We start from the raw sequence: 70,093 nt of genomic DNA on the forward strand, positions 1-70,093 counted from the left end.
GAGACTCCGTCTCAAAAAAAAAAAAAAATAAACAAAATGAGGCAGGCATGGTGGTGGGCACCTGTAATCCCAGCAACTTGGGAGGCTGAGGCAGGAGAATCGCTTGAACGCAGGAGGCAGAGGTTGCAGTGAGCCGAGATCACCCCATTGCACTCCAGCTTGGGCAACAAGAAAGAATGATTTGTGTCCAAAAAAAAAACAAAAAAAATCACTCTGTAGCTGGGATGTTTCGGGTGGTTGGCCCCGGGTCTGGTCTGGACACCCTCTGCGTCCCCCAGGTCCAGCACGCCAGCAAGCAGATCGCCGCCGACAAGCAGTACAAGGGCATCGTGGACTGCATCGTCCGTATCCCCAAGGAGCAGGGCGTGCTGTCGTTCTGGAGAGGCAACCTGGCCAACGTCATCCGCTACTTCCCCACTCAAGCCCTCAACTTCGCCTTCAAGGATAAGTACAAGCAGATCTTCCTGGGGGGTGTGGACAAGCACACGCAGTTCTGGAGGTACTTTGCGGGCAACCTGGCCTCCGGCGGTGCGGCCGGCGCCACCTCCCTCTGCTTCGTGTACCCCCTGGATTTCGCCAGAACCCGGCTGGCCGCGGACGTGGGAAAGTCAGGCACAGAGCGCGAGTTCCGGGGCCTGGGAGACTGCCTGGTGAAGATCACCAAGTCTGACGGCATCCGGGGCCTGTACCAGGGCTTCAGCGTCTCCGTGCAGGGCATCATCATCTACCGGGCCGCCTACTTCGGCGTGTACGATACGGCCAAGGGTACGTGTGGCGGCCGTCGCAAAGTCCCAGAGACGGGATCGATGCGCAGACATTCCCTCGGGGTCCCTTGGGCTGAAGGTCTGAGATCCAGGTGTGGGCAGGGCTGGTCCCTCCTGAGGCCTCTCTCCTGGGCTTGGAGACGCCGTCTTCTCCCTGTGTCCTCACAGGGTCATCCCTTTGTGTGTATCTGTGTCCTCATCTCCTCCTCTTATGGGATGTCTTAGTCCATCTCAGGCTGCTATCACAGAATACCATAGACTGGGTGGCTTATGAACAACAAACATTGATTCTCCCACCGTCCTGGAGGCTGGACGTCTGAGATCCAGGTGTGGGCAGGGCTGGTTCCTCCTGAGGCCTCTCTCCTGGGCTTGGAGACGCCGTCTTCTCCCTGTGTCCTCACAGGCTCGTCCTTCTATGTGTGTCTGTGTCCTCATCCTCTCTTCTTATGAGGTGTCTTAGTCCATCTCAGGCTGCTATCACAGAATACCAGAGACTGGGTGGTTATAAACAACAGACATTGATTCTCCCACAGTCCTGGAAGATGGAGGTCTGAGATACAGGTGTGGGCTGGGCTGGTTCCTCCTGAGGCCTCTCTCCTGGGCTTGGAGACACCGTCTTCTCCCTGTGTCCTCACAGGCTCGTCCCTCTGTGTGTGTCTGTGTTCTCATCTCCTCCTCTTATAGGATGTCTTATTCCATCTCAGGCTGCTATCACAGAACACCATAGACTGGGCGGCTTATAAACAACAGACATTGATTCTCCCACAGTCCTGGAGGCTGGAAGTCTGAGATCCAGGTGTGGGCAGGGCTGGTTCCTCCTGAGGCCTCTCTCCTGGGCTTGGAGACGCCGTCTTCTCCCTGTGTCCTCACAGGGTCGTCCCTCTGTGTGTGTCTGTGTCCTCATCTCCTCCTCTTATAGGATGTCTTATTCCATCTCAGGCTGCTATCACAGAACACCATAGACTGGGCGGCTTATAAACAACAGACATTGATTCTCCCACAGTCCTGGAGGCCGGAGGTCTGAGATGCAGGTGTGGGCAGGGCTGGTTCCTCCTGAGGCCTCTCTCCTGGGCTTGGAGACGCCGTCTTCTCCCTGTGTCCTCACGGGGTCGTCCCTCTGTGTGTGTCTGTGTCCTCATATGCTCTTACAAGGACACTAGGCTCATAGGATGGGGCCCACCCTGCTGACCCCCTTTACTGTTACTCACCTCTTCAGAGACCTCACATGCAAGTACAGTTGTATTCTGAGGCCCTGGTGCCGGGGGTGGGACGTCAGCATGTGGATTTTGAGGACACAATGTAACTCCCGTCGTAACTGTGACCCTTTAGAAGGTCAGGGCCCTTGCTTTTCCCCCAACAGGCCTAACCCCGGCCTCTGGAACTGTCTTGCTGGGCTCCGGTAGGTGGCCGGCGGCCTCTTCCCCTCCTGGCCCTGCCCCGACCTTTGGTGTTGTAAACATCAGCTTGCACCGAGCAGCCACGTGGAGGGGGCACGGGTGGTCTTGGAAGAGCTCATCACCACCTCGGGTGGCCGTGAGCACACAGCGGAGGCTGAGCCTGGTCTCCGGTGGCCGTGCAGGCGCTGGAAGGTGACGTGCCGTTCCCCCGCAGGCATGCTCCCCGACCCCAAGAACACGCACATCGTGGTGAGCTGGATGATCGCGCAGACCGTGACGGCCGTGGCCGGCGTGGTCTCCTACCCCTTCGACACGGTCCGGCGGCGGATGATGATGCAGTCTGGGCGCAAAGGAGGTACCCGCGCGGGCTCGGGAGGCGGGAGACCCTTGCTAGTGGGAAGGGAAACCAGGAGCTCCTTGGCCTGGGCCGGTGGGAGGCCAGGAACCATCAGAGGAGGCACTGTCCCGGGCGTGGGAGGCAGCAGTGTGTCAGAAAGTAACCGGCTGTGCGGAACGATTTTCCTGAATGATGGGCTTCTGATCTTGGGGGTTTCATGGTCCAGGCAGCAATTGCTGCATCCCCACCTCCTAGAACCTCCGCCCACATCCACACCCTCGATCCTGCCCTCTCTGCGTGGACGCCAGGGGAGGAGATGGGGGACGCCCAGGGCAGGGCCTGAAGCCCTGTGTCCAGCCCTCCTCGAGACAGTGGCTTACGAGGACGGCTTGAGCTCAGGGCACGGGGTCACCAGAGCCTCGGGTTCCCTCCTATAATCAGAACTGTGGCTCAGGCGTCCGGGGTGTTACTTCTGTAAAACGTCTTCAGGGGTGCAGGTGGCGTCCGTGTCTCGAGGAGCTCGGCGGCGAGGCCCTCACTGTCTCACCGTCTCCCTGTCGTTGCAGCTGACATCATGTACACGGGCACCGTCGACTGCTGGAGGAAGATCTTCAGAGACGAGGGGGGCAAGGCCTTCTTCAAGGGTGCCTGGTCCAACGTCCTTCGGGGCATGGGGGGCGCCTTCGTGCTGGTCCTGTACGACGAGCTCAAGAAGGTGATCTAAGGGCCGCGGCCTCCTCCCCACACACACCAAGGGAACCAAGAGAACCACGTAGAATCCTCAACCGTGCGGACCATCAACCTTCGAGAAATTCCATTTGTCTTTTTCCCAGCCGGACCCTGCCCGTAGACGGCGGCCGGGGAAGGCTGTAGAGAAGGGGCGCGACGCGATCCAGTCGTCGGCCCCCGATTCCATGTCTTGATCACGGGGTGGGAGGGAACCATGGCGTCCCCGCGGGCCCATGGGCGAGGCACTCCAACACTGAGACCTAGAGTCCAGACGCTTGTAGGACCCGAGTCGTGTTTTAAGTATTTATTTAAAACAAAAGAATCATGTTTCCCATTTATACTTCAGCGCTAGCCCCTGTTTTTGCACGGCCGAGTACTAGCAAGTATGTTCTGTGTTGGGCATCCTGCTGCAAAACAATAAACCGAGGACACAGAGGGCCTCCTGCCTGACCGCACCTCTCCACGGGGCAGCCTGGGGTCTGCAGATGGGGGCTGGGCCCATGGGACGCAGGTGGGGCCACGCTCTGCCCCCGTGGCCGGCCCACGTTCCTGGCGTGCAGTGCCGCCGCCTCCCCAGCACCCCCAGGACACAGCAGACAAGGTCACAGCTGGGAAGAGGAGGGGGGTAGAAACCAAGGCTGGCGGAAGTGTAGCCGGGCTCCGTGGTGAATGCTGGAGGTCCCCAGGGCACCTGCACTTACTGTGCCTTCTCTGAGACCATTTGTGTGACCGTAACACCTTGGCTTGGTTGTAAATAAGACACGTGTCTCCTAGCTCTGAAGGCTGGAAGTCCCAGAAAACCAAGGCGTGGCCGGTTCGGTCCCTGGTGAGTACCCGGTTCCTGGCTTCCGGATGGCGCCTTCTCCCTGTGTGTCCTCACACGATGGAAGAGGCCAGGGAGCTCTCCGGAGTCCCTTTTACAAGGGTGGGGATCCCATCCAGGAGGCCTCACCACCTCATCACTCCCAGAGACCCCCACTTCCCACACCGTCACTTTGGAGGGGTATTTTCAGGCTGAATCTTGGGGAGACCCAAATGGGCATGAGGGCCTGCGTTCCTCTCCGCCTCCCACAGCTCCCGAGGGCCACGCCAGCCCCCATTCCAGCGTGAACAGTGGAGTCGGCTGGGGTCCCCAGAGTGGCCGCTGTGTGTCCGTGGGTTCGCCCGTGAGGATCCCACCACAGGGGGTGCCCACCGCCGGGCACGCCAGCTTCCTTCGAGCTCCCTGCGCACATTCATTGCGAGGCAAGAAACGCCGTGTTGACTGCCAGGCTGAACGTTGGGCCTTGGTGCCAGCACACGGCAGGGCCACAGGGACCGCAGCCCTGGGGATCCACAGCTGGCTCTCCTGGGCTCTCCACAAATCCCAGCCGTAGTAAAAAAAAAAAAAAAATCTGTTTTTTGAGTTGGAGTCTTGCTCTCGCCCAGGCTAGAGTGCGGTGGCGCCATCTTGGCTCACAGCAACCTCTGCCTCCTAGGTTCAAGCAATTCTGCCGCGGCTTCCCAAGTAGCTGGGATTATAAGCGTGCACCATCACACCCGCCTGCTTTTAGTATTTTTAGTGGAGATGGGGTTTCACCATGTTTGCCAGGCTGGTCTCAAGTTCCTGGCCTCAAATGATAGACCGCCCGCCTCGGCCTCCCAAAACGGTGGGATGACAGGTGTGAGCCACCGCGCCTGCCCCGAAAAGCAGACTCTACATCTCTGCACTTCGCCGGGTAGAAACCCTCATTTGTGTCCCGATGAGTCCCGTGTTTGTCACGTGTCTCGGCCCGGAGGCAAGTGGAGAAACAGGAGCTTCCGCCATCAACCCTGTGGGTCCTGCACACCCTACACAAAACAGCCACAACCCACAGGGACCCGTGGGTCCTGCACACCCTCCACAAAACAGCCACAACCCACAGGGACCCTTGGGTCCTGCACACCCTCCACAAAACAGCCACGACCCACGGGGACCCGTGGATCCTGCACACCCTCCAGAAACTAGCCACGGCCCATGGGGACCCGTGGGTCCTGCACACCCTCCACAAAACAGCCACAACCCACAGGGACCCGTGGGTCCTGCACACCCTCCACAAAACAGCCACGACCCACGCGGACTGGTGGGTCCTGCACACCCTCCAGAAACTAGCCATGGCCCACGGGGACTGGTGGGTCCTGCACACCCTCCACAAAACAGCCACGACCCACAGGGACCCGTGGGTCCTGCACACCCTCCACAAAACAGCCACGACCCACAGGGACCCGTGGGTCCTGCACACCCTCCACAAAACAGCCACGGCCCACGGGGACCTGTGGGTCCTGCACACCCTCCACAAAACAGCCACAACCCACGGGGACCCGTGGGTCCTGCACACCCTCCACAAAACAGTGACGACCCACGGGGACCCGTGGATCCTGCACACCCTCCAGAAACTAGCCACGGCCCATGGGGACCCGTGGGTCCTGCACACCCTCCAGAAACTAGCCATGGCCCACGGGGACTGGTGGGTCCTGCACACCCTCCACAAAACAGCCACGACCCACGGGGACCTGGGCTCCGAGTTCCTGCCTGGAGCCGTGGTAACTGCTTCATCCACTCTTGGACATGTTTTCACTCCTGTGACTTCATAGATTATAACACAGTAATCCGGGCATGGTTTCCTTAGCAGTTCCAGTGAAATCCTTCGTGTGGATTTGCAGTGGGGCGGTTTCGACTCATCCTGGGCTCCCTGGGAGGGTTCCGTGTTCTAGGTGGAAAAGCCGCGGACATCGGGACCGTCCCCAGGGGCTGCAGGTGGGCTGACAGGCTCCCTCCTTGCCAGCGTCACTGCTGCCTGGATTCCTTCTCCCTGCTTTCCTCCCCCGCCACACACAGGCAATGCTCCTTTCACCTCTTTTCCTGCAGCTCCAAGTACCCCCGTTTTCGGTTTGGCCCTCACACCCGGCAGAGGCCCGGTCGGGAAGACCCCAACGGGGAGACAGGGCCTGGGGAGGGGATCAGAAGTCGAGCCTGCATCCAACTCTGGGGAATGAGGGCAGGGACGCAGAGGTCAGGCCGGGGTGGGGACGAAAGGGCCCAGGCTGGCCTCAGGGTGTGAGCGCAACTGAACCTGCCAGGGCAGATCCCAGAGCCCTCGCCGGATGTGGGCAGCTCCTCAGGTCTGTGGGTAAAAAGGAGCGTGGACACGGCATGTTTACGGACATTAGAGTCTGCCTGGCTACACAAGCCCTGTACGGTGGCTTAGAGACGTGCAGCCAGGCCGGGCGCGGTGGCTCACGCCTGTCATCCCAGCACTTTGGGAGGCCGAGGCGGGCCGATCACGAGGTCGAGAGATCGAGGCCATCCTGGCCAACACGGTGAAACCCCGTCTCTACTAAAAATACAAAAACTAGCCGGGCGTGGTGGCAGGTGCCTGTAGTCCCAGTTACTCGGGAGGCTGAGGCAGGAGAATGGCGTGAACCCGGGAGGCGGAGCTTGCAGTGAGCCGAGATGGCTTCATTTCACTCCAGCCTGGGCCACAGAGCGAGACTCTGTCTCAAAAAAAGAGCTGTGCAGCCAGGGTCACGTGTACAACTGGGGGCCGGAGAGGACAGACAAGCCAGGCAGGACATCTGGCGCCCTCGGAAAGCAGCAAAGCTGTTGTTTCTCAGAAGTCCTAGAGGAGCCAGTTATAAGACGCTGGAGGCCGGGCGCGGTGGCTCACGTCTGTCATCCCAGCACTTTGAGAGGCCAAGGCAGGCGGATGAGGTCAGGAGTTCGAGACCAGCCTGGCCAACATGGTGAAACCCCATCTCTACTAAAAAATACAAACATTGGCCGGGTGTGGTGGCAGGTGCCTGTCATCCCAGCTACTCCGGAGGCTGAGGCAGGAGAGGTCTGAACCCCAGAGGCAGATGTTGTAGCGAGCCGAGATCACGTCACTGCACTCCAGCCTGGGCGGCAGACCGGGACTCTGTCTCAAAATAGAAAAAAGGCCAGGTGTGGTGTCTCACGCCTGTAATCCCGGCACTTTGGGAGGCCGAGGTGGGCGGATCACAAGGTCAAGAGTTCGAGACCAGCGTGGCCAAGAGACCAACCTGGTCACTATATGGTGAAGCCCCGTCTGTACTAAAAACAACAAAAATTAGCCGAGGTTGGTGGCAGGTGCCTGTCATCCCGGAAACTCGGGAGGCCGAGGCAGGGGAACTGCTTGAACCCGGGAGGCGGAGGTTGCTGTGAGCTGAGATTGCACCACTGCCCTCCAGCCTGGGCGACAGAGCGAGACTCCAAAAAAAAAAAAAACGTGGAGCCGGGCGCGGTGGCTCAAGCCTGTAATCCCAGCACTTTGGGAGGCCGAGACGGGCGGATCACGAGGTCGGGAGATCGAGACCATCCTGGCTAACACGGTGAAACCCCGTCTCTACTAAAAAAATACAAAAAACTAGCCGGGCGAGGCGGTGGGCGCCTGTAGTCCCAGCTACTAGGGAGGCTGAGGCAGGAGAATGGCGGGAACCTGGGAGGTGGAGCTTGCAGTGAGCTGAGATCCAGCCACTGCACTCCAGCCTGGGCGGCAGAGCGAGACTCCGTCTCCAAAAAAAAAAAAAAAAAAAAAAAAAAAAAAACGTGGAAACGTCTGTCTAGTAGTGTTGGAGGAATGGGGCTGAATCCAGAGACGGGGACCAGTGAGTGGGGCAAAAAAAAAAAAAAAAAAAAGGCACTTTTATCATGAAGTAAACACACAAAAGTTCTGTTCTTTCCTTTTCCTGGCAGCTTCCGACTACATTGCACAGGCGTCTCCCACGCCCACCCCCCGTTAGGAACGTCCATTCCTGCGCCGCGTCCAGCAGCCACAGGCTGTGCAGGTGCCTGGCCCGGCCAGGGAGATTGAGGCAGCCCCCGGCAGGCCCTGAACCCCGGTCTCAAGTTTTCTCCACCACCTGCACTTCAGACACCAGACACTCCTCCAGGCCGGCTTTGCCCGCCTCCCAGACCACCTGCGGAGACAAGAGGAGGCAGGGCGAGTCGGGCACCCCTAGATAACAGAGCCCAGGTCCTGATCCGCAGGGGCCTGTCCCATCTCAAATCGGCTCTGAGGGCCAGGTGTGGTGGCTCGCACCTGTAATTCCAGCACTTTGGGCCAGGCACTGTGGGTCACACCTGTAATCCCAGCACTTTGGGCCGGGCGCGGTGGGTCGCGCCTGTCATCCCAGCAGTTTGGGCCGGGCACGGTGGGTCACGCCTGTCATCCCAGCACTTTGGGCCGGGCGCGGTGGGTCGCGCCTGTCATCCCAGCACTTTGGGCCGGGCGCGGTGGGTCACGCCTGTCATCCCAGCACTTTGGGCCGGGCGCGGTGGGTCACGCCTGTCATCCCAGCACTTTGGGCCGGGCACGGTGGGTCACACCTGTCATCCCAGCACTTTGGGCCGGGCGCGCTGTCTCGCGCCTGTCATCCCAGCACTTTGGGCCGGGCGCGGTGGCTCGCGCCTGTGATCCCAGCACTTTGGGCCGGGCGCGGTGGGTCACGCCTATAATCCCAGCACTTTGGGCCGGGCGCGGTGGCTCACACCTGTAATCCCAGCACTTTGGGAGGCCGAGACGGACGGATCACGAGGTCAGGAGATCGAGACCATCCTGGCCAACACGGTGAAACCCCGTCTCTACTAAAAATACAAAAAAATCAGCTGGGTGTGTTGGTGCGCGCCTGTAGTCCCAGCTACTCGGGAGGCTGAGGCACGAGAATCGCTCGAACCCTGAACCGGGAAGGTGGAGGTTGTGGTGAGCTGAGATCGCACCACTGCCCTCCAGCCTGGGCAAGAAGAGCAAACCTCCGTCTCAAAAAAAAAAAAAAAGAAAAAAATCCGCTGTTCCCTGGTGTGTGGGGCGCCGAGACAGCCCGTGATCACGGTGGGCGGGGAGCCCGGTGTCCCCCCCACCCCCTTCATCCTGCAGATTTTGGCAGACGGTGTCCAGCCGCCTAGTCCAGGGCGTCTCACTCTGGTCGCCCAGGCTGGAGTGCGGTGGCTCGATCGTCGTTCACTGCAGCCTCCGCCTCCCGGGTTCAAGAGATCCTCCTCCCTCAGCCTCCCAAGTAGCTGGGATTACAGGTGCACACAGCACCACGCCCGGCTGATTTTGTATTTTTAGTAGGGACGGAGTTTCTGCATGTTGGCCAGGCTGGTCTCGAGTTCCTGGCCTCAAACTGTCCGCCCGCCTGGGCCTCCCAAACCGGCCACCACGCCCGCCCAGACCCCTCCCGCGGCGGAAGACGTAACATACCAGCTTGTCCTGTTGGAAGGTGTCACCGATGGGGTCTTTCATGTGTGGGATGCGGGGAAACAGCCTCTGCATCACCAGATACCTCGGAGGAAAGAGAAATGGTCCAGCTCTGAACCCAGCACCCACCAGCTCATCATCCGGGACACGGCGTGTCCAGGACAGGCAGGGCCAGGACGGAGCAAAAGACTCCAGTCATCTACTCCAGGGGTCTCCCTTTTCCCGGCCCCCGAGGCCCTGACACGCCCCCGACAATCATCGTAGGCAAGCACTGGTGTCTAAGAGGGAGCAGGGTGCCGGGACCGGAGCCACCCGGGGTGCAGCTGCCAACACAGCCTTGGTGCCTCAGGTCACGGAGTTTACGACTTGAGCCAGTAGCTTGCAGCTCCTCCTCCTCCCTGTCCCTCTCTACTCCTCCTCCTCCTTTTCCTCCTCTCCCCTTCCCTCCCTACTCCTCCTCCTCCCCCTCCCTCCCTACTCCTGTTCCTCTCACCTCCCTCCCTACTCGTCCTCCTCTCCCCTCCCTCCCTACTCCTCTTCCTCTCCCCTCCCTCCCTACTTCTCCCCCTCCCTCCCTACTCCTCCTCCTCCCTCCTCCCTCCCTACTCCTCCTCCTCCCTCCTCCCTCCCTACTCCTCTTCCTCCTCCTCCTCCCTCCCTACTCTCCTCTTCCTCTCCCCTCCCTCCCTACTCGTCCTCCTCTCCCCTCCCTCCCCCCTACTCCTCTTCCTCCCCCCTCCCTCCCTAATCCTCCTCCTCCCCCTCCCTCCCTACTCCTGTTCCTCTCCCCTCCCTCCCTACTCCTCTTCCTCTCCCCTCCCTCCCTACTTCTCCCCCTCCCTCCCTACTTCTCCCCCTCCCTCCCTACTCCCTCCTCCTCCTCCTCCTCCCTCCCTACTCCTCCTCCTCCTTTTCCTCTCCCTCCCCCTCCGTCTCCCCCTCCCCTTCCTCCTCCCCTTCCCCTCTGGGAGATAGAAGTTACCACTGCACCCATTTGACAGTTTGTGAAGCTCTGATGCCTGGCAAGGAGACTGGGTCTGGCCGGGCACAGTGGCTCACGCCTGTCACCCCAGCACTTTGCGAGGCCGAGGCGGACAGATCAACTGAGGTCAGGAGTTCGAGACCAGCCTGGTCCACCTGGCAAAACCCCATCGCTACTAAAACTGTAAAAATTAGCTGGGTGTGTTGCTGGGCGCCTGTAATCCCAGCTACTGGGGAGGCCGAGGCCGGAGGATCACTTGAACCCAGGAGACGGAGGCTGCACTGAGCCGAGATCGCGCCGTTGCACCCCAGCCTGGGCCACAAGAGCGAGACTCAGTCGCAAAAATGCTCCTAATGATGCTCAGGACGGTTCTGTGAATAACTTTCAGGGTCGCACTGGAAACAAGAGGGACCCCCACGGATGCCCTGGAGGGCTCACCTTCTGCAGATGAGGAACACACAGAGCAAGGCCAGCAGCGTCCCCAGCGCGATCAGCAGCGACGTCCGCCAGGCACGCGAGCTCGCGCCCTCCTCCTGGTCGCACTCTGGGGGAGAGGACGAGAGGGTCACGGACCGGGGCCTCGGTCAAGGGGGAGAGGGCCACGGACCGGGGCCTCAGTCTAGGGGGAGAGGGTCACGGACCGGGGCCTCGGTCTAGGGGGAGAGGGTCACGGACCGGGGCCTCGGTCTAGGGGGAGAGGACGAGAGGGTCACGGACCGGGGCCTCGGTCTAGGGGGAGAGGGTCACGGACCGGGGCCTCGGTCTGGAGGAAGGGGGAGAGGGCCACGGACCGGGGCCTCAGTCTAGGGGGAGAGGGTCACGGACCGGGGCCTCGGTCTAGGGGGAGAGGGTCACGGACCGGGGCCTCGGTCTAGGGGGAGAGGACGGAGGGTCACGGACCGGGGCCTCGGTCTAGGGGGAGAGGGGAGAGGGCGAGAGGTCACGGACCGGGGCCTCGGTCTAGGGGGAGAGGACGAGAGGGTCACGGACCGGGGCCTCGGTCTAGGGGGAGAGGGTCACGGACCGGGGCCTCGGTCTGGAGGAAGGGGGAGAGGGCCACGGGACCGGGGCCTCAGTCTAGGGGGAGAGGGTCACGGACCGGGGCCTCGGTCTAGGGGGAGAGGGTCACGGACCGGGGCCTCGGTCTAGGGGGAGAGGGACGAGAGGGTCACGGACCGGGGCCTCGGTCTAGGGGGAGAGGGCGAGAGGGTCACGGACCGGGGCCTCGGTCTAGGGGGAGAGGGAGAGGGTCACGGACCGGGGCCTCGGTCTAGGGGGAGAGGACGAGAGGGTCACGGACCGGGGCCTCGGTCTAGGGGGAGAGGACGAGAGGGTCACGGACCGGGGCCTCGGTCTAGGGGGAGAGGGTCACGGACCGGGGCCTCGGTCTAGGGGGAGAGGACGAGAGGGTCACGGACCGGGGCCTCGGTCTAGGGGGAGAGGGTCACGGACCGGGGCCTCGGTCTAGGGGGAGAGGGTCACGGACCGGGGCCTCGGTCTAGGGGGAGAGGGTCACGGACCGGGGCCTCGGTCTAGGGGGAAGGGGAGAGGGTCACGGACCGGGGCCTCGGTCTAGGGGGAGAGGGTCACGGACCGGGGCCTCAGTCTAGGGGGAGAGGGTCACGGACCGGGGCCTCGGTCTAGGGGGAGAGGGTCACGGACCGGGGCCTCGGTCTAGGGGGAGAGGACGAGAGGGTCACGGACCGGGGCCTCGGTCTAGGGGGAGAGGGTCACGGACCGGGGCCTCGGTCTAGGGGGAGAGGGTCACGGACCGGGGCCTCGGTCTAGGGGGATCAGGGACCATGGGCTCTCCCCACAGCCCTGGAAAGCAGACAGGTGGCTGCCACATGGGGAGGCGTCCAGGGGAACACCCCCGTCCTGCCACCCGCACAGGAACCGTGACCACCTGCGGGCCACCTATGTCCCCGGACAAGAAGGGACGTCCGGGCCTCCCAGCCCCAGCCCGGAACCCTCCGTCCCAGGACCCGGAGCGACATCCGGACCTCCCAGCCCGGAACCCTGCGTTCCCGGACAAGGAGGGACATCCGGGCCTCCCAGCCCCAGCCCGGAACCCTGTGTCCCAGGACCCGGAGCGACATCCGGACCTCACAGCCCGGACCCTGTGTCTCGGGACCTGGAGCGACGTCCGGACCTCCCAGCCTGGAACCCTGCGTCCTGGGACCCGGAGCGACGTCCGGACCTCCCAGCCTGGAACCCTGCCCGGGACCCGGAGCGACGTCCGGACCCCCAGCCTGGACCCGCGTCCTGGGACCCGGAGCGACATCCGGACCTCCAGCCTGGAACCCTGCGTCCTGGGACCCGGAGCGACGTCCGGACCTCCCAGCCTGGAACCCTGCGTCCTGGGACCCGGAGCGACGTCCGGGCCTCCCGTCCCCAGCCTGGAACCCGGAGCGACATCCGGACCTCCCAGCCTGGAACCCTGCAGTCCTGGGACCCGGAGCGACGTCGGGCCTCGTCCCCAGCCTGGACCCGGAGCGTACATCCGGGCCTCCCATCCCGGAACTCTGCGTCCCGGGACCCGGAACAACATCCGGACCTCCTAGCCCGGAACTCTGCGTCCCAGGACAAGGAAGTACATTCGGGCCTCCCAGCCCCAACCTGGAGCCCGGAGCGACATCCGGACCTCCCATCCCGGAACCCTGAGTCCCTGGACAAGGAGGGACATCCGGGCCTCCCAGCCCCAGCCCGGAGCCCTGCGTCCCGGGAGAAGGAGGGACATCCGGGCCTTCCATCCTCAGCCTGGAACCCTGAGTCCAGGGACCCGGAGTGACATCCGGGCCTCCCAGCCCCAGCCCGGAACCCTCCGTCCCAGGACCCGGAGCGACATCCGGACCTCCCAGCCCGGAACCCTGTGTCTCGGGACCCAGAGCGACATCCGGGCCTCCCAGCCTGGAACCCTGCGTCCCGGAACCCGGAGTGACGTCGGGGCCTCCCAGCTCCAGCCCGGAACCCTCCGTCTCGGGACCCAGAGCGACATCCGGGCCTCCCAGCCTCAGCCCGGAACCCTGCGTCCCAGAACCCGGAGCGACATCCGGACCTCCCAGCCTGGAACCCGGAGCGACATCCGGGCCTCCCAGCCCCAGCCCGGAACCCTGCGTCCCAGGACAAGGAGGTACATCCGGGCCTCCCAGCCCCAGCCCGGAACCCTGCGTCCCAGGACAAGGAGGTACATCCGGGCCTCCCAGCCCCAGCCCGGAGCTCTGCGTCCCGGGACCCGGTGCGACATCCGGGCCTCCCAGCCCCATCCCGGAAGCCTAAGGGAGTTGGAAGACACGTGGATCCCCGTCTGCCTGGTGCTGGGGACACGGGGAGCGCCGGGGCGTCCACTGTGCCCCGCAGCCTGGCAGGTGCTTTGGGTGCGGTCAGCCCGGGGTGGGGGAAGCTGAGGCACCACCGGCGTGCGTGCTTGGAACTCGATTTTCTGGGTGTCACGGAGTGTGTCTGTGTTGTGTATTTTGTATTAATTTTTTTTTTGAGGAGTCATGCTCTGTTGCGTGTGTGTGTGTTGTGTATTTTGTATTTTTTTTTTTGAGGAGTCATGCTCTGTTGCGTGTGTCTGTTGTGTATTTTGTATTAATTTTTTTTTTTTTTTTGAGGAGGGGTCATGCTCTGTTGCGTGTGTGTGTGTTGTGTATTTTGTGTGTGTTTTTTTTTTTGAGGAGTCATGCTCTGTTGCGTGTGTCTGTGTTGTGTATTTTGTGTGTATTTTTTTTTTTTTTGAGAAGGAGTCATGCTCTGTTGCGTGTGTGTGTGTGTTGTGTATTTTTTGTGTCTATTAATTTTTTTTTTTTGAGGAGTCATGCTCTGTTGCGTGTGTGTGTTGTGTATTTTGTGTGTATTAATTTTTTTTTTTTTTGAGGAGTCATGCTCTGTTGCGTGTGTCTGTGTTGTGTATTTTGTGTGTATTTTTTTTTTTGAGGAGTCATGCTCTGTTGCGTGTGTGTTTTGTATTTTTTTTTTTTTTTGAGAAGGAGTCATGCTCTGTTGCGTGTGTGTGTGTTGTGTATTTTGTGTGTATTTTTTTTTTGAGGAGTCATGCTCTGTTGCGTGTGTGTGTTGTGTATTTTGTGTGTATTAATTTTTTTTTGAGAAGGAGTCATGCTCTGTTGCGTGTGTGTTGTGTATTTTGTATTTTTTTTTTTTGAGAAGGAGTCATGCTCTGTTGCCTGTGTGTGTGTGTTTTTTTTGTGTGTATTTTTTTTTTTTTGAGGAGTCATGCTCTGTTGCGTGTGTGTGTGTTGTGTATTTTGTGTGTATTTTTTTTTTTTTGAGGAGGAGTCATGCTCTGTTGCGTGTGTGTGTTGTGTATTTTGTGTGTATTAATTTTTTTTTGAGGAGTCATGCTCTGTTGCGTGTGTCTGTGTTGTGTATTTTGTATTTTTTTTTTTTGAGAAGGAGTCATGCTCTGTTGCGTGTGTGTGTGTTGTGTATTTTGTGTGTATTAATTTTTTTTTTTTGAGAAGGAGTCATGCTCTGTTGCGTGTGTGTGTTGTGTATTTTGTGTGTATTAATTTTTTTTTTTTTTTGAGGAGTCATGCTCTGTTGCGTGTGTGTGTGTGTTATTTTGTGTGTATTAATTTTTTTTTTTTTGAGAAGGACTCATGCTCTGTTGCGTGTGTGTGTGTGTGTTGTGTATTTTGTGTGTATTAATTTTTTTTTTTTTTTTTGAGGAGTCTGGCTCTGTGGCCAGGCTGCAGTGCAGTGCTGCAATCTGATCTCAGCGCACTGCAACCTCCCTCTCCCGGGTTCAAGCGATTCTCCTCCTGCCTCAGCCTCCCCAATAGCTGGGACTACAGGCACCTGCCACCACGCCCAGCTAATTTTTCTTTTTTTTTTGGAGACGGAGTCTCGCTCTGTCGCCCAGGCTGGAGTGCAGTGGCCGGATCTCAGCTCACTGCAAGCTCCGCCTCCCGGGTCTACGCCATTCTCCTGCCTCAGCCTCCCGAGTAGCTGGGACTACAGGCGCCCACCACCTCACCCGGCTAGTTTTTTGTATTTTTTAGTAGAGACGGGGTTTCACCGTGTCAGCCAGGATGGTCTCAATCTCCTGACCTCGTGATCCCCCCGTCTCGGCCTCCCAAAGTGCTGGGATTACAGGCTTGAGCCACCGCGCCCGGCTAATTTTTCTATTTCTAATAGAGACGGGGTTTCATCACCTTGGCCAGGCTGGTTTCGAACTCCTGACCTCAGGTGATCCACCCGCCTCGGCCTCCCAAAGTGCTGGGATGACAGGCCTGAGCCATGGTGCCTGGCCAGAAGCTTTTACTCTCAAGCAATCCTTTTCTGAATCCGGCTGCAGAGTGCATAGGCACAGCCACTCTGGATGGGAGAGAGCAACCCCTGGCCTGCAGACGGTTGTCTTATTTGATTTTTTTGAGACGGAGTCACGCTCTGTGGCCCAGGCTGGAGTGCGGTGGCGCCATCTCGGCTCCCTGCAAGCTCCGCCTCCTGGGTTCACGCCATTCTCCTGCCTCAGCCTCCTGAGTAGCTAGAACTACAGGCGTTCTCCACCAGGCCTCCGCCCGGCTAATTTTTGTATTTTTAGTAGAGACAGGTTTTGCCCTGTTGGCCAGGCTGGTTTCAAACTCCTGACCTCAGGTGATCCGCCCGCCTCGGCCTCCCAAAGTGCTGGGATGACAGGCGTGAGCCACCGCGCCCGGCCAATTCCTGTTCTTTAATCCACACACATTTGTGGCCAGTCTGTCTCTCTCTCTGTCTCTCTCTCAGACAGAGTCTCCCTCTGTCAGCCTAGGCCGGAGGGCCACGGTGCAATCACAGCTCACTGCAGCCTCAACCTCCTGGACTCAAGCCATCCCTGTCGTCCCAGCTACTTGGGAGGTTGAGATGGAAGGATCCTCCTGAGCCCTGCAGGAGGTGAGCTGTGATTAGCTCCGGGACACACCTAAGCTAAAGCCTCTCGGGGGAGAGCTGGGGCCTGGGAGATTCGGCCTCCGGCTGTGCTGTTTCCAGAATGGTTCATTGTTTGAATCATAGGAGAGGAGACCTGCTTTTAGATCGGCTCAGGAAGCAACGGCAGTTTTTTGTTGTTGTTGTTGTTTTAGGCTGAGTGTCACTGTCACCCAGGCTGGAGGGCAGTGGCACGATCTGGGCTCACCGCAACCTCTGCCTCCCAGGTTCAAGCGATTCTCTGTAGTAGCTGTGGGATGACAGGCATAAGCCACAGCACCCAGCCTAATTTTTGTATTATTAGTAGAGACGGGGTTTCACCATGTTGGCCAGGCTGGTCTCGAACTCCTGACCTCAGGGGATCCACCCGCCTCGGCCTCCCAAAGTGCTGGGATGACAGGCCTGAGCCATGGTGCCTGGCCAGCAGCTTTTACTCTCAAGCAATCCTTTTCTGAATCCGGCTGCAGAGTCCATAGCCACTCTGGATGGAAGAGAGCAACACCTGGCCTGCAGACATTTTTTTTTTTTTTTTTTGAGTCTCGCTCTGTGGCCCAGGCTGGAGTGCAGTGGTGCCATCTCCGGTCACTGCAAGCTCCGCCTCCCGGGTTCACGCCATTCTCCTGCCTCAGCCTCCCGAGTAGCTGGGACTACAGGCACCCGACACCACGCCCGGCTAATTTTTTGCATTTTTAGTAGAGACTGGGTTTCACCGTGTTGGCCTGGATGGTCTCGATCTCCTGACCTCGTGATCCGCCCGCCTCGGTGTTATTCCAAGGCCTAGGGGGTGTCTGTCAGTGGGATGACCTTGTTTCCCCTCCAGGTCTCCTCTCGTGAATAAGATTAAGGTGTGAGGTCACCATCAGGTTCAGGCTCCTTTTGGAGGTCACAAACTGGGGGAGTGAATCTCCTCTCCTTTGCGGGCAGAACACCAAGAAACAATGAAGAACTGGTGACCCGTAGGCAGGCAGGCGGGGGGTGGCCTGTGTTTCCGTGACCCAGGATGGCACGCCTGGCTTCCACTCACCTGTGAGGGAGACAGGAGGGGCACGCCCCGCTCACCCCACTCACCGAAGCGCTGGGGGGTGCTCCAGGCACTCAAGAATTCATACACTGTTTCCCGGGCTCTTATTTGCACTGTGTACGTTCCAGGATTGGGTAGCTGGAAGGAGGTTGTGTCTCTGACCTGTGGTTTAAAAGAAAATAAAGAAGGAAAGAGGGGCCGGGTGTAGTGGCTCATGCCTCTCACCTCAGCACTTTGGGAGGCCGAGACAGGTGAATCACCTGAGGTCAGGAGTTCAAGACCAGCCTGGCCAACGTGGTGAAACCTTGTCTCTACTAAAAATACAAAAATTAGGGTGTGGTGGCAGGTGCCTGTAGGCCCAGCTACTCTGGAGGCTGAGGCAGGAGAATCACTTGAACCTGGGAGGTGGAGGTTCCAGTGAGGTGAGATCATGCCACTGCACTCCAGCCTGGGTAACAGAGACTGTGTATCAAAATAAGAAAAGAAAGAAAGAGAGAAAGGAGAGAAGAGAGAAAGAGAAAAGAAAGAGGAAGAAAGGAGGGAGGGAGGGAAGGAGAAAAAAGGAAAGGGAGGGAGACAGGGAAAGAGAAAAGAAAAAAAAAGGAAAAGAAAGAAGAAAAGAGGGGCTGGGCGCTATGGTTCATGCCTCTCACCACAGCACTTTTGGAGGCTGAGGTGGGAGAATTGTTTAAGCCCAGGAATTTGACACCAGCCTGGGCAACATAGCAAGACCCTATCTTTACTGAGAAAAAAAAAAATGTAAAAATTACCAGACATGGTGACACACGCCTTTGGTCCCAGCTACTGGGGAGGCTGAGGTGGGAGGATACTGTGAGCCTAGGAGTTTGAGACCAGCCTGGACAACAAAACCCATCTCTACAAAAAAATTTTTTTGTTTTGTTTTGAGACGGAGTTTCGCTTTTGTTGCCCAGGTTCAAGTGATTCTTCAGCCTCAACCTCCCGAGTAGCTGGAATCACAAGCGTGCACCACCACGACCGGCTAATTTTGTATTTTTAGTAGAGACGGTGTTTCTCCATGTTGATCAGGCTGGTCTGGAACTCCCGACCTCAGGTGATCCGCCCCCTGCCTCAGCCTCCCAAAGTGCTGGGATTACCGGCATGAACCACTACGCCCAGCCAAAAATATGCTATGCTATGCTATGCTATGCTATGCTATGCTATGCTATGCTATGCTATGCTATGCTATGCTATGCTGTTCTATGCTATGCTATTCTATGCTATTCTATTCTATTCTATGCTATTCTATGCTATGCTATTCTATTCTATGCTGTGCTATTCTATGTTATTCTATTCTATGCTGTTCTATGCTATGCTATTCTATGCTGTTCTATGCTATTCTATTCTATGCTATTTTATGCTATGCTATTCTAGTCTATGCTGTTCTATGCTATGCTATTCTATGCTATTCTATGCTATGCTATTCTATGCTATGCTATTCTAGTCTATGCTGTTCTATGCTATGCTATTCTAGTCTATGCTATTCTATGCTATGCTATGCTATTCTATGCTATTCTATTCTATTCTATTCTATGCTATGCTTTTCTATTCTATGCTATTCTATTCTATGCTATTCTATTCTATTCTATTCTATGCTATTCTATGCTATGCTATTCTATTCTATGCTATTCTATTCTATTCTATGCTATGCTATTCTATTCTATGCTATGCTATTCTATTCTATGCTATTCTATTCTGTGCTATTCTATGCTATTCTATGCTATGCTATTCTATGCTATTCTATTCTATTCTATGCTATTCTATTCTATACTGTGCTATGCTATGCTATGCTATGCTATGCTGTGCTATGCTATGCTAATGCTAATGCTAATGCTAATGCTAATGCTAATGCTATGACAGAGCCTTGCTCTGTCACCCAGGCTGGAGTGCAGTGGCGTGATCTCAGCTCACTGCAAGCTCTGCCTCCTGGGTTCACGCCATTCTCCTGCCTCAGTCTCCCAAGTACCTGGGACGACAGGCACCCGCCACCTCGCCCGGCTAGTTTTTTGTGTTTTTTAGTAGAGACAGGGTTTCACTGTATTAGCCAGGATGGTCTCGATCTGACCTCGTGATCCACCCGCCTTGGCCTCCCAAAGTGCTGGGATTACCGGCGTGTGCCACCGCGCCCAGCCCCAAAGTTTTTTTAAATGAACTGACATGGTGGCAAACACCTGTAATTTCAGGTACTCAGGAGGCTGAGGCAGGAGGACCCCTTGAGCTCAGGAGGCAGAGGTTGCAGTGAGCCGTGATTGTGCCACTGACCTCCAGCCTGGGTGACACAGTGAGAGCCTGTCTCAAATTAAAAACCAAAAAAAAAGAAAAAACCATTCATATTTACAGCCTCAGCCCCCAGCACCTTTCAGTGGGGCCTTATGATGAAATAGCTGTTCATGGCAGATGTCATGAAGATGCAAATTGAGATGATGTCATTTTGGATTAGGGTGGGCCCTAAATTCTATGACCGATGCCCTTATAAGAAGAGGAGACACGGCCAGGCGCAGTGGCTCACGCCCGTCATCCCAGCGCTTTAGGAGGCCGAGGTGGGCGGATCACTTCAGGTCAGGAGTTCGAGGTCAGCCTGAGCAACAAGGTGAAACCCTGTCTTTACTAAAAATACAAAAAATTAGCTGGGCGTGGTGGTGGGCACCTGTAGTTCCAGCTACTCGGGAGGCTGAGGCAGGAGAATGGCGGGAACCCGGGAGGCGGAGCTTGCAGTGAGCCGAGATCGCACCACCGCACTCCAGCCTGGGTGACAGAGCGAGACTCCGTCTCAAACAAAACAAAACAAAAAAGAGACAGATGCAGAGGAAAAGGCCATGTGGAGACGGAGGCAGAGAGTGGAGTGATGTGGCCACAAGCCCAGGGACCCCTGGAGTCCCCAGGAGCTGGGAGAGGCAGGAAGGATCCCCATTCGTCCGTTAAAATGGACTAATACAGGGGGACAGACAGAGACAGATAGAGAAACAGAGAGATGGAGGCAGAGAGAGGGAGAGAGAAAAACAGAGACAGAGAGAAGCGGAAACAGGGACAGAGACAGAGAGAGTGGGTGATGGAGTCTGGCTGTGTCCCCACCCAAATCTCATCTTAAATTCGAGCTCCCATAATTCTGACGTGTTGTGAGAGGGACTGGGTGGGAGATAATTGAATCATGGGGGCAGTCTCCCCCATACCGTTCTCAGGGTAGTGAATACGTCTCACGAGATCTGATGGTTTAATAAAAGAAACCCTTTCTCTTGCCTCTCTTTTTTTTTTTTTTTTTTTCTCCAGACATAGTTTTGCTGTCACCCAGGCTGGAGGGCAGTGGCGCGATCTCAGCTCACTGCAACCTCCGCCTCCCGGGGTTCATGCCCTTCTCCTGCCACAGCCTCCCGAGTAGCTGTGACTACAGGCGTGCGCCACCACGCCCGGCTAATTTTTTGTATTTTTCGTAGAGACGGGGTTTCACCATGTTGACCAGGCTGGTCTCGAACTCCTGACCTCGTGATCGGCCCACCTCGGCCTCCCAAGGTGCTGGGATGACAGGCGTGAGCCACCACGCTTGGCCCTGGAGGCCATTATTCTAAGTGAAGTAACTCAGGAATGGAAAACCAAATATCGTATGTTCTCATCTGTAAGTAGGAGCTAAGCTATGAGAATGCAAATGCACAAGAATATTATGGAACTTGGGGACTCGGGGGTGAGGATGGAAAGGAGGTGAAAATAAAAGACTACATATTCAGGCCAAGCATGGTGGCTCACGCCTGTTATCCCAGCATTTTGGGAGGCCAAGGCGGGTGGATCGCCTGAGGTCAGGAGTTCGAGACCAGCCTGGCCAACATAGTGAAACCATATCTGTATTAAAAATACAAAAAAAAAAAAAAACTGAGCTGGGCGTGGTGGCGAGTGCCTGTAATCCCAGCTACTTGGGACGCTGAGGGAGTAGATTTGCTTCAACCCGGGAGGCAGAGGTTGCAGCGAGCCGAGATCGTGCCACCGCACTCCAGCCGAGGCAACAAGAGCAAAACTCCGTTTCGAAAAGAAAGATGAAGAGAGGGAGGGAGAAAGGGAGAGAGATCCGGAGACACGGAGAGAGATACAGGGAAACAGATGGACAGAGAGAGAGGGACGTGACAATGCCGTGTCCGGCTGTTTGTTCCTCCGGATCCCAGCCAGGGGCTGGTGGAGGGTCCTCTGTGTGACGTGCTTGTCTGAGGCCTGGGCCACCTGTCTGTCAATGCTTGTCTCTGCTGGGTAGAGCTATGGTTTGGTAGCGCGTTCCTGCTGGACTGGGGCTGCCTGACCCGGGGTAAGGCATGTGGGGCAAATGGGGGGACCTCGTTTGGACGGCGCCTGGCCAGCCACAGCGTCTGGCTCTCACACCTCGGGAGGGGTCATCCCTGACTCTGCCCTTTCCCATCCCTCAATTTGGGGATGGGCTATATCCCAATTTTGCAAGATTGCAGTAAGGGTGACACCCAGAGCCTGTCAAATGAAAGCCACTGAACCGTGATTAATAATATTATAATAATATTATTATATAATTATATATTATTATATATTATACATTTACATATATACAATTTATATAGATGTATATTATAATTATGTATACTATATTAAACAATTATATATTGTAAAATATATTTATTATATATTATAAAAATATATAATATACAAATTATAAAATATATATAATTATAATGACATAATATATAACATTATATAATTGTATCTATAATTACATATAACATATAACTATATATAATATATAACATAAATATATAAAATATAAATTATATATAATATAAATATGTAATATATAAATGTTGTATATTATATACGGTGACAGCAAGACTGCATCTCAAAAATAAATATATGATATATAATATATAATTATATATAATATGTAATTACATACATATTATGATTATATGTCAATATATCATATATGTCACATTATATATAATATAAATAACATGATTATATATATCACATATATGACAATATGTATTACAACATATATATACAGCATATCACATATATATAACATATATGTAATATATAGCATATATTGTTATATATTATATGTTGTGTGTTATCTAATACATCATATGTAATATATAATTATATATTGTAATAAATGGTATATTATAATAAAAATATTAATACAATAATTAATAGTATTATTAATAATATTAATAATAAAACTCACCCTTTGCAATGTCAAGTACAGCGTCTGGGGCTAGGCAACACTCACCTGCTCTGTCCTTACAGGCTGCATTCTCTGCAAGACAAAAGCAAACAAACTTCTGAGTGTCTGGAGGCTTTTACCTGACAGCCTCCTCCTTCCAAACTCAAATTTCTTTCTCCAGGAAAACCAGCAAAACAGTGGGGGCTCTGGGAAGGCCTTGGGGCAGCAGTGGGGGCAAAAGCAGTAGGGGTACATAGCACCTGACCAAAAGGTTGGTTGGTTGATTTATTTATTTATGAGATGGAGTCTTGCTCTGTCACCCAGGCTGGAGTGCTGTGGCGTGATTTTGGCTCACTGCAAGCTCTGCCTCCCGGGTTCACGCCATTCTCTTGCCTCAGCCTCCCGAGTAGCTGGGACTACAGGCGCCCGCCACCACACCTGGCTAATTTTTTGTAGTTTTAGTGGAAAGTTGGCCAGGATGGTCTTGATCTCTTGACCTCATGATCTGCCTGCCTCGGCCTCCCAAAGTGCTGGGATTACAGGCGTGAGCCACCACGCCCGGCCCAAAAGGTTTCTTACGGTGTACAAGCCCTTGTGGCAAGACCCTGGTGGGAGGGGGCTTCGTGAGGCCTGTGGACAAACAAGACCCACTGTCCTCTCAGACTGCCTCCGGATGCACCCAGGGGTAGCCACAGACAGCCTATGCCAGGCCAACGAACTGGGGGGGGTGCAGCACCAGACTAGCTAGGACTCCGCCTCTGGTTGCAGCTACGCCTGCTCCCTCATCAGTGAAAGAAAGAAAGAAGTCTGTGCTGTATTTATTTTCTTAAAAAAAAAAAACATGGGCTCAAAACTACTTGGTAATATAAAAGAAATTCATAGACCTAATGTTTTTGAGCAGATATAGACTTACAGAAAAACTGCATATGAAATAATCAGTATTTGAGCATAAATAATAAATATATGGCCAGGCACGGTGCCTCGCACCTGTAATCCCAGGCCTTTGGGAGGCTGAGGCGGGTGGATCACGAGGTTAGGAGTTCGAGGCCAGCCGGGCCAAGATGGTGAAACCCCGTCTCTACTAAAAAATACAAAAAAAATTAGCCAGGGGCGGTGGCAGGCACCTGTAATCCCAGCTACTCAGGAGACTGAAGCCGAGAATCGCTTGAACCTGGGAGGCGGAGGTTACAGTGAGCTGAGATCGTGCCACTGCACCCCAGCCTGGGTGACAAGAGTAAGACTCTATCTCAAAAATAAATAAATAAATAAATAAAAATAAAAAACTAAATATAGTACATAGGCTGGGCCCGGAGACTCACACCTGTAATCCCAGCACTTTGGGCGACAGAGCGAGACTCTGGCAATGCAATGCAATGCACTACACTACACTACACTACGATACGACACAATACAATACAATACATTAAAAAAAATTTAAAAATTAAAAATTTTTTTTTTTTTTTTTTTTTTTTTTGAGATGGAGTCTGGCTCTGTCACCCAGACTGGAGTGCAGTGGCCCGATCTCAGCTCACTGCAAGCTCCACCTCCTGGGTTCAGGCCATTCTCCTGCCTCAGCCTCCCAAGTAGCTGGGACTACAGGCGCCCACCACCTCGCCCGGCTAATTTTTTGTATTTTTTAGTAGAGACGGGGTTTCACCATGTTAGCCAGGATGGTCTCGATCTCCAGACCTTGTGATCCACCCGTCTCGGCCTCCCAAAGTGCTGGGATTACAGGCTTGAGCCACCGCGCCTGGCCAAAAATTAAAAAACATAAAAAAAATAAATAAATGAAATGAAATAACAAAATAAAATAAAATACTAAATATAACACATAGGCTGGGCCCAGAGGCTCACACCTGTAATCCCAGCACTTTGTTGCGACAGAGCAAGACTCTGTCAATGGAATGGAATGGAATGGAGAATGGAATGGAATGGAGAACGGAATGGAATGGAGAATGGAATGGAAGGGAGAATGGAATGGAATGGAATGGAGAATGGAATGGAATGGAGAACGGAATGGAATGGAGAATGGAATGGAATGGAGAATGGAATAGAATGGAATGGAATGGAATGGAGAATGGAATGGAATGGAGAACGGAATGGAATGGAGAACGGAATGGGGAACGGAATGGAATGGAGAACGGAATGGAGAACAGAATGGAACGGAATGGAGAACGGAATGGAATGGAGAATGGAAGGGAATGGAATGGAGAACGGAATGGAATGGAGAATGGAATGGAATGGAGAACGGAACGGAATGGAGAATGGAATGGAATGGAGAATGGAATGGAATGGAGAATGGAATGGAATGGAGAATGGAATGGAGAACGGATAGAATGGAGAATGGAATGGAATGGAAGAATGCAATGGAGGATGGAAGAGAGAATGGAATGGAATGGAGAACGGAATGGAATGGAGAATGGAATGGAATGGACAATGGAATGGAGAACGGAATGGAATGGAGAACGGAATGGAATGGAGAATGGAATGGAATGGAGAACGGAATGGAATGGAATGGAGAACGGAATGGAATGGAGAATGGAATGGAATGGAATGGAATGGAGAACGGAATGGAATGGAATGGAGTGGAGAACGGAATGGAATGGAATGGAATGGAGTGGAGAATGGAATGGAGAACGAAATGGAATGGAGAACGGAATGGAATGGAACGGAGAATGGAATGGAGAACGGAATGGAATGGAGAACGGAATGGAATGGAGAATGGAATGGAGAACGGAATGGAGAATGGAATGGAATGGAGAATGGAATGGAATGGAGAACGGAATAGAATGGAGAACAGAATGGAGAATGGAATGGAATGGAAGAATGCAATGGAGAATGGAAGAGAGAATGGAATGGAATGGGGAATGGAATGGAGAATGGGGAACGGAATGGAAAATGGAATGGAATGGAGAACGGAATGGAATGGAGAATGGAATGCAGAACAGAATGGAATGGAGAATGGAATGGAGAACGGAATGGAATGGAAGAGAGAATGGAATGGAATGGAGAACGGAATGGAATGGGGAATGGAATGGAGAATGGAGAACGGATGGAGAATGCAATGGAATGGAGAACGGAACGGAATGGAATGGAGAATGGAATAGAGAACGGAATGGAGAATGGAATGGAGAATGGAATGGAGTGGAGAACGGAATGGAATGGAGAATGGAATAGAGAACGGAATGGAGAATGGAATGGAATGGAGAACGGAATGGAGAACGGAATGGAATGGAGAACGGAATGGAATGGAGAATGGAATAGAATGGAGAACGGAATGAAATGGAGAATGGAATGGAATGGAATGGAGAATGGAATGGAATGGAGAATGGAATGGAATGGAATGGAGAATGGAATGGAATGGAATGGAGAATGGAATGGAGAACGAAATGGAATGGAAAACGGAATGGAATGGAACGGAATGGAATGGAGAACGGAATGGAATGGAGAACGGAATGGAGAATGGAATGGAATGGAGAACGGAATAGAATGGAGAAGAATGGAATGGAATGGAAGAATGCAATGGAGAATGGAAGAGAGAATGGAATGGAATGGAGAACGGAATGGAATGGGGAATGGAATGGAGAATGGGGAACGGAATGGAATAGAGAACGGAATGGAAAATGGAATGGAATGGAGAACGGAATGGAATGGAGAATGGAATGGAATGGAATGGAATGGAATGGAATGGAGAACAGAATGGAATGGAATGGAGAATGGAATGGAGAACGGAATGGAATGGAAGAGAGAATGGAATGGAATGGAGAACGGAATGGAATGGGAAATGGAATGGAGAATGGAGAACGGATGGAGAATGCAATGGAATGGAGAACGGAATGGAATGGAACGGAATGGAATGGAGAATGGAATGGAATGGAGTGGAGAACGGAATGGAATGGAGAATGGAATAGAGAACGGAATGGAGAATGGAATGGAATGGAGAATGGAATGGAATGGAATGGAGAATGGAATGGAATGGAGAAGGGAATGGAATGGAGAACGGAATGGAATGGAGAATGGAATGGAGAACGGAATGGTGAATGGAATGAAATGGAGAATGGAATGGAATGGAGAACGGAATGGAGAATGGAATGGAGAACGGAATGGAATGCAGAACGGAATGGAATGGAGAACGGAATGGAATGGAGAAGGGAATGGAATGGAGAACAGAATGGAATGGAGAACGGAATGGAATGGAGAATGGAATGGAGAACGGAATGGAATGGAGAATGGAATGGAGAACGGAATGGAGAATGGAATGGAATGGAAAACGGAATGGAATGGAGAATGGAATGGAGAACGGAATGGAATGGAGAACCGAATGGAATGGAGAAGGGAATGGAATGGAGAATGGAATGGAATGGAATAGAGAATGGAATGGAATGGAGAACGGAATGGAATGGAATGGAATGGAGAATGGAATGGAATGGAGAACGGAATGGAATGGAGAACGGAATGGAATGGAGAACGGAATGGAATGGAATGGAATGGAGAATGGAATGGAATGGAAAATGGAATGGAATGGAGAACGGAATGGATTGCAATGGAGAACGGAATGGAATGGAGAATGGAATGGAATGGAATGGTGAACGGAATGGAATGGAACGGAGAATGGAATGGAACAGAATGGAATGGAGAACGGAATGGAATGGAGAACGGAATGGCGAACGGAATGAAATGGATAACGGAATGGAATGGAGAACGGAATGGAGAATGGAATGGAATGGAGAACGGAATGGTGAACGGAATGAAATGGAGAATGGAATGGAGAACGGAATGGAATGCAGAACGGAATGGAATGGAGAAAGGAATGGAATGGAGAAAGGAATGGAGAAGGGAATGGAATGGAGAATGGAATGGAGAACGGAATGGAATGGAGAACGGAATGGAATGGAGAATGGAATGGAGAACGGAATGGAATGGAGAATGGAATGGAGAACGGAATGGAATGGAGAACGGAATGAAATGGAGAAGGGAATGGAATGGAGAATGGAATGGAATGGAATGGAGAATGGAATAGAGAATGGAATGGAGAATGGAATGGAATGGAGAATGGAATGGAATGGAATGGAATGGAGAATGGAATGGAATGGAGAACGGAATGGAATGGAATGGAATGGAGAATGTAATGCAATGGAGAATGGAATGGAATGGAGAACGGAATGGAATGGAGAATGGAATGGAGAATGGAATGGAATGGAGAATGGAATGGAGAACGGAATGGAATGCAGTGGAGAATGGAATGAAATGGAGAACGGAATGGAATGGAGAACGGAATGGAATGGAGAATGGAATGGGGAACGGAATGGAATGGAGAATGGAATGGATAACGGAATGGAATGGAGAATGGAATGGAATGGAGAACGGAATGGAATGGAATGGAGAACGGAATGGAATGGAGAATGGAATGGAGAACGGAATGGAGAACGGAATGGAATGGAGAACGGAACGGAATGGAGAACTGAACGGAATGGAGAACGGAACGGAATGGAGAACGGAATGGAATGGAGAACGGAATGGAATGGAGAACGGAATGGAATGGAGAATGGAATGGAGAACGGAATGGAATGCAATGGAGAACGGAATGGAATGGAGAATGGAATGGAATGGAGAATGGAATGGAGTACGGAATGGAATTGAGAATGGAACGGAATGGAGAACGGAACGGAATGGAGAACGGAACGGAATGGAGAACGGAACGGAATGGAGAACGGAACGGAATGGAGAACGGAATGGAGAACGGAATGGAATGGATAACGGAATGGAATGGAGAATGGAATGGAATGGAGAACGGAATGGAATGGAGAATGGAATGGAATGGAGAACGGAATGGAATGGAGAACGGAATGGAATGGAGAACGGAATGGAATGGAGAATGGAATGGAGAACGGAATGGAGAACGGAACGGAATGGATAACGGAACGGAATGGAGAACTGAATGGAATGGAGAACGGAACGGAATGGAGAACGGAACGGAATGGAGAAGGAATGGAATGGAGAACGGAACGGAATGGAGAATGGAATGGAGAACGGAATGGAATGGGGAACGGAATGGAGAATGGAATGGAATGGAGAACGTAATGGAATGGGGAACGGAATGGAATGGAGAATGGAATGGAGAACGGAATGGAATGGAGAATGAAATGGAATGGAGAACGGAATGGAATGTCTCAGTAAATGAATAAATAAATAAATATTTATGTTCCACTGGGCCCCTGTATCCACAAGCGTTACACGTGCGATCCAACGACCCGTGGATCAAAAATATTTGAGTAACTTGCATTGAATCTGTAGATCACTAAAAAAGAAAACAGAAAGTTCAAGAAAAAAATAAAAATAACCACACAACAATAAAAATAATAGAAATAAAACACAAGAGACCACATAAGGTCTAAAATTTTTGTTCTTTTTTTTTTGAGACAGAGTCTCACACTGTCGCCCAGGCTGCAGTGCAGTGGCACGATCTCGGCTCACTGCAACCTCCGCCTCCCAGGTTTACACCATTCTCCTGCCTCAGCCTCCCGAGTAGCTGGGACTACAGGTGCCCGCCACCTCGCCTGGCTAGTTTTTGTATTTTTAGTAGAGACGGGGTTTCAGCATGTTGGTCAGGCTGGTCTCAAACTCCTGACCTTGTGATCCGCCCGCCTTGGCCTCCCAAAGTCCTGGGATGACAGGTGCGAGCCACCGCGCCCGGCCTTTTTTCTTTTTCTTTTTTTTAACGATCCCTGCGTTCTGTGGCGTTATCAGAGATTTTTTTGCCCGTCCCAAGGCCCCAGAGTGCAACTTCCCAAAAATCAGGGATGTCCAGGGCGGGGGTGGTGGGGGGAACGGGTGAACGGTTTACCTTTTGGATCCGAAGCTCATAGCGGAATTTGCGATTGAAATGACTTTTCATTTTCCAGTGCATGAAGGAATGTGTCTCATTACACTCTCCAGTCATGTTGGGTGGAGTTAATCTCTCTAACAATGAGAAAAGCACTTTTAGCAGTAAAAATCAATTCTTTTTTTTTTCTAGAGATACTTCACACAGGACTGAGCCGTGCTGGGGGCGCTGGGGGAAGTGACCCTCCTTAGGATTTGCATCCTGGGAACCCCACTGTCCTGGGAGCAGCCTTGAGCACCACCCTTTTGGTCACTTCAGTACCAGCTTTTCTGAGGATTGGCAGGTGCACATCTTTGTCCCTGCCCCCTCCATCTCTGGGCTCAGCCCCGCTGGGCAGCCTGGCCCACTCCCCACCCCTGCCCAGCGCCAACCCCCACTCCCCATGCCCCCTCTGCCCGCCTACAGCCCACTGCAGCCTTGAGGGCCCTCTCCGCAGCATTCAGGATGGGCCCTCCAGAGACTCCTGCACTTTTGACCTGTACATATCCTTCTGGAGCTGCCACTTCCCGGCTTCTCTCCTCCCGCCCATCCCCACCTCAGCCCCCTAAGGGGATATCCCACCACTCCCAGCGGCCCAGGGCATCCTCCACGTCCAGGGAACCCCAGGCACTTCCACATTCTCAGGCCAGCGCAGCCCTGTGTCTCCGGCTGTCTGTCTGGGTCTCCCCTGGGCCCCTGGAAGCAAGTCCAGCCCTGGCCCCCGCCTCCTTCTCCCCCTCCTCCTGCTCTCCTGTTCTTTCTCCCCTTCCCTACCCTCCTCCCCCTCCACTCCTCTTCCTCTCCCTCCTTTTTCTACCCCTTCTCTCTCTCCTCCCCATTCTCCTTGTCACCCTCCTCTTCCCCTCTCCTTTCTCCTCCTCCTCCCCTGCTCATTCTCCTCCTCCTTCTCCTCTTTTTCTTCCTCCTGTTCCTTCTTCCTTCTGCCTCTCCTCCTCCTTTTTCCTCCCCTTCCTCCATCCTCTCCCCTCCTTCTCCCTCCTCCTCTCTTCCCTTCTCCCCCTCCACCCTCCTCCCCCTCCTTTTCCTCCCTCTCCTCCTCCTCCCCTGCCCATTCTCCTCCTCCTTTTTCTTCCTCCTCTCTTCCTGCTCCTTCTTCCTTCTGCCCCTCCTCCTCCTTTTTCTTCCCCCTCCTGCTCCCCTTCCTCCATCCTCTCCCCTCCTTCTCCCTCCTCCTCTCTTCTCTTCTCCTCCCTCCACCCCCTCCTTTTTCTCCCTCTCCTCCTCCTCCCTTGCCCATTCTCCTCCTTCTCCTCCCACTCCTTCTGCCCCCCTCCTCGTCCCTCCCTCTCCTGCTCTCCTTCCTCCACCCTCTCCCCTCCTCCACCACCACCCTCCTCCCCCTCCTTTTCCTCCCTCTCTTCCTCCTGTCCTTTCTCCTCCTCCTCCCCCTCCTCAGCTCACTACCCTTATACCCCACCTTCTCTGTCTTCCCCTCCCTCCCCCTCCTACTCCTCTCCATTCTCCTTCCTCTCTTCTCCCTCCTCTTCCTCCTCCACCCTCTCCTCCTCCTCCTTCTTTCTGCCTCTTGTTCTTTCTTCTCCTCCTCCTCCTTCCCTCCCCATCTCCACCTCCTCCCCCTCCTTTCCCTCCGTCTTCTTCTCTTCCTCCTCCTCCTCCTTTTCCTGTTTCCTCTTTTCTTCCTTCTCCTCCTCCTCCCCCTGCTCATGTTCTTCCTCTCCTCCCTTCTCTTCTCCTTGTCCTTCTCCTCCTCTTCCTCATTTCTCCCTCCTCTTCCAAGGTATCCAAGCACCCTCCCCGTGGGGTCAGGGCACGTCCGCTCTGGGCATATTGACATTCTCACCACCTGGGAGGTTCCCCGGAGCTCGGATGTTGTGGACTGAAAGTGTGTGTCCTCCTGTCCCAAATTCCTGTGTTGAAGCCCTGACCCCTGGTTGGACGGTGTTAGAAGGTAGGGCCTTTGGGAGGTGACTGGGGTGGGCTGAAGTTATGAGGGTGGACCGCTATGATGGGGGGGTACCATGACCCGTGATGGAACCCATGATGAGGGATTCCATGACTCATGATGGAACCTATGATGGGGGCTCCCATGACCCATCATGGGGGCTCCCATGACCCACAATGGAGGCTCCCATGACCCATGGTTGCGGGGGATCCCATGACTCATGATAGGACCCATAAGGGATCCTATGACCCATGATGGAACCCATGATGAGGGATCCTGTGACCCATGATGGAACCCAAGATGAGGGATCCTGTGACCCATGATGGAACCCAAGATGAGGGATCCTATGACCCATGATGGAACCCATGATGAGGGATCCTATGACCCATGATGGAACCCATGATGAGGGATCCTATGATCCATGATGGGACCCATGATGAGGGATCCTGTGACCCATAATGAAACCCATAATGAGGGATCCTATGACCCAAGGTGGGACCCGTGACAGGGGATCCTATGACCTATGATGGGGGATTCTATGACTCATGATGGAACCCATGATGGGGGCTCTCATGACCCATGATGGGGGGGATCCCATGGCTCATGATAGGACCCATGATGGGGGATCCTATGACCCATGATGGGGGGGTCCCATGACCCATGATGGGACCATGATGAGGGATCCCATGACTCATGGTGGAACCCATGATGGGGGATCCAATGATGCATGATGGGACCTATGATTGGGGATCCTATGACCCATGATGGGGGTGTTGCATGACCCATGATGGGACCCATGATGGGGGATCCTATGACCTATGATGGGACTCATGACAGGGGATCCTATGACCCATGCTGGGAGGGGTCCTATGACCCATGATGGAACTCATGATGAGGGATCACATAACTCATGGAGGAACCCAAGATCAGGGGTCTCATAACTCATGGTAGGACCCATGACAGGGGATCCTATGACCCATGATGGGGGATCCTATGACCTGTGATGGGACCCATGATGGGGGATCCTATGACCTGTGATGGGACCCATGATGGGGGATCCTATGACCCCTGATGGAACCCATGACAGGGGATCCTATGACCAATGATGGAACCCATAATGAGGGGTTCTATGACCCATGCTGGGAGGGGTCCTATGACCCATGATGGAACCCATGATAAGGGATCACATAACTCAGGGTGGAACCCATGATCAGGGGTCCCCTAACTCTTGGTGGGACCCATGACGGGGGCTCCTATGACCCATGATGGGACCCACGATGGGGGCTCCTATGACTCATGATGGGACCCGTGACAGGGGATCCTATGACCCGTGACAGGACCCATGACGGTGTGAGTGCCCTTCTAACAAGAGACCCCAGAACTTCATCTCTCTCTCTCTACCATATGAGACATAGTGAGAAGATGACCCTCTCCAAGCCAGGAGGAGACCTCCCTAGGAGCCCAGTCGGCCAGCACCCTGACCTCCAACGTGCAGCCTCTGGAAATGCGAGAGGCCAGTGTCTATGTGTGGGCCCACCCGGTCCGTGGGATGTGGCCTGAGGCTAAAACCGTGGCCTCGCAGAGCTGAGGGTGGGAGGGAATGTCGTGGGCTACTCACCAATCTGTGAAAAGAAGACAAACTTATCTGTGCAGGGGATACTGACGGCTGCGCTCCTGCCCCTCACCAGGATGTGGGAACTTTGAGAACCGCGGGAGAGTCGAGCGATGTCATCGAACCGACACCCGATCTGTGTTCCCCGAGCATCCGTTTTGTAGTGAAGGCACCTGTACTGTTCGTGGCTGCTGTGGTAAGCGGTAAGGTTGCGGGACGACCGTGCCCCGAAGGCCTGCACCGGGGACAGCCCGACCTGCCCAAGGGCACACCTACTTGGGATTGTTCAAGTACAGGTCGTACTGGACGTCAGCGGGGGCCGCCGGGCCTACCACCCAGCTGCAGCTCAAGAAATCCACGTCATGAACCCAGCAGGTCAGATTCTCCGCGCCTGCCCGAGGCGTCCCACCTGGGTTCACAAACATAAAAGAAAACTCGAATCGGGACCAGGTGTGGGGGCTCACACCTGTCACCCCAGCACTTTGGGAGGCCCACGCGGGTGGATCACCTGAGGTCAGGAGTTCGAGACCAGCCTGGCCAATGTAGTGAAACCCCGTCTCTACTAAAAATACAAATATTAGCCGGGCGTGGTGGCTCACGCCTGTCATCCCAGCACTTTAGGAGGCCGAGGCGGTTGGATCACCTGAGGTCAGGAGTTCGAGACCGGCCTGGCCAACATAGAGAAACCCCATCTCTAATAAAAATATTAAAAAATTAGCCAGGTGTGATGTTGGGCCCCTGTCATCCCAGCTACTAGGGAGGCTGAGGCAGGAGAATTTCTTGCACCCGGGAGGCAGAGGTTGCAAGAAGCCGAGATCGCATCAGTGCACTCCAGCCTGGGCGACAGAGGGAGACTCTGTCTCAAAAAAATAAATAAATAAATGAAATTCTAATCGCTTTTTAGAGTGCCTTTCGTATTTTGAGACCATGGAGGATACACAAGCAATTGTAAAAAAATAGTAATAATACAGAGAGATCCTAGACATTCTTTTATTTATTCATTTTTATACAGAGTCTCGCTCTGTCGACCAGGCTGGAGTGCAATGGTGCGATCTCAGCTCACTGCAACCTCTGCCTCCCGGGTTCAAGCGATTCTCCTGCCTCAGCCTCCTGAGTAGCTGAGATTACAGGCATCTGCCACCACACCCGGCTAATTTTGTATATTTAGTAGAGACGGGGTTTCACCATGTTGGCCAGGCTGGTCTCGAACTCCCGACCTCAGGTGATCCACCTGCCTCGGCCTCCCAAAGTGCTGGAATGACAGGCGTGAGCCCCCACACCGAACCTCCCCAGGGAGCACTTTTACAGCCAAACCCACCTCTCTCCAGCTCTCGCTCCTGCTTATATCCCTGCAAACCAGGAGACTGTTTTCTATTTATAAAATGTTGCCATTTCAAGACAATTGTATAAATGAAATCACTCTGTGTGTTACACTCTGGCGTGCTCTTTTTTTCCAACTCAGCATAACTCCCTGGGAATCTATTAAACTTAAAAATAATTAACTCGAGGCCAGGCACAGTCGTTCACGCCTATAATCCCAGCACTTTGGGAGGCCGAGGCGGGCGGATCACCTGAGGTCGGAAGATTGAGACCAGCCTGGCCAACATGGTGAAACCCCGTCTCTACTAAAAATACAAAAATTAGCCAGGCGTGGTGGCAGGTGCCTGTCATCCCAGCTACTCGGGAGGCTGAGGTGGGAGGATCACTTGAGCCTAGGAGTTTGAGACCAGCTTAGGTAACATAGCAACACCCCATCTCTATTTAAGGCGGGGCGTGGTGGCTCACCCCTGTACTCGCAGCACTTTGGGAGGATGAGGCGGGCAGATCACGAGGTCAGGAGTTTGGATCAGCCTGACCAACATGGTGAAACCCCATCTCGACTGAAAATATAAAATTAGCCAGGTATAGTGGCGGGCGCCTATAATCCCAGCTACTCAGGAGGCTGAGGCAGGAGAATCGCTTGAACCCGGGACGCGGAGAAAGAGAAAGAGAAAGACAGAGGGGAAAGAGAAAGAGCAACAGAGAGAAGGAAGGAAGGGAGGGAGGGAGGGAAGGAAGGAAGGAGAGGAGAGGAGAGAAGGAAAGAAGGGAGTGAGGCAGGGAGGGAAAGAAAGAGAAGGAAGGAAGAAGGAAAGGAAGGAAGAAGGAAAAAAAGAAAGAAAAGAGAAAATAAAAGAAAGGAAGGAGAGAAGAAGAGAAGGAAAGAAGGGAGTAAGGCAGGGAGGGAAAGAAAGAGAAAGGGAAGGAAGAAGGAAAGGAAAGGAAGGAATGGAAGGAAGGAAAGAAAGAAAAGAAAAGAGAAAGGAAAGAGAAGAGGAGAAAGAAAGGAGTGAGGCAGGGAGGGAAATAAAGAGAAAGAGAAGGAAGGAAGAAGGAAAGGAAAGAAAGGAAGGGAAGGAAGAAGGAAGGAAAGAAAGAAAAGCAAAGAGAAAAAGGAAGGAAGGAGAGAAGAGAAGGAAAGAAGGGAGTGAGGCAGGGAGGGAAAGAAACGGAAGGAAGGAAGGAAGAAGGAAAGGAAAGAAAGGAAGGAACGGAAGGAAGAAGGAAGGAAGGAAAGAAAGAAAAAGGAAGGAGAGAAGAAGAGAAGGAAAGAAGGGAGTGAGGCAGGAAGGAAAGAGAGAGAAGGAAGGAAGGAAAGAAAGGAAGGAATGGAAGGAAGGAAAGAAAAGGAAAGGAAGGAAGGAAGGAGAGAAGAGAAGGAAAGAAGGGAGTGAGGCAGGGAGGGAAAGAAAGAAAGGGAAGGAAGAAGGAAAGGAAAGGAAGGAAAGAAAGAAAAGAAAAGAGAAAGGAAAGAGAAGAGAAAGAAAGGAGTGAGGCAGGGAGGGAAATAAAGAGAAAGAGAAGGAAGGAAGAAGGAAAAGAAAGGAAAGAAGGAAGGAAGGAAGAAGAAAAGAAAGAAAAGCAAAGAGAAAAAAGAGGAAGGAAGGAAGGAGAGAAGAGAAGGAAAGAAGGGAGTGAGGCAGGGAGGGAAAGAAACAGAGAAGGAAGGAAGAAGGAAAGGAAAGAAAGGAAGGAACGGAAGGAAGAAGGAAGGAAGGAAAGAAAGAAAAAGGAAGGAGAGAAGAAGAGAAGGAAAGAAGGGAGTGAGGCAGGAGGGAAAGAGAAGGAAGGAAGGAAAGAAGGAAAGGAAAGAGGAAGGAACGGAAGGAAGGAAAGAAAAGAAAAGAAAAGAAAGGAAGGAAGGAAGGAGAGAAGAGAAGGAAAGAAGGGAGTGAGGCAGGGAGGGAAAGAAAGAGAAAGAGAAGGAAGGAAGAAGGAAAGGAAAGGAAGGAACGGAAGGAAGAAGGAAGGAAAGAAAAAAGGAAGGAAGGAGAGAAGAAGAGAAGGAAAGAAGGGAGTGAGGCAGGGAGGGAAAGAAAGAGAAAAGGAAGGAAGAAGGAAAGGAAAGGAAGGAACGGAAGGAAGAAGGAAGGAAAGAAAAAAGGAAGGAAGGAAGGAGAGAAGAAGAGAAAGAAGGGAGTGAGGCAGGGAGGGAAAGAAAGAGAGGGAAGGAAGGAAGGAAGAAGCAAAGGAAAGGAAGGAAGAAGGAAGGAAGGAAAGAAAAAAGAAAGGAAGGAAGAAGAAGAGAAGGAAAGAAGGGAGTGAGGCAGGAGGGAAAGAAAGAGAAAGAGAAGGAAGGAAGGAAAGAAGGAAAGGAAAGAGGAAGGAACGGAAGGAAGGAAAGAAAAGAAAGGAAGGAAGGAAGGAGAGAAGAAGAGAAGGAAAGAAGGGAGTGAGGCAGGGAGGGAAAGAAAGAGGGAAGGAAGGAAGGAAGGAAAGAAAAGAAAAGGAAGGAAGGAGAGAAGAAGAGAAGGAAAGAAGGGAGTGAGGCAGGAGGGAAAGAAAGAGAAAGAGAAGGAAGGAAGAAGGAAAGGAACGGAAGGAAGAAGGAAAGAAAAAAGGAAGGAAGGAGAGAAGAAGAGAAGGAAAGAAGGGAGTGAGGCAGGAGGGAAAGAAAGAGAAGGAAGGAAGGAAGACAGATAAGGCAGACACAGGGAGGGAGAGAGGAGAGAGGGAGGGAACAGACGGAAAGAACAGACACACAATGAACATTTTTCTCACTGTTCTCAGGGAAGAGGATCCACGTGGAGAACGGGGGACTGGCCACTCGGACGGTGTAGTTGGTCACTTCACATAAGGAAATGGCTCCGAACTGGCAATAGCTGTCGTTCATTGCCTGAGAGAGACACGGGAATGTGAGGGCTGCGGGGAGACCATGCTGAATTTGATGCTAAGGACGTTCGGATGTTTCCTGAGGTCGAATTTCGCTCTTGTCGCCCAGGCTGGAGTGCAGTGGCGCGATCTCGGCCCACCGCAGCCTCTCCCTCCCGGGTCCAAGCCATTCTCCTGCTTCAACCTCCCAAGTACCTGGGATTACAGGTGCCCGCCACCACGCCCGGCTAATTTTTAAAGTATATGTTTGGGTAGACAACAGGGTTTCACCACGTTAGCCAGGCTGGTCTCGAACTTCTGACCTCAGGTGATCCGCCCGCCTCGGCCTCCCAAAGTGCTGGGATGACAGACGTGAGCCACTGCGCCCGGACAAAATTTCCTTAGGTTTTTTTTTTTCCCCCCAACATTTGTGGTTCTAGATAAACTTGAGAGTCAGTTGGCCACGGTATATGGTAAAATTGCCTTGGGGTTCTAAACTGTTTAATCTCTACTCTCCAAAATCACATATAGAAGCCCTAATGTTCAATTGTGACCGTATTTGGAGCTGGAGTCTTTAAAGAGGTGATTCGGGTAAAATGAGGTCATTAGGGTGGGCCCTGATCCAATAGGACTGGTGTCGTTATAAGAAGAGGAGATGAGGACACAGACACACACAGAGGGACGAGCCTGTGAGGACACAGGGAGAAGACGGCGTCTCCAAGCCCAGGAGAGAGGCCTCAGGAGGAACCAGCCCTGCCCAAACCTGGATCTCAGACCTCCAGCCTCCAGGACTGTGGGAGAATCAATGTCTGTTGTTTAGGCGTCCTGGGCTGTGGGACTTTGTAATGGTGGCCCGAGCAGACGCATAAAGGCCTGTGATTTGAATTGTATTGAACAGACATAGCACTTGGAGGGGACGAAATGGGTTCTCAAGGAAACGTGTTCCTTTACCACAAGACACTGACTTGGAAATCGCTCACATTCTCACCTGGGCCGCCCCGTGAGGTCTGGCCCTGTTCTCCAACCCTGAGAACGCAGGTGATGACAAGCTGGGGGATTTGGAAGGATTTCGGGATGAGAACCATGTTTCCTGAGCACACACTTTTGTTTTTTGTTTTGGTTTGTTTTGTTTGAGACGGATGTTTGCTCTTGTCGCCCAGGCTGGAGCACGGTGGCGCGATCTCAGCTCACTGCAACCTCCGCCTCCCAGGTTCAAGCGATTCTCCTGCCTCAGCCTCCTGAATAGCTGGGATGACAGGCATCTGCCACCACGTCTGGCTGATTTTTATTTTTATTTTTCAAGACAAAGTCTCGCTCTTGTCCTCCAGACTGGAGTGCAATGGCACAATCTCGGCTCACTGCAACCTCCGCCTCCCGGGTTCAAGCGATTCTCCTGCCTCAGCCTCCCGAGTAGCTGGGATGACAGGCACCCACCACCACGCCTGGCTAATTTTTATATTTTTAGTAGAGACGGGCTTTCGCCACATTGGCCAGGCTGGTCTCGAACTCCTGGCCTCAGGTGATCCATCCGCCTCAGCTTCCCAAAGTGCTGGGATGACAGGCGTGAGCCACCACGCCCAGTTAATTTTCGTATTTTAAGTGGAGACATGGTTTTGCCATGTTGGCCAGGCTGGTTTCGAACTCCTGACCTCAAATGATCCACCAGCCTTGGCCTCCCAAGGTGCTAGGATTATAGGCGCCCGCCACCACACCTAATTTTTTTTTGTATTTTTAGTAGAGACAGGGTTTCACTATGTTGGCCAGGCTGGTCTCGAACCCCTGACCTCAGGTGATCCGCCCGCCTCGACCTCCCAAAGTGCTGGGATTACAGGTGTGAACCACGGTGCCTGGTCCTCTCTCTCTCGCCCAGGCTGGAGTGCAGTGGCGCGATCTCGGCTCACTGCAACCTCCGCTTCCCAGATTCAAGCGATCCTCCCGCCTCAGGCTCCCGAGTAGCTGGGAATTACGGGCATGAGCCACCACGCCCAGCTAATTTTCCTATTTTTAGTAGAGACAGGGTTTCACTATGTTGGCCAGGCTGGTCTCGAACCCCTGACCTCAGGTGATCCGCCCGCCTCGACCTCCCAAAGTGCTGGGATGACGGGCGTGAGCCACCGCACCCAGCGTGCGGTTTGGTTTTCCACCAGTCATAGGTTAGCCTCGTTTCATTTTCACGTCCACCATGTCCAGTGTGTGCCACCTTGGATATCCCGCGGATGGGGAACCAGACCCTCCAAACTCACTTCAAATCCCACAGCTGGCTTCGGGGCAGAACCCAGGTACTTATGACAACAGGGACGGGAGCAGTACTGGTTCTCAGATTCCTGCGGGAGACGGAAACGTCTCGTTGGTCAACCGTAGAGAATAGGATTTACCGGCATAGAATAGTCGGTGCCTTTGATACACTCCACGTCGGTCACGTTTCTGTTCAGGTCCCACATCAACTGCTGAGCCTTTTCTTTCATCCTTAGATTCCTGATTGGTGCATTTGGATCTAAAACGGTGACAGGTTGGAGTTAGAAGAGATACACACAAATCTTTTTTTTTTTGTGGAGACGGAGTCTCGCTCTGTCGCGCAGTCTGGAGTGCAGTGGTGCGATCTCGGCTCACTGCAAGGTCCGCCTCCTGGGTTCACGCCATTCTCCTGCCTCAGCCTCCCGAGTAGCTGGGATAATAGGTGCCCGCCACCACGCCCGGCTAATTTTTTGTATTTTTAGTAGAGACGGGGTTTTACCGTGTTGGCCAGGCTGGTTTTGAACTCCTGACCTCAAGTGATCCACCCGCCTCGGCCTCCCAAAGTGCTGGGATGACAGGCATGAGCCACCACGCCCGGCCGGTAAAAGGCAATATTCTATCACATTTTGCTGGTCACCCGAGGCGAGAAACATACATCAGATATTTCTCCAGGGGTTTATCTCTGATCGGCCACTTAGAAAACTTGAGGAAATGACTCTGTAAACTGTAAGGATCTTCAGTGGTTATCAAGGTCAACAACCTTGGTCTGATAAGCAAGACCAAAACAGAAGAACATTTAGACTTCTGACATTATTTTCCCCTAACTTTGAAGCATAATTTATTCCTTCAAACAAACTCACTGAGAAAAAAATTCTTATAAGACTATTATTTATTTACTAATTTATTTATTTACTTATTTATTTATTTATTTATTTATTTAGAGATAGAGTCTCGCTCTGTCTCCCAGGCTGAAATGCAATGGCACGATCTCAGCTCACCGCAACCTCCACCTCCTGGGTTCAAGGGATCTTCCCAAGTAGTTGGGACGAGAGGTGCACGCCACCATGCTCAGACTTTTTTTTTTTTTTTTTTTTTTTTTTTTTTTTTTTGAGACGGAGTCTCGCTCTGTCGCCAGGCTGGAGTGCAGTGGCGCGATCTCGGCTCACTGCAAGCTCCGTCTCCCGGGTTCAAGAGATTCTCCTGCCTCAGTCTCCTGAGTGGCTGGGACTACAGGCACCTGTCACCATGCCCAGCTAATTTTTTTGTATTTTCAGTAGAGACAGGGTTTCACCATGTTGGCCAGGCTGGTCTTGATCTCCTGACTTCGTGATCTGCCCCCCTCGGCCTCCCAAAGTGCTCTGTCGCCCAGGCTGGAGTGCAGTGGTGTGATCTTGGCTCACTGCAACTTCCACCTCCTGGGTTCAAGCAATTCTCCTGCCTCAGCCGCCCGAGTAGCTGGGATTACAGGCGTGTGCCACCACGCCCGGCTAATTTTTGTATTTTTAGTAGAGACGGGGTTTTACCATGTTAGCCAGGCTGGTCACGATCTCCTGACCTCATGATCATCCATCTGCCTTGGCCTCCTGAAGTGCTGGGATTACACACTTGGGCACGGTGGCTCACGCTGGCAATCCCAGCACTTTGGGAGGCCGAGGCGGGTGGATCACCTGAGGTCAGGAGTTCGAGATCAGCCTGGTCAACATGGTGAAACCCCGTCTCTACTAAAAACAGAAAAATTAGCCGGGCGTGGTGGCGGGCGCCTGTATTCCCAGGTACTTGGGAGGCTGAGCCAGGAGAATCAATGCAACCCGGGAGGTGGAGGTTGCAGTGAGCCACGGTCACGGTATTACAATCCAGCCTGGGCAACAAGAGTGAAACTCTGTGTCAAAAAAAAAAAAAAAAAGTTAAAGAATGAAAAGCAAATTAAAATGAAAAGAAATTCAAGCTAAAAGGAAACTGCTGCAATAGCAGACAGTAAAAACGAATGAAAAAAAGGCCGGGCACGGTGGCTCACACCTGTAATCCCAGCACTTTGGGAGGCTGAGGCACGTGGATCAGCTGAGATCAGGAGTTCGAGACCAGCCTGACCAACATGGCGAAATCCTGTCTCTTAAAAAAAAAAAATAGAGAAATTAGCCGGGCGTGGTGGCGGGCACCTGTAATCCCAGTACTTTGGGAGGTCGAGGCGGGTGGATCACTTGTGGTCAGGAGTTCGAGACCAGCCTGACCAACATGGCGAAATCCCGTCTCTATAAAAAAAAAATAGAGAAATTAGCCAGGCGTGGTGGCGGGCACCTGTAATCCCAGTACTTTGGGAGGTCGAGGCAGGCGGATCACTTGTGGTCAGGAGTTCGAGACCAGCCTGACCAACATGGCGAAATCTCGTCTCTATAAAAAAAAAAATAGAGAAATTAGCCAGGCGTGGTGGCGGGCACCTGTCATCCCAGTACTTTGGGAGGTCGAGGCAGGCGGATCACTTGTGGTCAGGAGTTCGAGACCAGCCTGACCAACATGGCGAAATCCTGTCTCTATAAAAAAAAAATAGAGAAATTAGCCGGGCGTGGTGGCGGGCACCTGTCATCCCAGTACTTTGGGAGGTCGAGGCGGGTGGATCACTTGTGGTCAGGAGTTCGAGACCAGCCTGACCAACATGGCGAAATCCCGTCTCTATAAAAAGAATACAGAAATTAGCCGGGCGTGGTGGCGGGCACCTGTCATCCCAGCGACTCGAGAGGCCGAGGCAGGAGAATCGCTTGAACCCGGGAGGTGGAGGTTGCAGTGAACTGAGATCGCACCACTGCCCTCCAGCCTGGATGACAGAGTGAGACTCTGTCTCAAAACAAAACAAAAAAGAAAGAAAAAAAACCATAACATAAACCGTGCAGGAAACTGAAACTTGGTAAACTGGCACTCCGGATCCCAGCGTGCGACTTTCATCCAAAGACCTCACATGGCGTCTGTGTCACCATCAGGTGCCTGCCTGTGACATCGTATTGCCGTTGTGCCAGACGCTGCGTTACAGGGAACTTGGCGACGGGTACAAGGAGGTCTCCGAGTCATTCCTGACCCGCCGCACGAGACTCTGCCATGAGCTCAACGTGGAAAGTCTCCCCGAAGAACAGCAGGTGACATTGTGCGTTTGTCCCCCCCACCCTCCACGGTCGATTTTTTTCTCCAGCCCTTACCCTCCTTGGTTTGCAGGAGACAGGGCGTGGCGACCAGGAGCAGCGTCAGCCAAAGGAGGGTCATCGGGAAGGACGGAGGTGCCTGCTGGAGGAGAACGGAGAGCCAGGCAGCGGGGACTGGCCATGTCTGTTTGCACGTTTGCACATGACCGCGTGCATGCCTGTGCACACGTGTCTATAAGCATACGTGGCTGTGTGCCTGCCCATCTGTGTACATTTGTGTGCCCGCGTGTATCTGGGTGCACACATACGTGTCTGTGTGTTTTCTTTTCTGTGTGTGATAGAGTCTCGCTCTGTCTCCCAGGCTGGAGTGCAGTGGCAAGATCTCGGCTCGTTGCAACCTCCGCCTCCCGGGTTCAAGTGATTCTCCTGCCTCAGCCTCCTGAGTAGCTGGGATGACAAGCACCTGCCACCACGCCCAGTTAATTTTTGTTTTTTTTTTTTTTTTTTTTTTTTTTTTTGAGACGGAGTTTTGCTCTTGTTGCCCAGGCTGGAGCGCAGTGACGCGATCTTGGCTCACCGCAACCTCTGCCTCCTTGATTCAAGCGATTCTCCTGCCTCAGCCTCCCAAGTAGTTGGGATTACAAGCAGGCACCACCACACTCAGCTAATTTTGTATTTTTAGTAGAGACGGGGTTTCACCATGTTAGCCAGGCTGGTCTCGAGCTCCTGACCTCAGGTGATCCGCCCGCCTCAACCTCCCAAAGTGCTGGGATTACAGGTGTGAGTCACTGCACCCAGCCAACCTTTTGTATTTTTTAGTAGAGACAGGGTTTCGCCATGTGGGCCAGGCTGGTCTCGAACTCCTGACCTCAGGTGATCCACCTGCCTTGGCCTCCCAAAGTGCTGGGTTACAGGTGTGAGCCACTATGCCCGGCTGTGTGTGTGTGTTTTCATGCATATGTATCTGTGCGTGCGTTCCATGCATACACACATGTGCATACACCAGTATACACGCATGAGTCTGCCTGTGTGCGTGCCTCCATGTGCCTAAAAGTGCATATTTATGTGCATGCATGTGTGAATGTATGTGTACAAAGGTGTTTGCATGAGTGTATACGTGTGCATGTATGTGCATTTCTGTGTGTGTATGCATCTGTGTGTGTGTCAGCCTTTCCATTTTGAAAGAACCTCTACCGGCTGGGTGCAGTGGCTCACGCCTGTCATCCCGGCACTTTGGGAGGCTGAGGCAGGTGGATCGCCTGAGGTCAGGAGTTCAAAACCAGCCTGGCTAACATGGTGAAACCCCGTCTCTACTAAAAATACAAAAAATAACCAGTCCACGGTGGCAGGTGCCTGTCATCCCAGCTACTCGGGAGGCTGAGGCAGGAGAATCGCTTGAACCCGGGAGGCGGAGCTTGTAGTGAGCCGAGATCGCGCCACTGCACTCCAGCCTGGATGACAGAGCGAGACTCCGTTTCAAAAAAAAAAAAAAACAAAAAAAAAACCGGACAGTCCGTTCTTGGCTCCGGCTGTATCCACAAACCAGTAAAACTCATCCCCTGGGGCACAGCGGGAAACTCAGATGACAAAGCAGTGGAAGGAAGTTTAATTAGAATTATGAGTCAACGCAGACAGAAATTCTTAAGTGGCTGCAGTTACGGTAACAAAGGGGTGCAGGGCCTCAGCCTCCTGGGCTGGAACTGTTTCCGATGTCCCAGACAGGCTGGTTCTCCTACACCGTACTGTGGGGTGATAGCTTTCTTTTCTCTTTATTTTTCTTTCTTTTTTCTTTCTTTCTTTTCTTTTCTTTTTTTTTTTTGAGACGGAATCTCACTCTGTCGCCCAGGCTGGAGGGCAGTGGCGCGATCTTGGTTCACTGCAACCTCCACCTCCCCGGTTCAAGCCATTCTCCTGCCTCAGCCTCCTGAGTAGCTGGGATTAGAGGCACACGCCACCACACTCAGCTAATTTTTGTATTTTTAGTAGAGAAGGGGTTTCACCGTGTTGGCCGGGCTGGTCTCGAACTCCTGACCTTAGGCAAACCTCCCTTCCTTGCCTCCCAAAGTGCTGGGATGACAGGTGTGAGCCACCGCGCCCAGCCTACCATCTTTTAAAGAACCAAATGGCTTTAGCATCAGTAGGCCTTGCAAGGCAACAGGCGGTATCTAGAGTCTCCATTCGGACAGAGTTTGTGTTCAGCTCAGCCAAGAGACCAGGGGGTGAGTGCCCACAGTGGCCACACGGTCCAAAGTGTGCTGGGCACACCACGCACAGTCACACTCGCCTGTAGGGGCTGTGGTCCAGGAAGACACCGGAGAACGTTGGGACATCTGTGCTCTTAACATTTATTGATCAATATTTTCACTGGCCAGGCGCAGTGGCTCACGCCTGTCATCCCAGCACTTTGGGAGGCGGAGGCGGGGGTGGACTGCCCGAGGTCAGGAGTTCGAGACCAGCCTGACCAACATACGAAACATACTAAACATACAGAATCTCTACTACTCTACTAAACATGCAAAATTGCTACTAAACATACAAAAATTAGCCGGGCGTAGTGGTGGGCGCCTGTAGTCCCAGCTACTCAGGAGGCTGAGGCAGGAGAATGGCTTGAGCCCGGGAGGCGGAGCTTGCAGTGAGCCGAGATCGCGCCACTGCACTCCAGCCTGGGCTACAGAGTGAGACTCTGTCTCAAAAAACAAAAAAAAACACACCACCACTTCTATCTTCTAGAACATTGTCGTCACTCCAAAAGGAGACCCCAGGTCCATTAAAGACCCGTGCTTCCCCCACCCAGCCCCTGGCAACCACTCATCCACTTTCTGTCTCTGTGGATTTACCTGTATCTGGACATAGGGAATAAATGCAATCGTACGGACACTATGTATCTTTTTGTATCTGGCTTCTCTCAGGAAGCATGATGTCCTCAGTGTTCACCCACATTGCCACCTGTGGCAAAGCCCTGTTCCTTTTCATGGCTGTGTAATATTCCACTGTGTGGATGGACCACATTATATTTCTCCATTCATCTATAGAGGGGTATGAGGGCTCACAGCACCTCTTGGCCACTGAATGAAGCTGCTTGTTCCTTTTCATGGCTGTGTTCCTTTTGGACCACATTATATTTCTCCATTCATCTATAGAGGGGTATGAGGGCTCACAGCACCTCTTGGCCACTGAATGAAGCTGCTTGTTCCTTTTCATGGCTGCATAATATTCCACTGTGTGGATGGACCACATTATATTTCTCCATTCATCTATAGATGGGGGTATGAGGGCTGTCTCCACCTCTTGGCTACCATGAATAAAGCTGCTTGTTCCTTTTCATGGCTGCATAATATTCCACTGTGTGGATGGACCACATTATATTTCTCCATTCATCTATAGATGGGTATGAGAGTTCTCTCTACCTCTTGGCTACTGTGAATAAACCTGCTTGTTCCTTTTCATGGCTGCGTAATATTCCACTGTGTGGATGGACCACATTATATTTCTCCATTCATCTATAGATGGGTATGAGAGTTCTCTCTACCTCTTGGCTACTGTGAATAAACCTGCTTGTTCCTTTTCATGGCTGCGTAATATTCCACTGTGTGGATGGACCACATATTTCTCCATTCATCTATACAGGGGTATGAGGGTTCTCTCTACCTCTTGGCTACCGTGAATAAAGCTGCTTGTTCCTTTTTCATGGCTGCGTAATATTCCACTGTGTGGATGGGCCACATTATATTTCTTCATTCATCTATAGATGGGTATGAGGGCTCACACCACCTCTTGGCCACTGTGAATAAAGCTGCGAGGAGGGACCTGAGGTTTCACCAGCCATCTGGGACATTCTGAGTCCCACCAGCCTTTGAAAACCACTGAGAACGGCATGAAAAGACTGGGGTCCCAGCCCCAAAAACGGCTACCCGGCTGGCAGTCAGCCCACCCTGGGCGTGAGCTCTTTCACTAGCTTTCTAAATAAACAGAGAACTCTGTTTATTAGAATCCGGGCTTTCTAATAAACAGAGAACCCTAGGCACGTGTGGGTGTTTACATTTTTCTAGCAAGCACGCCGAAAAACCGGAAAACACAGTAACATTACTTCTAACGCTATCACCTTTCTCAACCCAAGGCGTCTGAGATGACATGACGGCTTCCAGCACGCGAGCCACCTACCAACGATGAATGAGATCGCAAGCATCCCTCTTTGGTACCGGGCCGTTGAACGTGCCGTGTGGTACCCACGGACGGCAGGTCTCAGCGGAAACCGGTTCGGTGCCAGTGAATGCCCCGTGTCTGCCAGGACGGATTTAGGAACCCACCATCCACCGCCTCCCTTGCTTGCCGTACCTTAAATGCAGATCCAAGTCCTGTGTGGAAGAAACAGCACGAAAGGTGTAGTCTCTAGGATGTTTCTGATATTTTCCCTGTGTGTGCTAGAAGCAGCTTCCCCGAAGAGAAACCGAACGTTGTCCTCCCAGATTGAGCTGTTTTATAAGCTCCAGCCGGGGCCCCACCCCGGAAAGTCAGACCCAATGGGGATCTGGCAGTGGGGAGGGGGCCGTCAGAGACCCCCTTTCTCTCCCACGGGCTGGGATCCCGGGGTCAGCAGGTTCGTAACCCGCGGCAGACTTTCCTTGAAAGATTCTTTCTTTGAAACTTGTCATGTTCCCCGTTCTCATTTTTTTTTTTCTGCCAGTGTTTCTGTTTGCTATAATTAGAATTCAGGCTATAGCTATTCAAGCAGGATTGGGCAACTTCCTGACAGAGTAAATTCAGCCCTGGAGGGGTGAATGCTGGTATCCAGGGGCTCCTGCCTGTGTCTCCTCCCTGTGCCCAGACAGGGGAGGTGGCTCCCGGCCTCAGATGACGGATCTTATTAAAGATACGTTAGTGGCCAGGTGCAGTGGCTCACGCCTGTCATCCCAGCACTCTGGGAGGCCGAGGCGGGTGGATCATTTGAGGTCAAGAGATGGAGACCATCCTGGCCAACAAGGTGAAACCCCCATCTCTATTAAAAATACAAAAATTAGCCTGGCATGGTGGTGGGCGCCTGTAATCCCAGCTTCTCGAGAGGCTGAGGCAGGAGAATAGTTTGAACCTGGGAGGCAGAGGTTACAGTGAGCCAGGACGGCACCACTGCACTGCAGCCTCGGTGATAAAGCAAGACCCTGTCTCAAAAAAAAAAAAAGTGGTCAGGTGCGGTGGCTCACACCTGTCATCCCAGCACTTTGGGAGGCCGAGGCGGGTGGATCACCTAAGGTCAGGAGTTCGAGACCAGCCTGGCCAACATGGTGAAATCTCGTCTCTACTAAAAATAAAAAAATTAGCCAGGCATGGTGGCAGGTGCCTGTAATCCCACCTTCTCCGGAGGCTGAGGCAGGAGAATAGTTTGAACCTGGGAGGCAGAGGTTACAGTGAGCCAGGACGGCACCACTGCACTGCAGCCTCGGTGATAAAGCAAGACCCTGTCTCAAAAAAAAAAAGTGGTCAGGTGCGGTGGCTCACACCTGTCATCCCAGCACTTTGGGAGGCCGAGGCGGGTGGATCACCTAAGGTCAGGAGTTCGAGACCAGCCTGGCCAACATGGTGAAATCTCATCTCTACTAAAAATAAAAAAATTAGCCAGGCATGGTGGCAGGTGCCTGTAATCCCACCTTCTCCGGAGGCTGAGGCAGGAGAATAGTTTGAACCTGGGAGGCGGAGGTTACAGTGAGCCAGGATGGCGCCCCTGCACTGCAGCCTCGGTGATAAAGCAAGACCCTGTCTCAAAAAAAAAAAAAAAAGATGTCTTAGTGGTCAGGTGCAGTGGCTCACACCTGTCATCCCAGCACTTTGGGAGGCCAAGGCGGGTGGATCACCTGAGGTCAGGAGTTCGAGACCATCCTGGCCAACATGGTGAAATCTCGTCTCTAGTAAAAATACAAAAATTAGCCAGGTATGGTGGCAGGTGCCTGTAATCCCAACCTTCTCCGGAGGCTGAGGGAGGAGAATAGTTTGAACCTGGGAGGCGGAGGTTACAGTGAGCCAGGATGGCGCCCCTGCACTCCAGCCTGGGTGATAAAGCAAGACTCTGTCTCAGAAAAAAAAATAAATAAATAAAAGATATCTTAGTGGTCAGGTGTGGTGGCTCACGCCTGTCATCCCAGCACTCTGGGAGGCCGAGGCGGGTGGATCACCTGAGGTCAGCAGTGCGAGACCATACTGGCCAACATGGGGAACCCTCGTCTCTAGTAAAAATACAAAAATTAGCCAGGCGTGGTGGCAGGTGCCTGTAATCTCAGCTTCTCCCATGGCTGAGGCAAGAGAATTGCTTAAACCCGGGAGGCGGAGGTTACGGTGAGCCAGGATGGCGCCACTGCGCTCCAGCCTGGGTGATAAAGCAAGACTCTGTCTCAAAAAAAAAAAAAAAAAAAAAGCTCTTTGTAAAGTCCAGCCCCGAATGGGGCACCCACCGACGTGTCCCCGGCTTCCCTTTCCAACGCTAAAATCTGTTATTTTTGTTTGCTCAGCACACACAGTGCCAGACACCCTTTCCCCTCCCTCTGAATTTATCAACTCTCTCGTTCTTGGCACCCTTTTCAATTCCAGCCCAACCTCAGCCGTTCCCTGGAGCCCCCACCTTGCAGCCCGGTTCCTTTTTTTTTTCCCCCCCAGGCTGGAGTGCGGTGGCGCGACCTCCGCTCACTGCAACCTCTGCCCCAGGTTCAAGCGATTCTCCTGCCTCAGCCTCCCGAGTAGCTGGGATGACAGGCGTCTGCCCACCACGCCCGGCTAATTTTTTGTGTTTTTAGTAGAGATGGGGTTTCTCCATGTTGGCCAGGCTGGTCTTGAACTCCTGACCTCAAGTGATCTGCCCACCTCGGCCTCCCAAAGTGCTGGGATGACAGGCGTGAGCCATGGAGCCCGGCCCTGCCCCAGCTTCTTCTCTCTCCACTGCTGTTCTAGGGTGAGTTACCTCTCTCCCCACCGCCCCCTAAATTGACGTCCACCTGGAGTCTCACAAGCTGACCTTACTTGGGAAGAGCGTTGTTGCTGATATAATTAACTCCAATGAGATTTTCTGGGAGCACGATGGACTCTAAAGGCAGTGACAGGTGTCCTTCTGAGAGATAGAAGAGGAGACGCAGACACAGAGGAGGAGGCCACGTGGAGACGGAGGCAGAGACTGGAGTGATGCAGCCACAAGCCGAGGGACGCCTGGAGCCCCCAGGAGCTGGGAGAGGCAGGAAGGAGCCTCCCCTAGAGCCTCCAGAGGGAACTAGATACAGCTGTAGTGAATTAAACTATAGCCCCAGAAAGATCTGTCCGTGTCCTAACGCCCAGACCTGGAATAAGGCCTTATTCAGCAATGGGGGCTTTGCAGATGCAATTAAGTGAAGGAGTGTGAGAGGAGATCCTCCTGGATGACGGTGGGTCTTAAATCCAATGACAGGTGTCCTAAGAGACAGAAGGGGAGACACAGAGGCCTTTGCAGATGTAATTAAGGTCAATCTGGAGATTACCTCGTCCTGATGCAGATGGCCCTTACATGCAAAATGCCATCACAGGTGTCCTTCTAAGAGACAGAAGAGGAGACACACAGACACAGATTACCTCGTCCTGATGCAGATGGCCCTTACATGCAAAATGCCATCACAGGTGTCCTTCTAAGAGACAGAAGAGGACACACAGACACAGAGGAGAGGGCCACGTGGAGACGGAGGCAGAGACTGGAGTGATGCGGCCACAAGCCCAGGGACACCTGGAGTCCCCGGGAGCTGGGAGAGGCAGGAAGGAGCCTCCCCTAGAGCCTCGGGAGGGAGTGTGACCCTGAGAAAGCTGAATCTCAGACTCTGGTCTCCAGGACTGCAAGAGAATAAATTTCTGTTGTTTTAAGCTGTCCAGTTTGTGCTCATTTGTTTTGTTCAGCCGAGGCACCCACAGCACCCATTCCCTGGGTGGTCAAAGTCCTGCCTCCCCCAGGGGATAGACTCCTTTCCTACAGGTTCAGAATTCACATCTTTTTTTTGGAGACGGAGTCTCGCTCTGTCGCCCGGGCTGGAGTGCAGTGGCGCGATCTCAGTTCACCGCAACCTCTGCCTCCCGGGTCCACGCCATTCTCCTGCCTCAGCCTCCTGAGTAGCTGAGATTGCAGGTGCCCACCACCACGCCCGGCTAATTTTTGTATTTTTAGTAGAGACGGGGTTTCACCGCGATGACCAGGCTGGTCTCAACTCGTAACCTCGGGTGATCCACCCGCCTCGGCCTCCCAAAGTGCTGGGATGACAGGCGTGAGCCACGGCGCCCGGCCCAGAAGTCACATGTTGAGAATTCAGGCATTTCTGAAATGAGCGGCGTTGGACGTGCAATGCCCATTCCCAGCACAGACGGCTCGGTCTGGGGTCCCCCTGGGTCTGGGACCCTGCTGTAGGCAGACACGGGTGACAGGTGGACTCACAGAAGAAGAAAGCACATCAAAGTCCTACGGTGAGACCCTGACGGCCTGCAGCTGAGGACACAGCTGGGCCCGTGTGCGGAGGCACCCGTGTTCGACGCCGCCATGCCCTTGGCGTTCTGGGCAGAGGCTGACTCTGATGCATCAACCTGGGTGGGGCATCGCCCACCAGCTCTGGGGAAACAAGGGCCTGGGAAGGAGAGGGTGGAGACGGGCACAGGCGGGGACGCAGGGGGACTTGAAATGCAGGAGGAGGTGCCAGGCAGGTCCTAGGCAGAAGCGTGGAGATGACAAGGGGATGACGAGGCAAAACTACCCCACGCTTTTACCTCAGAACGGCTCCCGTTACAACACACACAGGCGCTGGCGTTACGCGGCCGTGGGAGGAGGCAGAGAAGTGAGAAACTGTGATTTGGGGCAATGACCCTGAGTTTCCACTGTTTCTCAAAAAAAAAAAAAAAAAAAGAGAGAGAGACAGAGAGAGACCAGGCGCGGTGGCTCACACCTGTGATCCCAGCACTTTGGGAGACCAAGGCCGGTGGATCACCTGAAGTCAGGAGTTCGAGACCAGCCTGGCCAACATGGTGAAACCCCGTCTCTACTAAAAATACAAAACGTAGCCAGGCGTGATGGTGCACACCTGTTATCCCCACTACTCAGGCGGCTGAGGCAGAAGAATCCTTTCCACCCAGGAGGTGGAAGTTGCGGTGAGCCGAGATCGCACCACTGCACTCCCGCCTGGGCGACAGAGCCAGACTCCATCTCAAAAATCAATCAGCCAGCCCTGATTCTGTTTTTCAGTGCGTGTCTCTGGCAAGGAGTGGGGGCCATGGTTGCACTTATAGTGATTTTTATTTATTATTTATCATTATTTTACTTAATTTTTCATTTATTTGAGATGGAGTTTTGCTCTGTCGCCCAGGCTGGAGTGCAGCGGTGCGATCTCCGCTCACTGCAAGCTCCACCTCCCGGGTTTACGCCGTTCTCCTGCCTCAGCCTCCCGAGTAGCTGGGACTACAGGAGCCCGCCACCGCGCCCGGCTAGCTTTTTGTATTTTTTAGTAGAGACGGGGTTTCACCGTGTTAGCCAGGATGGTCTCAATCTCCTGACCTTGTGATCCGCCCGCCTCGGCCTCCCAAAGTGCTGGGATTACAGGCTTGAGCCACCGCGCCCGGCCGCGTCCGGCTAATTTCTTATTTTATAGAAATGGGGACCTTGACTGGGTGCTGTGGCTCACACCTGTCATCTCAGCACTTTGGGAGACTGAGGCGATGGATCATGAGGTCAGGAGTTTGAGAGCAGCCTGGCCAACATGGCGAAACCCCATCTCTACTAAAAAATACAAAAATTAGCCGGGCGTGGTGGCCGACACCTGTGATCCCAGCTACTCAGGAGGCTGAGGCAGGGGAATTGCTTGAAGCCGGGAGGCAGAGGTTGCAGTGAGCTGAGATGGTGCCACTGCACTCCAGCCTGGGTGACAGAGCGAGATTCTGTCTCAAAAAACAAAACAAACAAACAAAACAACAAGAAAAGAAAAAAAAAAAGAAGAGAAGGGAGGGAGGGAGGAAGGAAACAGAGAGATGGAGGAAGGAGACAGGGACAGAGGGAAGAAGAGAGAGGGAAGGAGGAAGGAAGGAAGAAAAGGAGGGAGGGAGGGAAGGAGGAAGAGAGGGAAGGAGGGAAGGAAGGAAGGAAAAAAGGAAGGAAATCAAGGAAGGAAAGGAGACAGGGCGAGAGAGGAAAGAAAGGAAGGAGGAAGGGAGGGAAGAAAAAAGAAGGGAAGGAAGGAAGGGAGGGAGGAAGGAGACAGGGAGGGAGGAAGGAGACAGGGAGGGAGGGAGGGAGGAGGAAGACAGGGAGGAGGAGAGGGAGGGAGGGAGGAGACAGGGAGGGAGGGAGGGAGGAGACAGGGAGGGAGGGAGGAGACAGGGAGGGAGGGAGGGAGGAGACAGGGAGGACAGGGAGGGAAGAGGAGACAAAAAGGGAGGGAGGGAGGAGGGACAGGGGAGGGAGGGAGGAAGGGGGAAGGGAGGGGAGGGAGGGAAGGAGACAGGGAAGGAGGGAGGGAGGAAGGAGACAGGGAGGGAGGGAGGAGACAGGGAAAGAGGGAGGAAGAGAGAGGAAAGGAGAGAGGAAGAAAGGAAGGAAGGAGACAGGGAGGGAGGGAGGGAGGGAGGGAGGGGGGCAAGAAACTTGAGCAAAATCTCCAAGCGGGCAGCCTGAACCGGGTCATGGTCTTGCTGTTGGAATTCTCAGGGGCTGTTTTATCGTGAGGCCTCCCCAGATGGCAAGGAGAGAGAACCAAGGCTTTGGGGGCCCCTCCCAGGGTGCCTCTACCCCGGCTGTAACTTCCCCACCTGCTGTGGTCCCTGTGAGCGGGGATGGGGGTTGAGGGAGCCTTTACCCCACCCACAGGGAGTGTGAGGTCCTGGCCCCGCTTTGCAGTTCTCTGTGTTAAACCAGGGCCATCCCCCTGGCCTGGTGCTGCGGTGACGATTCAGGAGGCCACGGTGGCCTCAGGGGCTGGTGGCTTTTGGACGTGCCTGTGCCCCTGGATCGGGTGGGGAGGGCTCTGCAATATGTTAATGTGACCGTTTCCCTCCAGAAAAAAAAAAAGGCCGGAAGTCAGACCCACCTCCCTAAGTCCCCGCAGAGGCCAACAGCTTTCAAAGCTTTTCCTCTTTCCTGGACGACCTGCTGACCCCACCCCACCCCTGGGCTGCCCACCGCTCCCCGCCAGCATCCTTCCTCCCTCATTCTGTGAATCACAGGGTCAAGGTCTCCCCTGGGCCAGTGGCTTTGAGCAACCAAAGTCACAGCAGACACCTCTGAGATCTCCTCTGTGATGAAACCCTGACTCATTAGGACGCCTGGGCTTCAACCAACCGGGCATTGTACCTCTTTTTTTTTTTTTTTTTTTTTTTTCTTTCTTTCTTTTTTGCTTCCACCAACCCTTGAAGTCTGCTTGGGGGCCCAGGTGTCTCCTGTCAACTGTCTACAGACACGCTGAAACGTTGACTGCAGCCCAGGAGGCTAGGGGTGCACCCAGGCCCCACCAAAGTCTCCTACACAGGTTTTCTTTTGTGCTTTTCAGATGGACTTTTCGCTCTTGTCGCCCAGGCTGGAGAGCAGTGGCGCGATCTCGGCTCACCGCCACCTCCGCCTCCCGGGTTCAAGCGATTCTCCTGCCTCAGCCTCCCGAGTAGCTGGGAGGACGGACACCTGCCACCACGCCCAGAAAAGGACGTTGGAAACGATGGGGTTGTCAACTTGATGTCACCTCACGGCTAACCGCTTCCTTATTTTTTTTTTAATTGGATATATTTAACCTACAAACAAGATGTGTTGATACAGAATGTACTCCTCAACAATGTGGGGGTTACAGACACTGCCATGTCCTGCAGTCAAAAATCCAAGTATAGGGTTGGGCGCGGTGGCTCACACCTGTCATCCCAGCACTTTGGGAGGCCGAGGCGGGCGGATCACCTGAGGTCAGGAGTTCGAGACCGGCCTGGCTAACATGGTGAAACCCCGTCTCTACTAAAAATACAAAAATTAGCCAGGTGTGGTGATGTGCACCTGTCATCCCAGCTACTTGGGGGGCTGAGGCAGGAGAATCGCCTGAGGTCAGGAGTTCGAGACCGGCCTGGCCAACATGGTGAAACTCCATCTCTACTAAAAATACAAAAATGAGCCGGGTGTGGTGACGGGCTCCTGTCGTCCCAGCTACCCAGGAGGCTGAGGCGGGAGAATTGCTTGAATCCAGGAGGTGGAGGTTGTAGTGAGCCGAGATTGTGCCACTGCACTCCAGCCTGGGTAACAGAGCGAGACTCTGTCTAAAAAAAAAAAAAGAAAAGAAAATCCAAGTGTAACCTTTTTTTTTTTTTTTTTTTTTTTTTTTTTTTTTTTTAAGACAGAGTCTCGCTCTGTCGCCCAGGCTGGAGTGCAGTGGCCGGATCTCAGCTCACTGCAAGCTCCGCCTCCCGGGTTCACGCCATTCTCCTGCCTCAGCCTCCCGAGTAGCTGGGACCACAGGCGCCCACCACCTCGCCCGGCTAATTTTTTGTATTTTTTAGTAGAGATGGGGTTTCACCGTGTTAGCCAGGATGGTCTCGATCTCCTGACCTCGTGATCCACCCGTCTCGGCCTCCCAAAGTGCTGGGATGACAGGCGTGAGCCACCGCGCCCGGCCCCAAGTGTAACTTTTAACTCCTCCAACCTTAGCAATGAACAGCCTACTGTTAACCAGAAGCCTTACTGATAACATAAACAGTTAATTCATACATATTTGTTATGCTCTATGTAAGCTATACTGCATTCTTGCAATTAAGTAGGCTAGAGAAAAGAATGGTATTAAGAAAATCATGGCAACAGCCTGGGTGCGGTGGCTCATGCCTGTCATCCCAGCACTTTGGGAGGCCGAGGCGGGCAGATCACAAGGTCAGGAGTTCGAGACCAGCCTGACCAACATGGTGAAACCCCATATCTACTAAAAATACAAAAATTTGCCAGGTGTGGTGGCAGGTGCCTGTAGTCCCAGCTACTCGGGAGACTGAGGCAGAATTGCTTGAACCCGGGAGGCGGAGGTTGCAGTGAGCTGAGATCGCGCCTCTGCACTCCAGCCTGGGCGACAGAATGAGACTCCATCTCAAAAACAAAACAAACAAACAAAAAACAAAAAAAAAAGTAGCCAGGTGTGGTGGCGGCACCTGTAGTCCCAGCTACTTGGGAGGCTGAGGCAGGAGAATCACTTGAACCCGGGAGGCGGAGGTTGCAGTGAGCCGAGATCGTGCCACTGCACTCCAGCCTGGGCGACAGAGCAAGACTCCATCTGAATTAAAAAAAAAAAATTAATACAAACACACTGGCACAGTTGGGTCAGCTTTTTTTCCCCAGGGTAACATCTTACAAAATGAGGGTGACAATGTTGCAACCCAGAGACTGATACAATCTTACTTAGGTCTTCCCAGTATTACTAAGCATTCAGTTCTAAGTAATTTTATCACTTGTAGAAAATAACCCTTTAGATGATCAGTCATTCTACTATAAAGACACATGCACACGTATGTTTACTGTGGCACTGTTCACAATAGCCAAGACTTGAAACCAACCCAAATGCCCATCAATGATAGACTGCAGAAAGAAAATGTGGCACAGACACCATGGAATACTATGCAGCCATGAAAAAGGATGAGTTCATGTCTTTTGCAGGGACGTGGATGAAACTGGAAACCATCATTGTCAGCAAACTCACACAGACACAGAAAACCAAACATCGCATGTTCTCACTCATAAGTGGGAGTTGAACAATGAGAACACATGGACACAGGCAGGGGAACATCACACACTGGGGCCTGTCGGGGGCGTGGGGACTAGGGGAGGGAGAGCATTAAGACACATACCTAATGCATGTGGGGCTTAAAACCTAGACTCGGAACCAACCCAAATGGCCATCAGTGATAGACTGGATGAAGAAAATGTGGCACAGACACCATGGAATACTACGCAGCCATGAAAAAGGATGAGTTCCTGTCCTTTCCAGGGACATGAGTGAAGCTGGAAACCATCATTCTCAGCAAACTCACACAGGAACAGAAAACCACACACCACATGATCTCATTCATAAGTGGGAGGTGAACAATGAGAACACATGGACACAGGGAGGGGAACGTCACACACCGGGGCCTGTCGGGGGGTGGGGGCTAGGGGAGGGAAAGCATTAGGAGAAATACCTAATGCATGTGGGGCTTAAAACCTAGACTCGGAACGAACCCAAATGCCCATCAATGATAGACTGGATGAAGAAAATATTGCACATAGACACCATGGAATACTATGCAGCCATGAAAAAGGATGAGTTCTTGTCCTTTGCAGGGACATGAGTGAAGCTGGAAACCATCATTCTCAGCAAACTCACACAGGAACAGAAAACCAAACACCGCATGTTCTCACTCATCAGTGGGAGGTGAACAATGAGAACACATGGACACAGGGAGGGGAACATCACACACCGGGGCCTGTCAGGAGGTGGGGGGCTAGGGGAGGGAGAGCATCGGAACAAATACCTAATGCATACAGGGCTTAAAACCTAGATGACGAGTTGATGGATGCAGCAAACCACCATGGCACTTGTCTACCCCCATAACAAACCTGCATGTTCTGCACATGGATCCCAGAACTTCAAGTAAACTAAAATAAAAACAGAAATAAAAAACAAAGAAAACAACCCCTTAAAAACCAACACCGGCTGGGCACGGTGGCTCACGCCTGTCATCCCAGCACTTTGGGAGGCCGAAACGGGTGGATCATGAGGTCAGGAGATCGAGACCATCCTGGCTAACACGGTGAAACCCCGTCTCTACTAAAAAATACAAAAAAAAAAAACTAACCGGGCGAGGTGGCGGCGCCTGTAGTCCCAGCTACTCGGGAGGCTGAGGCAGGAGAATGGCGTGAACCTGGGAGGTGGAGGTTGCAGTGAGCTGAGATCCGGCCACCACACTCCAGCCTGGGCCACAGAGCGAGACTCCATCTCTAAAAAAAAATTTAAAAAACCGCAATACCTCCCCTCCACCTTCAGTCTGGGGGGATGGGATCATTTTCTTTTATTTTTATTTTTATTTTTTTTTTTAGATGGAGTCTCACTCTGTCACCCAGGCTGGAGTGCAGTGGCGCGATCTCGGCTCACGGCAACCTCCGCCTCCCGGGTTCATGCCATTCCCCCGCTTCAGCCTCCCGAGTTCAAGTGATTCTCCTGCCTCAGTCTCCCAGTAGCTGGGATTACAGACACCTGCCATCGTGTCCAGCTAATTTTTTTTTTTTTTGAAACGGAGTCTCGCTCTGTCACCCAGGCTGGCGTGCAGTGGCGAGATCTCAGCTCACCGCAACCTCTACCTCCCAGATTCAAGCGATTTTCCTGCCTCAGCCTCCCAAGTAGCTGGGACTACAGGCACCCGCCACCGCACCTGACTAATTTTTGTATTTTCAGTAGAGATGGGGTTTCACCATGTTGGCCAGGCCGGTCTCGAACTCCTGACCTCAGGCGATCCACCCGCCATGGCCTCCCAAAGTGCTGGGATGACAGGCGTGAGCCACCGCGCCCGGCTGGGGTCATTCTGAAAAACTCCTTGGGCTGGTGGCAGAGGAGGGAAGCAATTGGGAACAGCTTCAGAAACTGGTGGGAGGGGGTGGTGGCCTTGGCAGGACTGCACAAGGCGGGAGGAACAGAAACAAGGAAATGAGAAGGGATGGTGGGTGAGCCTGGGAGATAACGCAGGTGGGAGACACCCGAAATAGAGCCTCCTTCACACAACAAGGCGTGCACCTGTGTGCGCAGACCCCTGTGTGTGTGCCACACACGCCAGGAGCACAGCTGACTTTTTGTTTGTTTTTTGAGACCACGTTTCACTCTGTCTCCCAGGCTGGAGTGCAGTGGTGTGATCTCGGCTCACTGCAACCTCCGCCTCCTGGGTTCAAGCGATTCTCCTGCCTCAGCCTCCCGAGTAGCTGGGATGACAGGTGCCCACCACCACGCCCGGCTAATTTTCTTTCTTTCTTTCTTTCTTTTTTTTTTGATATGGCGTCTCGCTCTGTCACCCCGACTGGAGTGCAGTGGTGGGATCTCAGCTCACTGCAACCTCCGCCTCCCGGGTTCAAGCAATTCTCCTGCCTCAGCCTCCCATGTAGCTGGGATTACAGGCACCTGCCATCATGTCCAGTTAACTTTTTTTTTTTTTTTTTGAGATGGAGTCTTGCTCTGTCACTCAGGCTGGAGTGCAGTGGCCAGATCTCGGCTCACAGCAACCTCCGCCTCCCGGGCTCAAGCGATTCTCCTGCCTCAGCCTCCACAGTAGCTGGGATTACAGGTGCCTGCCACCACCATGCCCGGCTAATTTTCTTTCTTTTTTTTTTCTTTTTGAGATGGAGTCTTGCTCTATCACCCAGACTGGAGTACAGTGGTGTGATCTCGGCTCACTGCAACCTCTGCCTCCCGGGTTCAAGCAATTCTCCTGCCTCAGCCTCCCATGTAGCTGGGATTACAGGCACCTGCCATCATGTCCAGTTAACTTTTTTTTTTTTTTTTGAGATGGAGTCTTGCTCTGTCACCCAGGCTGGAGTGCAGTGGCCAGATCTTGGCTCACTGCAACCTCCGGTAGCAGTGAGCTGAGATCGTGCCACTGCACTCCAGCCCGGGCAACACAGCAAGACTCTGTCTCAAACAGAAAAAGAAAAAATGAGCTGGACATGGTGGCAGGTGCCTGTAATCCCAGCTGCTCGGGAGGCTGAGGCTTCCCGTGGGAGGATGTTGAGGGGTGCACAGTGGCCAGGTAAGTGGGGTGGGACCTGGCTTCGGTTAACCCTCCTCCAGGTTTCTGTCCACTGCTCTCCCCCAGCCTGGGTGATGAGTGGAGACCTCGGGTCTCCCTCCGGTGTCGCAGCCATCCTGGCCGTCCTGTTTGGCTGCTGGAGCAGACTCAGGCCTTGCCAATCTCCATGCCAGAGGCTGCACCTTGATCACAACATGTTGTCTCTGTCCTGGAGGTCAGGAGTCTGAGATCAAGATATCTCAGGGTCAGGCCGGGCGCGGTGGCTCACTCCTGTAATCCCAGCACTTTGGGAGGCTGAGGCGGATGGATCACGAGATCAAGAGTTCAAGACCAGCCTGGTCAACAGGTTGAAGTCTCATGCCTCCTAAAAAAATACAAAAATTAGCCGGGTGTGGTGACAGGTGCCTGTCATCCCAGCTACTGTGGAGGCCGAGGTAGGAGAATGGCTTGAACCCAGGAGGCGGAGGTTGTGGTGAGCCGAGATTGCGCCACTGCACTCCAGGCTGGGCGACAGAGCAAGACTCCATCTCAAAAAAAAAAAAAAAAAAAGAAAAGAAAAGAAAACTCAGCGATTCTGCCCTGTTTCCCCAGGGAGCCTGGGAATGAGGGGACTGCAGAGGCTGTGACCGGATGCGATTTCACTGGGAAAGTTGGCCAGGAAAGCCCCTGATCTCGGGGGAATTCCACAGGCAATAGTGGGGTCACGGAACCCCGGCCTGCCTGGAGCCAGGGACTAGCTCCAGAGGTCCCTGCAAGACCCCGGCAGGGATGGTTTAGCTGCGACGTTCCATGACCAGTGGGTCTCTGAGATTGCGTGCTGACTCCTTGCCCTTGCCCTGGGCTCTTGGAGGGCGGAAATGCTGGTCTGTCCAGGAGAAATGCGGGACCTACTAAACCCCCACAGCCTCCTGAAATGCCGCTGACTCTGCTACTGCTCAGACCCACTTCTGTCTGGACTTGACATGCCACCCACTGGAGCACGGCTAAAAGGGGGCTTGGGGATGAGGGGCCCCAACTGTGCTCAGTTTTATTTATTCTTTTTTTTTTTTTTTTTTTTTTGAGGCGGAGTTTCACTCTCGTTGCCCAGGCTGGAGTGCAGTGGCGTTATCTCGGCTCACTGCAACCTCCGCCTCCCGGGCTCAAGCAATTCTCCTGCCTCAGCCTCCCTAGTAGCTGGGATTACAGGCACCTGCCACCACGCCCGGCTAATTTTGTATTTTTAGTAGAGACGGGGTTTCTCCATGTTGGCCAGGCTGGTCTCGAACTCCTGACCTCAGCTGATCCACCCGCCTCGGCCTCCCAAAGTGCTGGGATGACAGGCGTGAGCCGCTGCGCCCGGCCTTATTTATTCATTTTTGAGATGGAGCCTCACTCAGTCGCCCACGCTGGAGTGCAGTGGCGCGATCTCGGCTCACTGCAAGCTCCGCCTCCCGGGTTCAAGCCATTCTCCCGCCTCACCTCCTGTGTAGCTGTTAGTACAGGCACCCACATCACATCCGGCTAATTTTTATATTTTTAGTGGAGATGGGGTTTCACCATGTTGGCCAGGCTGGTCTCGAACTCCTGACCTCAGGTGATCCACCTGCCTCGGCCTCCCAAAGCGCTGGGATGACAGGCATAAGCCACCGTGCCTGGCCTGATGTCTTTATTTTTTATTTTTTTATTATTTTATTTTACTTATTTATTTGAGATGGAGTTTTGCTCTTGTCACCCAGGCTGGAGTGCAGTGGCCATATGTAGGCTCACCTCAACCTCCACCTCCCGGGTTCATGCGATTCTCCTGCCTCAGCCTCCCGAGTAGCTGGGACTACAGGTGCCGCCACCACGCCCAGCTAATTTTTGTGTTTTTAGTAGAGATGGGATTTCACCACATTGGCCAGGCTGTTCTCAAACTCCTGACCTCAGGTGATCCACCTGCCTCGGCCTCCCAAAGTGCTGGGATGACAGGCGTGAGCCACTGCATCCATCCTGATATCTTTGTTTTTTATTTTTTTATTATTGTATTTTATTGATTGATTGATTGATGGAGATAGAGTTTTGCTCTTGTCGCCCAGGCTGGAGTGCAGTGGCTCTACGTCAGCTCACCTCAACCTCTGCCTCTCGGGTTCAAGCGATTCTCCTGCCTCAGCGTCCCGAGTAGCTGGGATGACAGGCGCCTGCCACCACACCCAGATAATTTTTGTATTTTTATTAGAGACGGGGTTTCACCGTGTTGGCCAGGCTGGTCTCAAACTCCTGACCTCAGGTGACCCACCTGCCTCGGCCTCCCACAGTGCTGGGATGACAGGTGTGAGCCACCATGGCCAGCTAATTTTTGTATTTTTGGTAGAGACGGGGTTTCCTCATGTTGGCCAGGCTGGTCTCGAACTCCCGACCTCAGGTGATCCACCTGCCTCGGCCTCCCACAGATGACAGGCGTGAGCCACCGCCCCCGGCCTGATATTTCTAGGTAACTCCATCCTGCTAACTCAGACGTGTCTCCAAGGCTGAGGTCGTCCGTAGAGCCACAGCCAGAGTGTCCCAGAGAAACCTTCTGTTTTGTGTTCAGAGGTTCTGAAAACCAAAGCTCCAATCCCCTGACAGTCATGTGGGCACCGCCGGGGTCCCCCGGGGGCTATCGCAGACGGCACCTTGACTTATGGGCTGGTGACCCGGGGCCTATCGTGGTCACCGGGTCCTGGGGGAGCAGCTGGTCACAGAGAGATAGCAAATCATCTGTTTCCCTGGGCAAGCGTCACCTCGGTTTTCTCAACACAAAGGAAGTCTTTGGAAAGAGGCTGTGAACCCTTCGTTATCGCTGCCCCTGCCTGAACCCTGAGACGTGGGGGACGTTGTGAAATTACAATCGCTCTGATCAGGAGCCACAGGCCTCTGAGGAAACGGGTGATTTCTTCTTCCTCATGGTTTTCACCCGGGGTCGGTCGGGGGGATCCCCGTGGGAGTCTCCTGGCCGGCTGGGGTCCGTCCTGAGCACCCACCTCGGGCGTTTTCACTTTTCCTTCAGAGCGGATTGGAGGCACGTGGTCTGGGGACATGCCCTGCCCTCCGCACCCCTCCCACCGCCCCCCTGACCTCCCCACCCCCCTCCCCTTCCCTCCTCCTCCCCCCCTCCCCTCCCTATCCCCCCCCCCCCCTCCCCTCCTCCCCCCTCCTCCTCCTATCTCCCCTCCCCTCCCCCCCCCCTCCCCCCCCCCACCGCCCTTCTTCCCTCTCCCTCCCCCCTCCTCCTATCCCCCCTCCCCTCCCCTCCTCCCCCTCCCCTCCCCCTCCCCTCACCCCCTCCCTTCTGCTTCCCTCCCCTCCCCCCCCTCCCCTCCCCTCCCCCCCTCCCCCCCCCCCTCCCCTCCTGTCCTCCCCACCCCTCCCACCGCCCTCCTTCCCTCCCCCCCCCCCCCTCCCCTTCCCTTCTCCCCCTCCTCCTATCCCCCCTCCCCTCCCCTCCTCCCCCTCCTCCTATCTCCCCTCCCCTCACCCCTCCCTTCTGCTTCCCTCCCCCTCCTCCCCTCCTCCCCCTCCCCTCCTCCCCTCCCCCCCCCCCCCCCCCCTCCCCTCCTGTCCTCCCCACCCCTCCCACCGCCCTCCTTCCCTCCCCACCCCCCTCCCCTTCCCTTCCCCCCTCCTCCTATCCCCCCCCCCTCCCCCCCCCCCCCTCCCCTCCCCCCCTTCCTTCCCTCCCCTCCTCCCCCCTCCTCCCCTCCCCTCCCCCCTCCCCCCCTTCTGCTTCCCCCCCCCTCCCACCGCCCTCCTCCCCCCCCCCCCCCCCCCTCCCCCTTCCCTGTCCCCCCCCCCTCCCCTCCCCTCCTCCCCCCTCCTACCCCCTCCCCTCACCCCCTCCTCCCCCTCCCCTAACCCCCCTCCCCTTCCTCCCCACCCCCTTCCTTCCCCCCCCCCCCACCCCCCCACTCCCCCCTCCCCCCCCCCTCCCCTCCCTATCCCCTCCCCCCCTCCCCCCCCCCCCTCCTCCTATCCCTCCCTGCCCTCCCCCCTTCGCCACCCTTCCCACCGCCCCCTGCCCTCCCCACCCCCTCCCCTTCCCTTCTCCCCTCCCCACTCCCCTCCCCTCCATTTCTCCCCCCTCCTCCTATTTCCCCTCCCCTCCCCTCACCCCTCCCTTCTGCTTCCCTCCCCTCCTCCCCCCCCCCTCCTCCCTCCTATCTGCTCCCCTCCCCCCCCCTGTCCTCCCCACCCCTCCCACCGCCCCTCCTCCCCTCCCCTCCTCCCCCCTCCTCCTCCTCCTCCTATCTCCCCTCCCCTCCTATCCGCTCCCCTCCCCTCCACTCCTCCCCTCCCCTCCCATCCCCTCCTACCCCCTCCGTTCTGCTCCGCTCCTCTCCTTCCCTCCTCTCTGCTCCCCTCCCCTCTCCTATCCACTCCCCTCCCCTCCTTTCTTCCCCTCCCCTCCCATCCCCCTCCTCCCCTCCTCTCTGCTCCCCTCCCCTCCGCTCCCTTCCCCTCCTCCCCCCCCCCTTTCTGCTCCGCTCCCCTCCTCCCCTCCTATCCGCTCCCCTCCCCTCCACTCCTCCCCTCCTATCTGCTCCCCTCCCCTCCACTCCTCCCCTCCTATCCGCTCCCTTCCCCTCCACTCCCCCTCCCCCCCCTCCCCTCCCCTCCCCTTCTCCCCTTCCTCCTAGCCCCCCTCCCCTCCCATCCCCTCCTCCCCTCCTATCCGCTCCCCTCCCCTCCCCTTCTCCACCTCCTCCTATCCCCCTCTCCTCCCCTCACCCCTCCCTTCTGCTTCCCTCCCCTCCCCTCCTCCCCCCCCTCCCATCCCCTCCTCCCCCTCCCTTCTGCTCCGCTGCCCTCCTCCCCTCCTATCCGCTCCCCTCCCCTCCACACCTCCCCTCCTCTCCTCCTCTCCCATCCCCTCCCCCCATCCGCTCCCCTCCCCTCCCCTCCTCCCCCCTCCCCTCCACTCCCTTCCCCTCCTCCCCCCTCCCTTCTGCTCCCCTGGAGAGTTCAAGACCAGCCTGGGCAACACGGTGAGACCCCGTCTCTACAAGAATTACAAAAATTAGCTGGGCAGGGTGGTGCGTGCCTGTGGTCTCAGCTACTCGGGAGGCTGAGACGGGAGGATTGTTTGAGTCTGGGAGGCCGAGGCTGCAGGGAGCTGAGATTGCACCACCACAGAGGGGCGCGTTTAGGCCAAGGCTGGCTGTGAATGGGCCCTTATTTGGAAAAAAGGGTCTCTGTAGGTACCATTAGCGAAGGAGGTCACAATTAGGTCATGCTGGAATATTTGAGTGGGGCCGGAAGCTAATGACAGCTGTCCTTCGAAGAGACGGAAGAGGAGACACAGACACAGAGAAGGCCACGTGATGACGGAGGCAGAGACTGGAGAGAGAGGAAGAAAAGAAAGAGAGAGAAAGAAGTTTAACATTCTTTTCTTTCCTTCCTTCCTTCCTGTCTACGTGCATCCACTAACAGATCTTAACAAAACAAAATCTTTTGGGTTACCATCCCAACCCATTGCAAACTGTGTTTGGTTCCTTCTGGAGGAGGCTCTAAGGGAGGGTTAAACATGTAGCCCCCAGTCCTGTCTCACGATAAATCCAGCAAGCATGGGAAACGTGGAGTGATGTGGCCACAAGCCCAGGGACACCTGGAGCCCCCAGGAGCTGGGAGAGGTAGGAAGGAGCCTCTCTCTCTTTCTTTCCTCTCTCTTCCTTTTCCTTCCTTCCTCCTTCTTCCTCTTTCTTTCCTTTCTCTTTTCCCTTCCTTCCTTCTCTTAGGTTTGTTTCTCTTCTTTTTTCTTTCTTTCTCTCCTTCCTTCCTTCCTTCCTTCCTTCCTTCCTTCCTTCCTTCCTTCCTTCCTTCCTTCCTTCCTTCCTTCCTTCCTTCCTTCCTTCCTTCCTTCCTTCCTTCCTTCCTTCCTTCCTTCCCTTATTCCTTCCTTCTCCTTCCTTTTTCTTAGAGACAGGGTCTCACTATGTGGCCCAGGCTGGCCTCTAACTCCTCACCTCCAGTGATCCTGCAGCCTCTACCTCCCGAAGTGCTGGGATTCCAGGCATGAACCACCCCTCTCGGCCTCTTTTTTTTTTTTTTCCTCCCTTTTTTTAAAGGCAGAATTACAGTCTGTCACCCAGACTGGAGTGCAGCAGCGTGATCTTAGCTTACTCTGCAACCTCCAGCTCCCAGACTCAAGCGATCCTCCCACCACAGCCTCCCCAGTAGCTGGGGCAACGGGAACACGCTACCACGTCCAGCTAATTTTTTTTTTTTTTATTTTTATTTTTTGAGATGGTGTCTCACTATGTTGGTCTCACTATGTTGGTCTCACTATGTTGCCCAGGCTAGCCTGAAACTTCTGGACTCGAGGGATCCTGCTGCCTCAGCCTCCCAAAGTGCTGGGATTGTAAGTGTGAGCCACCACACCCGGCCCAGACAGCTTCTAAAGCTTTTCCCACTTCTCAAGGTGTGGTCCATGTGAGCATTAGCCCACAACCACCTGTGAACTGCTGGGCGGTCCTTGGCCATGGCTGCCCCCTAGTGGCTGATGACATATGCTCGCGTCTGCAGCCGTCCCTGCCAGTCCCCACCGGTAACCAGGGACGCTTAGTAACAGGAATTGGGACCAGGTGCGGCGGCTCACGCCCGTCATTCCAGCACTTTGGGAGGCCGAGGCGGGCGGATCACCTGAGGTCAGGAGTTTGAGACCAGCCTGGCCAACGTGGTGAAACCCTGTCTCTACCAAACATACAAAAATTATCCGGCCGTGGTGGCTCAGGCCTGTCATCCCAGCACTTCGGGAGGCCGAGGCGGGCGGATCACCTGAGGTCAGGAGTTCGAGACCAGCCTGACCAACATGGTGAAACCCTGTCTCTACCAAACATACAAAAATTATCCGGCCGTGGTGGCTCAGGCCTGTCATCCCAGCACTTCGGGAGGCCGAGGCGGGCGGATCACCTGAGGTCAGGAGTTCGAGACCAGCCTGACCAACATGGTGAAACCCCGTCTCTACTAAAAATACAGTATTAGCCAGATGTGGTGGCACATGCCTGTCGTCCCAGCTACCCGGGAGGCTGAGGCAGGAGAATCACTTGAACCCAGGAGGCGGAGGTTGCAGTGAGCTGAGATCATGCCACTGTACTCGAACCTGGGTGACAGAGCGAGACCCTGTCTCAAAAAACAAAAAACAAAAAACAGACATTATAAGGTTGACAAAACAAGCTGGGTGCGGTGGCTCACGCCTGTCATCCCAGCACTTTCGGAGGCCGAGGCGGGTGGATCACAAGTTCAGGAGATCAAGACCAGCCTGGCCAACGTAGTGAAACCCCGTCTCTACTAAAATACAAAAAAAAAAAAAAAAAAGAAATGAGCTGGGCCTGATAGCGGGCACCTGTAATCCCAGCTATTCGGAAGGCTAAGGCAAGGGAATTGCGTGAACCTCGGAGGCAGAGGTTGCCGTGAGCCGAGACCACGCCACTGCGCTCCAGCCTGCGTGACAGAGTGACACTCCGTCTCGGAAGACAAAACAAAACAAAAGCCACATTGTCATATAAATTCTTTTGAACTGAGGCATTTGAGGATCAACGGATCTAGAAAGAAGCTTCTTAGAGCTTCCCTTTTCTGACGAAAAGCAGAAACATCTGAGAAATAAGGAGTGTTGTAAATTCTCTCTCCGGGAAAGTTTTATGGCCGCGAAGAAGCCGGCATTAGCCGGGCGCGGTGGCTCACACCTGTCATCCCAGCACTTCGGGAGGCCGAGGCGGGTGGATCACCCGGGATCAGGAGTTCAAGGCCAGCCTGGCCAACATGGTGAAACCCCGTCTCTACGAAAAATACAAAATTAGCTGGACGTGGTGGCTCATGCCCGTTATCCCAGCTACTCGGGAGGCTGAAGCAGGAGAATCGCTTGAACCCGGGAGGCAGAGATTGCAGTGAGCCGAGATCGCGCCACTGCACTCCAGCCTGGGCGACAAGAGCAAAAATTCCATCTCAAACAAACAAACAAACAAACAAAAAGGTAGTTATTTTATTACTGAAGTAACATGAAGCCTGAATGGGATGAACACGTCAGGGAATCTAATAAAGGGATTGCAAGACAGAAAGAAATCTTCCGGCCGGGCGCGGTGGCTCACACCTGTCATCCCAGCACTTCGGGAGGCCGAGGCGGGTGGATCACCCGGGATCAGGAGTTCAAGGCCAGCCTGGCCAACATGGTGAAACCCCGTCTCTACTAAAAATACAAAAATTAGCTGGGCGTAGTGGCTCACACTGGCAATCCCAGCTACTTGGGAGACTGAGGCAGGAGAATGGCGTGAACCCAGGAGGCAGAGGTTGCAGTGAGCTGAGATGGTGCCATTGCACCCCAGCCTGGGTGACAGAGTGAGACTCTGTCTCAAAAAAAAAAAAGAGTAAAGGCATAAAGAATGGCTGTAATTCCAGCACTTTGGGAGGCCAAAGCGGGTGGATCATGAGGTCAGGAGTTCAAGACCAGCCTGGGCAAGATGGTGAAATCCGTCTCTACTAAAAATACAAAAATTAGCTGGGCGCGGTGGCGGGCACCTGTAATCCCAGCTACTCGGGAGGCTGAGGCAGGAGAATCTCTCGAACCCAGTAGGCGGAGGCTGCTGTGAGCCAAGATCGCGCCACTGCACTCCAGCCTGGGTGACAGAGAGAGACTCCATCTCAAATAAATAAAATAAAATAAAATAAAAAGGTTGGGCACGGTGGCTCATGCCTGTAATCCCAGCAGTTTGACAGGAGAATCGCTTGAACCCAGGAGGCGGAGGTTGCAGTGAGCCGAGATCAGGTCACTGAACTCCAACCTGGCTGATGAGCGAAACTCGTTCTCAAAAAAAAAATAAGTAAATAAATAAATAAATAAACTGAGCGTGGTGGCGGGTGTCTGTAATTCCAGCTACTCAGAAGGCTGAGGCAGGAGAATCGCTTGAACCCGGGAGGCGGAGGTTGCAGTGAGCGGAGATCGCACCACTGCGCTCCAGCCTGAGCGACAGGCAGAGACTCAGTCTCAAAAAATAAATAAAATAAAATAAAAAACTAAAGGTTCACCATCACCAGGGGGCGAAGGAAGCTTTGCAATGGGAAGGTGCTTCTACCCAGACGTCTGCAAACCTGTCCAAATGCTTTTCTTTTTCCTTTTTTTTTTAGATGGAGTCTTGCTCTGTCGCCCAGGCTGGAGTGCAGTGGCACGATCTTGGCTCACTGCAAGTTCCGCCTCCCGGGTTCACGCCATCCTCCTGCCTCAGCCTCCCGAGTAGCTGGGACTACAGGCGCCGCCACCACGCCCGGCTAGTTTTTTGTATTTTTAGTAGAGACGGGGTTTCACCGTGTTCGCCAGGATGGTCCCAATCCCCTGACCTCATGATCCGCCCGCCTCGGCCTCCCAAAGTGCTGAGATGACAGGCGTGAGCCACCGCGCCCGGCCTCCAAACGCTTTTCTACCCTTTCTCTCAGGACGGGCGGCTCAGGCAGAGTGGGGCAAAGTCCTACGGCCTGTGGGGAAGTGGGGAAGGTGCAACCACACTTTGGCTAACTCCCATTGTGTCCCACTGACCAGTGCAGACAAAAGCTCAGCTTTGGCCGGGCAGGTGGCTCACGCCTGTCATCTCAGCACTTTGGGAGGCCGAGGCGGGCGGATCACCTGAGGTCGAGAGTTCGAGACCAGCCTGACCAACATGGCTAATTTTGTATTTTTAGTACAAAATTAGTACAAAAATGACAGGTGGCACGCCCCTGTCATTCCAGCTACTCGGGAGGCTGAGGCAGGAGAATCGCTGGAACCCGGGAGGCGGAGGTTGCAGTGAGCCAAGATTGCGCCACTGCACTCCAGCCTGGGCAACAAGAGTGAAACTCTGTCTCAAAAATAAATAAATAAGTAAATTAGCCAGGCGTGGTGGCGGGCACCTGTCATTCCAGCTACTCGGGAGGCTGAGGCAGGAGAATCGCTGGAACCCGGGAGGCGGAGGTTGCAGTGAGCCAAGATTGCGCCATTGCACTCCAGCCTGGGTGACAAAGTGAGACTCTGTCTCATAAAAAAAAAAAAAAAAGGAGGGAGGATTGGTTAAGCCTGAGATATTTAGGCTGCAGTGAGCCAAGACCAGAGCAAAACTCCATCTCAAAAAAAAAAGAAAGAAAATATGCATGTCTTGTTTCTTAGTAATCCATCTGGTTCATTGTTAGTGATGATTCAGCAAAACCGTCAGCGGGACAAGCGTGTTGGCCCCACGCCTTCAACACCACTGTGTCTGGAGAGTCGGCTGCTGGTTTTGTGTTCACATGGGAAGAGAGAATTAGGGAACTTGCCTCCGACGGCATTACTCAACAGGATGAGAGACGCAGGCAGCCTGGGGGTAGGAGGTGGTGCCGCTGTTGATCTCTCATTCAGGAGAACCCAGGCCCAGACCAGCTCATGACACCGATGTTCCCTCCCGCGTGGATGGGCAGGGGCTAAATGTGTGTCTTCCCAGGGCTCTTCTCGGGCCAAGCCCATCTCCAGGAGACACTTTCTTCTATCCCTTGTTAGACGCTGCTCACTGAAGACGTAGCCTTACCCAAAGGGGAGTCTGGCCTTGGGTCTTGGCTGGAGGGTGGTGATCTGTCAGGTCCTGGAGTGGCCCCTGGTCGTATCTTTGCTGGCCTGGGGGCTTTGGATGGTTCACGGTCTAAGAATGTGATTTAAGGTGGGGGCCTAGGAACAAGCGAGATGAGTTCCAACTTCCAGGAGGCAGGCTGAGAAATAGCAGATAGATCCTATCTATCTATCTATCTATCTATCTATCTATCTATCTATCTATCATCTATCTATGTATCTATTTATCTATCTATCATCTATGTATGTATGTATGTATGTATGTATCTATCTATCTATCTATCTATGTATCTATCATCTATCATCTGTCATCTATCATCT

The 70,093-nt window shown here is 53.6% G+C and overlaps 2 protein-coding genes across 5 annotated transcripts in view; one reads left to right on the forward strand and one right to left on the reverse strand.

Moving 5' to 3' along the window:
* The window catches only part of LOC126946856 (ADP/ATP translocase 3), a 42,231-nt gene extending 38,552 nt beyond the window's left edge, over positions 1-3,679 (forward strand). For both annotated transcript variants that reach the window (XM_050777572.1, XM_050777571.1), the window contains 3 exons: positions 279-765; positions 2,376-2,516; positions 3,065-3,679. In XM_050777572.1, coding sequence (XP_050633529.1) covers positions 279-765; positions 2,376-2,516; positions 3,065-3,222 — 786 coding nt within the window. In that variant the 3' untranslated portion in view covers positions 3,223-3,679. The remainder of the gene's footprint in view (positions 1-278; positions 766-2,375; positions 2,517-3,064) is intronic.
* A 4,210-nt stretch (positions 3,680-7,889) lies between these two features.
* On the reverse strand, positions 7,890-47,090 carry LOC126946851 (interleukin-3 receptor subunit alpha). 3 transcript variants are annotated; one of them, XM_050777543.1, is made up of 12 exons: positions 46,810-47,090; positions 42,532-42,613; positions 39,487-39,605; positions 37,022-37,136; positions 33,257-33,389; positions 32,987-33,171; positions 29,427-29,542; positions 22,649-22,675; positions 17,442-17,556; positions 10,884-10,989; positions 9,467-9,548; positions 7,890-8,183 (listed from the first exon to the last, which is right to left on the reverse strand). In XM_050777543.1, the coding sequence occupies exons 2-12, from the start codon at positions 42,593-42,595 to the stop codon at positions 8,109-8,111; spliced, it is 1,137 nt and encodes a 378-aa protein (XP_050633500.1). In that variant the 5' UTR covers positions 42,596-42,613; positions 46,810-47,090; the 3' UTR covers positions 7,890-8,108. The 3 variants fall into 3 exon arrangements, with proteins under 3 accessions (XP_050633500.1, XP_050633501.1, XP_050633499.1); XM_050777544.1 differs by having other exon boundaries at positions 32,987-33,168; positions 42,532-42,616; XM_050777542.1 differs by having other exon boundaries at positions 42,532-42,616.
* Positions 47,091-70,093: the final 23,003 nt, after the last annotated feature.

This window comes from Macaca thibetana, chromosome X (assembly GCF_024542745.1).
Source record: "Macaca thibetana thibetana isolate TM-01 chromosome X, ASM2454274v1, whole genome shotgun sequence".
In the NCBI taxonomy this organism is placed as follows: Eukaryota; Metazoa; Chordata; class Mammalia; order Primates; family Cercopithecidae; genus Macaca; species Macaca thibetana.

Bases quoted from the DNA above. Each gene is read 5' to 3' on its own strand.
- LOC126946851 (XM_050777543.1), bottom strand. From the start codon at position 42,595: ATGACCCTCCTTTGGCTGACGCTGCTCCTGGTCGCCACGCCCTGTCTC. The intron at 37,137-39,486 runs GTAAATCCTATT...TGTCTCTCTCAG, and splicing joins GCACCGACTATTCTATGCCG to GCAATGAACGACAGCTATTG. The intron at 29,543-32,986 runs GTGAGTAGCCCA...TCTCATTGTTAG, and splicing joins TGTCTTCTTTTCACAGATTG to AGAGATTAACTCCACCCAAC.